The sequence below is a fragment of the Lissotriton helveticus genome, chromosome 6 (assembly GCF_964261635.1).
Source record: "Lissotriton helveticus chromosome 6, aLisHel1.1, whole genome shotgun sequence".
Lineage (NCBI taxonomy): Eukaryota > Metazoa > Chordata > Amphibia > Caudata > Salamandridae > Lissotriton > Lissotriton helveticus.
In genome coordinates, this window is record NC_136067.1 from 1,872,978,667 (window position 1) to 1,873,050,755 (window position 72,089).

The following is a 72,089-nucleotide window of genomic DNA, read 5'->3' on the forward strand; positions in this document are numbered from 1 at the left end:
TGTGGACTTTGTGCCACCTTGTGTGTTCCAAAGCCTGTGTCACAGAAAACAGAGAATATAAAAATGATGTTGCAGCAACAGCTTAGTGACCTCATGACCATTGACATCGACTCAGATTAACATGAGTCCTTTGTGCTTTGCCTGAGTAATGGCAAAAGGAGGGTCTGAGGTTCTGTGGTTTTCGACTCCGCTTCGTATCTAGCCGCCATTTTGTGTCCAGCCGCCATTTTGTGCTGCCTCACTCAGGCAGCACGGCGAACACAGTGTTTTTGCTTTTTCAGCTGCTACATGTCTTTTCTGTTAAAGAGTAACCCCTTGTCCTTGTTTACGAAACCGATGTCAGGGTTTGGCCGAGTTTGTTAAACCATGTCTAGACTGATTAATCCTTGTCTTATTCCACTGTTTGGGTCCCACCATTTTTTCTTACTTTATCCTATTTGACTGGCCTTCGCTATTCTCTTCGTGTATTCTCTTATTACACAAACTATCCTTTGAAGCACACGAACATGTTCTACCACCTGCAAATTGAATTACGGGCACTAGTGTTGATTAACTTGAGGGGAGGAAAGCACACGGGGTCTGAAAGGAGGGTGTGTTTTAGATACTTGATAGCTTGTTTTCGAACTTTTCCTATTCGTCAGTTTTGTATGTGTTGGGAGTAGGCATTGTAAATATGTGTACTGTAAGAGACTATGAGCCACGGAGTTAAGTGGCAGTCTCCTGAGAATATACCATTAGGGTACTTCTTGGACAACTGTGATTAGCTGCAGCTAATAAACTCGATTTTCTACGCCTAACAGAGTGTCTCGTGTCTCTGTCTGACAAGGCAGGTGAAGCCGGAGATTATACGCGTGCCCTGCGCCGCTCTGCCCATAAGGCCCGGTTCTCCAAGAGAACAGAGCAGGTACATCTGAGGCAGCACATGAGAGGGGCTAAGTGCATCAACAGTTCATGGCAGAGAACAGAGCAGGTACATCAGAGGCAGTACATGAGAGGGGCTAAGTGCATCAACAGTCCATGGCAGAGAACAGAGCAGGTACATCAGAGGCAGCACATGAGAGGGGCTAAGTGCATCAACAGTCCATGGCAGAGAACAGAGCAGGTACATCAGAGGCAGCACATGAGAGGGCACAATGCAGTATCAGAACAGCAACAGGGCAGTGTCCATAACAGAGCAGGTACATCAGAGGCAGCACATGAGAGGGCACAATGCAGTATCAGAACAGCAACAGGGCAGTGTCCATAACAGAGCAGGTACATCAGAGGGAGCACATGAAAGGGCACAATGCAGTATCAGAACAGCAACAGGGCAGTGTCCATAACAGAGCAGGTACATCAGAGGCAGCACATGAGAGGGCACAATGCAGTATCAGAACAGCAACAGGGCAGTGTCCATAACAGAGCAGGTACATCAGAGGCAGCACATGAGAGGGCACAATGCAGTATCAGAACAGCAACAGGGCAGTGTCCATAACAGAGCAGGTACATCTGAGGCAACACAAGTACGTGGGTCAAGCGCCCCGTCCCAAGGACATTAATAATGCAAGGGTGGTAACAATGGACAATCTAGACACCAAGTCAAATGACATGTGACTGATGGGAGCTACACCTCACAGCACAGAATCTGGTGGACTGCTTGACCTAGACACCTCGGACACACTGCCAGCACCAGAAACAGGAGTGTGAGACACAGCCACAGATCTAGTGACTGACACATGAGCCATAGACCCAGACACACTGCCAGCACCAGAAACAGGAGTGTGAGACACAGCCACAGCTCCAGTGACTGACACATGAGCCATAGACCCAGGTACACTGCCAGCACCAGAAACAGGAGTGTGAGACACAGCCACAGCTCTAGTGACTGAGACATGAGCCATAGACCCAGACACACTGCCAGTACCAGAAACAGGAGTGTGAGACACAGCCACAGCTCTAGTGACTGACACATGAACCATAGACCCAGACATACTGCCAGCACCAGAAACAAACAGGAGTGAGAGACACTGCCACAGCTCTAGTGACTGACACATGAGCCATAGACCCAGACACACTGCCAGCATCAGAAACAGGAGTGTGAGACACAGCCACAGATGTAGTGACTGACACATGAGTCATAGACCCAGACACACTGCCAGGACATGTCCCTGTACAGTGACCAACAAATACCATGCCAGCATCTGAGACATGAGAGTGGCGGACACACACAGTGCCAGTACCTGAAACAGGAGAGGGCGCAACTGACACTGTGCTACTACATGATGCGTGACAGCGAACAACAGACACAGTGGCACTATCTGACACATGAGAGTGAACTGCAGCTGACCCACTAGGACCAGTGAAATGATGAGCCACAGGGCTGTATGGGCCAGGAGGCAGGGTGGCTCTGGGAGCTGGGGACAGCTCTACTGGAGTGACATTGGGGTGGTCAGGTGTCACTGGTGTGTGTCTCCCTTTCTTTTGGATATGTAGGGGCACCCTGGACATGACTGGACTGGTAAGTGGTGTGGCCTCATCAGACATCAAAGGTGGATCATGTGCTGGTGGTGGTCTGCTCTCTGGGGATGTGCTGAACCCTGCTTGACGTTTGCTGTGGGCCTGCCTTTTGCCCTCTGCATCATGTGTAATGGGGGATGCAACAACAGTGTGCTCCTTCCTCTGCTTCTGCGGGGTGTGGATGGGAGTAGAGGTATGTGGGGACTCCACCACTGACACATGTGTTTTACGTTCCTTCAACAACATCAGCCTCAGGGCAGCCAGGGGTGATGTATGCCTGTCCTTGATGGAGCTCGTGTCCATGGGAGAACCCTTGGCCCTGGGATGTGCCTTGGCCGTAGGAGGTGTCCTGTCTCTGGAATGTCCCTGATCCCTGGGCAGTGCCCTGTCCCTGGGAGCAGACTTGTCCATTGTAGTGTACCTGTCCTTTGAAGTGTCCTTGTCCTTGGGAGTGTCCCTGGCCTTGGGAGTTGCCCTTTCCTTTGTAGTGTCCTTGTCCTTGGGAGTGTCCCTGCCCTTGGAGAGGTGCCCTTTCCTTTGTAGTGTCCTTGTCCTTGGGAGTGTCCCTGCCCTCAGGAGGTGCCCTTTCCTTTGTAGTGTCCTTGTCCTTGGGAGTGTCCCTGCCCTTGGGAGGTGCCCTTTCCTTTGTAGTGTCCTTGTCCTTGGGAGTGTCCCTGGACTTGGTAGGTGCCCTTTCCTTTGTAGTGGCCTTGTCCTTGGGAGTGTCCCTGGACTTGGGAGGTGCCCTTTCCTTTGTAGTGTCCTTGTCCTTGGGAGTGTCTCTGGACTTGGGAGGTGCCCTTTCCTTTGTAGTGTCCTTGTCCTTGGGAGTGTCCCTGGACTTGGGAGGTGCCCTTTCCTTTGTAGTGTCCTTGTCCTTGGGAGTGTCCCTGGACTTGGGAGGTGCCCTTTCCTTTGTAGTGTCCTTGTCCTTGGGAGTGTCCCTGGACTTGGGAGGTGCCCTTTCCTTTGTAGTGTCCTTGTCCTTGGGAGTGTCTCTGGACTTGGGAGGTGCCCTTTCCTTTGTAGTGTCCTTGTCCTTGGGAGTGTCCCTGGACTTGGGAGGTGCCCTTTCCTTCGTAGTGTCCTTGTCCTTGGGAGTGTCCCTGCCCTTGGGAGGTGCCCTTTCCTTTGTAGTGTCCTTGTCCTTGGGAGTGTCCCTGGCCTTGGGAGTACCTTTTGTGGGGGATGCCTGTGTTACATGTGAATCCCTTTCCCCCAACACCCCTTGAGGATCCTGTGTGTCAACTCCAGGGTAGCTCATGTCGTGTTCGGTGAAAGATTTCCTTGTTCTAGGGGATGGTGTCTGTGTCCTCCGTACCATGCCTTGCTGCCTGTGGCTGCTTCTAGTGCAATACCCCGAAAATGAGGCCTGGTCTGACATTTCACTCTCCCCTGAGACATCAAGTGGTGTGGATGGGAGAACTGAAGTAGCACCCTGTCCATGCAACTGTAGAATGGCTGAAGACACAGTGTTTGCTAATGACTGAACGGTTCTGTGGAGACCAGCAACATCGCCATGCATCTCCTCCATGAATGCTACCACCTGCCCCAACTTCCTATCGTGGTCTTGGAATGCATTGATCATGTTGGTCTGCCCTACACACATCTGTGGCAGCAGATCAACAGCCTCAGCACAAAGTGCACTTTGTGTCACAGGGGCAGGGGCAGCGGTGCCTGCACCAAAGGCAACTCTGCTCCCCTTACTCTGGCGAGCACGAGCAGTACTTGTTGCAGTTGGTGGCAGTGTGGGCCCTGTGTGCTGTGTACCGACTGAAGGTGTTGATTGCCCACTCCCTGTGTGTGACAACAGTGCTGACTCACCAACACTGTCTGAAGATGAGGACAATGGTGTCTCCACATGTGAGTCCTCAGGGACGGTTCTGTCCCCATCTCCGGGGCTGCCCTCTTCAGTGTCAGTCTGCGTGTGTGTGATCTCTAAGCATGGGCGGATCTAGCGGATCTCGCGTACGCGAATTTGCGGATTTACGGATTCGCAATCCGCGAAGATACGCGAACTCTCGCGGATTTGCGGATTTTCCCGGTTTTTGTGTTGGCGCGCGTTCGCGCCAATTTTGGGACAATTTCGCAATTGCGAACTTACTTTTCGGCTCGCAACGGCCGCGACTATGTTGTTTCTACATCTGGTTTATCATCACAGGTTCACAGCACCCTCTGTTTCACCACTGCCACCCTCTGGGACACCCATGCCACCCTCTGGTACATCCTCACTGCCACCCATTAGGTTTGTTAATTTGGGGTTGATTAATGTGTAAGTTATTTAGAAAGTTCCAGTCTGGCTGGCACCTGCTTCCTTCCTTATCTGTAATTTGCTTTCTGTTGCAGTGAAATTTTTTTTCACAGGACCTTTATGGTCTACTTGTAGCTATTCTATGAGCCTGCTGTTTGGGTCATAGCAGGGTCATAGAATAGTTGCAAACTCTGGAGGGGCCCCTCAGGAAGCACTACAGTGAATGTTACAAATGTTAAGTTTGAACTTTTGCACCTGCTCATTGCTTTCAGTTTAGCAAAAATCGTTTTTTCTGCAATTTCGCGCATTTTTTGGGGCGCGAATCCGTGCGAGATCGATTTCGGAAGCCGCGAATGCTTGCGAATACACTAATTTTTTTTTTGCGACGTGTATGTTCGCGTGATTTTGTGCGTGTTCGCGAGGCGCTTGTAGCTATACGTTTGCCAAGTTACCCTAGCGGTCGTACACGGGCGCGGCCATCTTGTTTGCGTGACGTAATTCCGTTTCCGGCCACTATGTGTAATCTCGCAAAGTGTGCTGCTCGGTAGTACAATTTCGCGCGTGCTCGCGAGGAAAATCTCGCGCGAACTTACCCACGCGGTCGGGAACGGGCGCGGCCATCTTGTTTCTCATTCATTGCTATGGTTCTGGGCATGCTTTCTGTATCCTCTCTGAATCTCTGCCATCCTTTGCTTGTTTGAAGTTTATTTGATCTATTTTACTTATTAATCTATCCCTCTATTTTTCTAGCTCTATATTTTTGTGTTTTCTGCTGCTTTTAGTTACTTTTAAACTACTTTTTTAAACTCTTTTCTTTTCTTCTTCACTATTCTATTTCTTCTTTATCATTTAACTTTATTTCTGCCCAGGCCATGGTAAAGGGAGCCGGGAAGCACCCTGAGAAGGGGAAGGGTCCCGCACCCCGTGACCGGCTCCCGTGCGGGCGTTTAAGGGGGGAGCAAGTGGTGCCACGGGAGATCTTTAGCGCGGAGGAGGTGGCCGCACTCATCTTCCACGTCCAGCACCGCCTCCCCAAGACGATCCTGGGAGGCGGCAAGATTGCAACCGGCTATGGCATCCGGGAGCGCCGGAAGCGGTGGGAGAAGGTGTGCCGGGCCATGTTTAAGCTCTCTGGGGTCCGGCGCACATATAACCAGGCCACCCACCGCTGGACAGATGTCATGGACCGGGAGCGGGACTTGCTGGACGCGCTCGGCATAGAGGTCCCCGGGCTTGGTGAGTAGTAGTAGCTATTCATCACTACTCTGTTTTATCCGGCTCTGTCATTTGCAAATCTTTGTTCTTTACCAAGAGCAATAATGCTGCCGATTACATTGTAGGTAAATTATATTTCAAAATCTTCTATGCATTTCAGGTGCACTGCTCTCCTTCTCAGTAGCCTTGCTTGCTACTATGCTTATTTGTTTTGTATTTTGTGTTCATTTCATTGGCCTGAGAAATTATGTATGAGTGTAGTGTAAAGATAAGAACTGCGTAATGCTAGACACTAAGGGTCATATTTTCAATTACCGGCGCATCCCTGCAAAGTAGCAGGGGTGCGGCAGTAATTGTGTGCCATGCCACCACCACCCATTGGCCCAAAATGTCACAGAAGCCTTACGCATCTGTGCCGTAAAGGCGGCGCATTGCTGGAGTTGCGTGCCAACGATGGCGCAGCTCCAGCAATGCTCTGGGGTACCCTATCTCCCCAATGCTGCATCAAGCCGTACGTCGGCTTCAAGCGCGCAGGGTTTGAGTCATGCATCATTGTCCAAAAAGTGACTGATTGACATCTTGTAGATTTCCCTCAGCCACTTTTAGGATTCGTTCCTGCGCAGGTACGCCCTCCCTTGCGCCGGAACGCCCCCTGATGGCGCAGGGCTTTACAACGTGATGCATATATACGCCGCACCAACACCATGGCGAGTCTTTTGTTCTGCCGCTGCGTCACAAAAGTCATGCAACAATGGAGGAAAATGAGCCGCAAGGGACTTCTAAATCAGCCCCAACAGACTGAAGTCCAGTCCTTCCTTTAGACACATGGCTATAAGAAGAAATAGTGGCGGTGGTCGGTGGATTGATAGTTTGAGTATTCACTGATCTGCAAGCAGGATGGACTTTGTCTGTCACTTCGCGTGCTGCGGACTGCTGCCTGCCAGGCCTAGGCAAACCTCTTTAGTAGTCTGTTTATTGAGTTACACAGGAACTTTCTAAGTCAACGTTCCGCAAATCAGGCAATACGAATAACGTAGTATACCACATGAGATAGATCCCGTGGAATAGTTGTCTATCTATTTGCTATTTCTCCAAAATATTTTGTTATTGTTCTTTTGAAATGTTTGATTTGGTTGACAAATCTCATCCATGTTTTCTGGTCTTTCTTTCTTTCATGTTGTACATCAGCTCCCCCCAAGGGCAAGAGGACACAGGAGGAGGGTGCTGTTCAGGAGGATGCAGGCCAGGAACGGGCAGGCGAGGGCTCCTTTGCTGGCCCCAGTAAGTTTAAATTTTAATAAAGAGTACCTATTTTTTCCTAGCGTTCCTCATTCGATTTTTTCTAAATCGTCTTTCATCTTCTTGTAGACTGGATATAAATTCTTATCCTGCCTCGAATATGACTCCATGTGGTATTACTAGATTATTCTTATTAGTCTGTCTGTGTAGCTAACTAAGATTGGACATTTGGCAATTCCATTGTACTCCCATTCTATTCAGCAATAGCTCTATGCACTGTCGCCTTACTGACTAGATAGTGTGGCAGAGTCATTTAGCTCCCGAAGTCACCGATGATTGATCCCCAATGATCTCTAGATTATCGTACGCAGGACAAGAGTACGGAGTCACAGTCAAGAAGTGTCAGAGGCACTCATGCTTGCAAAAATTCCAAAACCTTTAGCTCATCCACTCTAGTCTGGAGGACCAAAAACCACAGAGTCTATTTAAGTTTAAAAGCTTTATTAAAAGTAAACACATTTATTAAAATCTACTTTGTCATAAAACTATTTAACTGAAAACGGAAAAGTGCTTAGTGCTGACGATTAATTGGACACATTTCTTGTGGTCGAGCCGAGCTCTCACCTGGTTTGAACTTGATCCTGGTCGTGTTCTTAGGAGTCAAGCTTCTGTCTGTTAGGAGAAAAAGTGGTGCGTGTTAAAAATAAAAAGCAAGCATTCATCAGTTGTGCATAAAAGTGCAGCAAGACAACAGCCTTCCCTGGAAAAAGGGACATTTTTACTTTAGAGTAGACAGTCACAAATTATTACATTGTATTCTGTTTTTTTAACATTTCTTTATTACTCCTAGACCAAATATTATATAGTAGTGAGTGGTGTATTCTAACATTCTTAAATGTACTTTGTAGGTGGAACATCTGGTGACGGGGCCAGCGCGGAGGTGGCGGTGTTGGGCGAGGACTCGGAGGACTCTGGGGAGGAGGCGGTGCAAGAGCCGGCGGACGGTCCTCTGGGGGTTCGCACGGTGGTGGCGGGAACAGGTAAGCTATATATTCCTTACTTATTGAGATTGAAGACTGCATAGTGTGCTTTCTGCACGGGTGTATTACAAATCAACCAGGTAGTAGCCTCCTCGAAATGTACTTCGACTTAGCTGTGAAGTTTTTGGTGAGAAGAATCCCAATAAGTTCTTAGATGAACGTGATGGATGGGATGAACGAAAAGCGAAAGAAGGGTGTAAGTAAGTGGGACGCGAAATTGTATGATGGCTGGCAAAGAAGAACGATATGTGTTTGCTTGGCCCCCGAGGTGGCTGGGAAGGAAAGAATATGGTATGGTGCATGGCTGGGTCAATGATGAAGCAAGGATGGGTGGAAGGACAGCAGCCTGGGTGGGTGAAACAGAAACTGTATGTGTGCGTATACTTTGAATGAATGGATGCCTGGAGCATGGTATTCTCTGACTCTTAGATAGCACATGTGTATCTAGAGAGAGTAGATGGTCGCTGGATGAACTAAGTGTTACCTTGAAGAGCATGTACCACCGCACCCGCACGTCCGTTCCAGTGTAGGGAAGGCAAGGAAAAGAAATTGTAAATGTGTCCAATACTACCATGAATAGTAGCAGTACTTTGTATTGCAACTGCAAGCACAGCATATATCTGGTTATTACGGTGGACACTCCGTACCTCTCTTAATAACTTTAGTTTAGTTGTAGTACGTCATTCATGTGTGGGTGTATCACTGTTCACTCAATATTAAGCAAAGCACCTAAAGTCATCCCATATGTCATCAAATACGTCCCATGTGAAGTGATAGATAATCAAATTATTTAGCTTCTTCATTTTCCTTTTCTAGTACTCATTTGCACTGTAGGGTGAAAGGTAAATGAATGAAGCAGTAGCCCTTGTAACAGAGTATTCTCAGTGCCACCCGTAATAGAAAAGTAATAGCTTCACCACCTGCATGTACTGGACCGGTACAGTAACGCAAGTCTGTCTCACTCATCATGGTGTGCAACTGTTTTTCTCGGGTGCAAGTTCACTGTGCTGCCATTCTGCCGGCTTGCATAAGATAACGTACCAATTTTCCTAAACAAGAGAGAAGAAGAAGAATAAGACTGGTGTACTGTCATAGTCGACTGTAATGGAAGTCCATAGTGGTCGTAGAATTTGTTCATTAAACTACCACTAATGTTAGAGCAAGGATGCAGAAGTGGGAGGTTACATAGATACTGTCCTCAATAGTTATGTACTGTGCTTTCAATTCGCTACTTGTACTGTGACCCAACTTTTGGCTCAATCACTTTGTGTTATTAATGCTAAGGAGCATTGGTTACAGACTATGTCTTTCTTTCTTCATATAGTTGCTCCTTCCAAATCGACATCACGGAGGGAGCAGGCTCGAATGGCCCGGCAACGGAGGCTGGATGCCACTGTCGCCGAATATCGGCGGCTGGTGGCCCTGGAGGAGGAGGAGGACACGCAGTCGACCGGTGCAACAACAACATCCTCGACTGGGACAGCTGCATCCTCCTCCGTGACCCCACGGGACGCCAGCATGCGCAGTGCTCCAGCGGGACCGAGCCGGGCTAACAAAGCCAACCGCCACCGCCAAGCAACAGAAAGACCAGCTGCCCCCCACAGGAGCTGCAAGGCACGCCAACGCCGCCTAGGAGTCCGAATGTCCTACCTGGAGCAGGAGGTCCAGAATTATAAGAACTTGGTGGAGGGCCTCCGCTTCGAGCTTGCCACCCTCCGCAAGGAGTATGATGCCCATGCCGCAAAATGCACCAGCCCCCTCCAGTAGTGGAGTGTCCCTTGCCCTTTTTTTAGAGACTTTTGGGGGGTGGGATTTGGGAGTTGGGTTCTTTTTGGGACTTTTCAAAGACAATCGTTGGGGTTAGGGTGGGTCTTGAGGGAGATTATTTTGTTAGGGCTACATAAATATACATTTTTAAACTTTATCTGACCATACCTGTTTTTTACTGCTTTTCAGTCTGGTGGGTGGGGGACGGGGGTGTAACAGTAAGTTTGTTTTCCTGAACAGTCGTAGGACTTTAGTAGTACTACCGTCAATCTCTCGTCTAGTCCTAAATAATACTCCATTATACTACCTCCCACCAAACGCTTATCTTACCTGTAATTTGTGTTAGAAATTAGGGCTAGGCCCAGGGCTGGCTCCACGTGAAATGGGGATTAACGTTGGCAATCCTGGGCGGGTGAAATTTCCTCATTGCGGTGGTACTAGTGGTGTGACACAGTGGCAGTTGCATGCCTATGGAAAAAAAGAAAACGAAACCTGGTTTGTCCTTACTGTAGCATTACAACGGTTACGGTACGATCGAGAATATAGCAGGTGACAGTACACTAGAACAGTGCCATAATGTAGCCTAACAAATGGTAAAGTATTTGCTTGCAAGTATAACTAGTACTTGCGTTGAATTTATTTGACATTGGCTCCTACTACTAGAAGATATAGTACTGAAGCTGAGTAAGTCTAGAAGATATCCTCGTATTCCTTCACCAGCCTGTTGCTATGACCTTATCCTCCCCAGCAAGTGTGTGGAATTATTGATGTCATTTTAGTCAGACATCAAGCAAAACAACACAGCCCGGGGGAAGAGGGTTAGGGTTTGGAAAATGGATGGGAATGGGGGTTTCTTTTTGGGTAGGTTTTGTTGAGAGAAGAAAAAAAAAGCACAGCCTGGACAAACAATAATTGAAGATAAAGAAATCTTTGGGTACAAACTAAAGCTAAGCACATGCAGTCACACTCATAGAAGAAAACAATGGATACTGTATCTGTATTCTGTATGTTGTTGGAGTTGTCCTGTTGAATTTGGTAAGTAAGTTGCATGCAGCAAACAATTCCTCTTATTAGCGGCACTCCTCCATTCCAGCTGACGCTTCGTCCATCAATGTTGGTGACCACTGACAGAAGACACCCTGTCCACTGCCTGCCTGGCGGATGTTGACTGAAACCCGGCCTGTAATTATTGAACGGAAAACAGGAATTGCTATTACAATACCACTGATAAATAAATAAAAGGTATGCACGCTGTGTGGTGCAAAAAGTCACACTTTGATTTCCCTAATAGACAGTAGAATATTTTTGAAATTGCGTGCTCTGTCTGAGTCACCTTTTTAAGGATAAATAAGTATGGCCAAAATATTATAGCGGATCTTTCCCCTCAAGGTAGGTGTACTGTAAACTGTGTTTTAGAACAAAATTTGACCTTCCCAGCAATGCTCCCACCAAGACCCTTACTAAAGCCAGTCGCAAAAATGTAGAAGACCCCCAATCAGATCTCCAAAAACGATGCCTAGCAGAAAAATGGAGACAAAACGTACTTTGAAAGTAACAGTAGGCCCAAATACAGACCGTGGATTGTATTCAAACCACTTGCAAGCAAGCAAAAGTATCCATAGCCAGCATCGCTCCAACAGTGCTCTAAAACCCCAGAACTGCGTTGCAATAGAACACCCCGAAACACATGCAATCCTGCTGCTAGGGCTAACCCTAACGAACCCTAACTTACAAAAAGTGCCAAAACTGGTGCTTCCTTATGGATTTTGTCCAAAACACTTCTATCCGGTATTAGACCTTCCCAGGAATGCCCCAGGCAAGACCCGCCAACCCACCCGCAAAAAACCACGCGACAACACCCCCAAACAGCGAAAAAGCTAAATCTCATACTTACAATATCTCTCGGCCTTCGGTCCAAACGCGCTGTGCAGCTACTACCAGCTAGGTCATCATCAATCATCATAACTCCTGTTTTCCACCACGGATTTCCTGAAAAGCAAATGCAATCAAGATTAGACTGTCGCAGCAGTGCTTCGACAGAGACCCCGGCCGCAACCCACCCACGAACAGCAGGAAGCCCCCCAAAACGCTACATTGAGCAAGATGTCAGAAGAAATAGCAAAAAAAAGGCTTTTCCTTAAGGATTTTGTCCAAAACACTTCTATCCGGCATTAGACCTTCCCAGGAATGCCCCAGGAATGCCCCAGCCAAGACCCGCCAACCCACCCGCAAAAAACCACGCGACAACACCCCCAAACAGCGAAAAAGCGAAATCTCATACTTACAATATCTCTCGGCCTTCGGTCCAAACGCGCTGTGCAGCTAGGTCATCATCAATCATCATAACTCCTGTTTTCCACCACGGATTTCCTGAAAAGCAAATGCAATCAAGATTAGACTGTCGCAGCAGTGCTCCCAGACCCCAAAACTCACCCACAAACACCCGGAACCCCGCCAAAGAGCACCTCAAAGGCAAGTAAGGCAGCAAAAACTGCAAGAAATTTCCACCTCATATTTGGTCCAAAACACTTTTATCCATTATTAGAGCTTCACAGCAATGGGCCCAAATCCGTCAACTCACCCGCAAAGAAGTAGAACACCCCCACAAGTGCTGAGTCTTTCTTCATTGGGCGTAATCCAGCACTCTGCATTGAGGGAAATCGCAGTCTGGAGGAGGAGGATAGAGGAGCATGTTCTTCAGAACTTGTGAACCTGAGGAATGTAGACTGCGGCACCTTCAAATCAATAAGCAAACAAGTGAAGACAGTTCTGCTGATGGTCTTGTTTTTGGGATTAGGTGATTAAAGTTTGAATTAAATTAACTGTGCAAAACAAAGAAAGAGAGACACACAGGAATAAAAGTGAATAAGAACGAAAAAGAAAGTTATTGATTCATTGTCTCATTTTCAGGGCTCGGTGTCAGGGAATAAGAAGAAGATTTCGTCATCATACTCTGCGAATTCAGGCAGGATGAGGTCAGTGCCACCGAACAGAGAACAAATCCCCTCATCTACGTTGCCGTCCTCCTCGTCTTCATGCGGCGTGCTTTCTCGTACTTTGTAATCTGGTGGTATGAGGTGCTGATTCATCTTGATCATTGTCAGCCGCTCCACATTTTGGGGCGAGAGGCGGCTCCGTTTGGGAGTTACAATGCCACCAGCAGCACTGAAAACACGTTCAGAAGACACACTTGCGAGTGGGCAAGACAAATAGTTTATAGCCAGGTTGGAGAGCTCTGGCCACAATTGTTTTTTCCCATGCCAATACTGCAATGGCTCATCATTAAGAAAGACCTCTGTTGAGTCATTCAGATAGTCCTGCACCATCGACTCAAGGTCATCAACGGTTCCTCCACTTTGCTTACTTTTTGCTGTGCCTGTGAAATTTTTTCGAGAACCATACCCCATCAAACTTAGCCAATCCTCCTCCGCAGCCACTGTTAGTGTTGTCATTGTGTGTGGTGCAGATGATCCACTTGCCGGTGTCTTTAACGGCTGAGAGGTCACTTGTGCCCCAGCCACAGGTGCAGAAGTGGATTCTTGTGACTGGGGATGGCCTGCTGATGCTGATGCTGATGTACTGTCTTCTCCTTCAATAACCTGCCGTTCTTTTTCAAACCTCTTGGCTGACCAGGCTAACCAATGTTTGTACTTTTGAACATCTGCATCAGCAAAAGGAAAGAATGCTTCGCCTGCCAGCGCCTTTTTGTAGCGTGGATCCAGAATAGTAGCACAAATGTAATGCTGTTCTGACTTGATCTTTTGAAGACGTTCATCACCACGTAGGCGCTCTAATAATTTCTCAGACAAAATAAAATGGTCTTTTTTTTTTCATCTTTTTCAAACTCAGAAGACACCGCCATCAGTTGGTGCTCCAGCATGCACAACAATGGGATAGCTTTTCCCAAATTACAGTCCTCCTGGCTGACTGCACGCGTGAAGAACTCAAAAGGACGAAGCATGTCTGTCAGGCTTTTAACTATGTCCCATTGCGCCGCACCCATCCGCATGTCCTCCTTCTGAGATGTACCCTCTGTGAAGAAATAGTGATCGAGTACCGTATACTGCTCATACAGACACTCAAGCATGTAGAAGGTTGAGTTCCAACGTGTTGCCACCTCCTGGATGAGTGCTTTCACTGGTATTCGACTTTGAAGTAGCAGCCTCCTCAGATGCTTCCGGGCCTTAAAAGAATGGCTGAAATGGTTGCACATTTTGCGGCAGGTGGCCATTACCGCGAACGCTGCACTGTCTCTATCACTCAAGAATTTTTGAACTACCAGGTTGATACAGTGCGCCAAACACGGCACTCTAAAATAGCGACCCAGCGCCATGGTCTTAACTACATTGGCGCCATTATCCGTGGAAACATAACCAATCTGGCGTTTTTTGGGGATAGCATTTTCAAGACCTTTTTGTCAAACTCGTCCAAAATGTTTTGGGATGTGTGACTTTTCTCCAAGCCAAACATGGCTAGTGTTGCATGTTTCCGAGCAGCTTTGAAAACTTTGTCCGGGTCAACACCTGCGTTTAGCTTTGCTTTAACACCTGAAAAAGAGACCCAGTGTGCAGTGATGCACATGTAATCAGCGCCTGCGCCACTGGTCCACATGTCTGTTGTCAGATGTATTGTGTGAACAGCACTCTTCTGCAAAGCTGCCCCAATCGCCTCCAGCACATCTTCATGTAGTGCTGGAACCGCAACTCTGGCAAAATAGAACCGGCTAGGAACCTTCCATTTAGGGCAGAGCGTTGCCACTAATTCTAGAAAACCTACCGCTTCTACAAAAGAAAAAGGGAGAAGGTCCACAGCTAGCATTTTAGCCAGCTTAGTGTTATACAGACGCGTCAGTGGGTGGTTGCGTTCATATGGCACGTCTGAAGTAAGCATTGTTCTAATGTTGCCCTGGACCAAGCATTTACGGGCTGATAATGACTTCGTTGACCCAATTTTGCTCGCTGGTGAACTTTTGTGCGTTGGTGTCTCACTCGCTCCAACACTCTTAGTGTGCCTCACATTGGGTGTGCTGCTGACAGGGGTACTGGGTGTAAGGGAAGTGTTTGACACGTCTTCTTCCTCCTCGTCATCATCAGATGCAACATCAACGTTTCCTTGAATTCGGCCTTTCTTGATCGCATCTAGGTGCGCAAACCATTGGACAGTGTGCTGTCTCCTAAGATGACCTCTCTGGCCTCCGGTACCATAGTTGGTACCTGGCTTACCACGACTAACTGCAAGCTTACACAGGGTACAAATGGCAAACTTTGGATTTTTTTGACAAACAGTAAAGAAGTCCCAAACTGGGGACTTGAAGTGTCTGTGGGACCTGGAGGAGGCGGCGATACTGGTGGTGGTGGTCATGAAGCTAATGCCAGATGAAGTGGAGGATCTGGATTGCCCAACTTTTGTACGTTGTGCACTTTCACCGCCACTAATTAAGGTCGAGGTGGATGGAGGTCTCTTCTTGCCAGAAAGAAATATGGAAGCGGGACGAGTTGGTGTACTACTTAACTCCAATGATTGTGGTGTTTCCACTGCCTCCTCATCGACAACATCATCATCATCACGCTCAGCAGCTCTTCGGGCTAGGGTCAATATGTCTGTTTGCTGCATGCAGGCTGGGGCTGCAGTGACCTTTATGATGACTGGGTCGTCGTTGGCAGAGTCTTCATCAGCAGCAGTATCCGCCACTTCTTGTTGAGCCTCATCACACTCCATAACTCTGAGACTTTGGACGAGCTTCCTTTTACGCTTAACTACCTTTGTCGGATCATGGTGTGCCTCACTCTCAGACGGCAGTGGTGCTGGTTCCCAAGTTTGATCCGTATCATCAGAAGGAGGTGTGCTTGAAGAAGATGTAGACACCACCCTTGATCTCTTCCTTGCTAGGGGTGTGGAAGACAATGAAGGATCATCAGGAGGAGTGGCTTCCTCAAATGATACCTCGCCTTGATTGTCGATTTCCTGATGTGCCCCTACTTCGGGAGGAACAACTATTGTGGGCACTTGTGACCCTCCATGCACCTCTGCTTGCGCATCTCCTTGCGCTGCCTCTCCTTCCACATGTACTTGGGCTTGTACTTGCACATGTGATTGTTGTTGCGGCTGTGGTTGTTCAACACTCGTCAGATGAGCTACAACAACCTGTGTTGATTGAGGGACATTGCTGCTGCTTTCTTGCGATGAGCCAACATCACTGGTCGATGGTGATTGAAGAACTATACTGGCTGCCTCTGCAGCACTCAAGGGCTCGGACTTAAGTTGGTGTGGTGGTGGTGGCACTGAGCCCAATGGAGCGGGGGTGCTGCTGCCAGCTTGGTCCCCAGCAGATCCCGCTGCTGCTGCAGGCATACTTTATTTTTTACTCCCAAAAAAAGGGGCGGGTGGCACACCAGTCTCCTTGGTAACTTGCTTCTTCTGCTCCTTACTGGCACCTTTCTTGCTAGAGGAGCTACGGGTTACTTTTTTTGGGGCCATCTTCTTCAGAGCAGGTCAGAACAGCAGGCAGCAGTTGCACGAGTTGCAGACCTGTCTGTGTCCAGACGTGACGTCGCGTGACTTTATGCTGCACACACACACCGCTGCAGGACTTCTTCCTGGCACTGGTGGTTCTCTTGAGTCTTGTGCACCTAAAAGCAATGGAAGACAGAGGAACATCAGTTCAGTTATACACCCCAAAAAATCGACAAAACACAGAAAAATGAGCACAATCCCATGCCATCCATGATGTTTATATTGAAGACACCCCACAGAAAGACTAGGGCCATGCAAGTATGCAACACTCACTACCGCTGGGCATAATGGATGAAAAGTAGGCAAAATAAGTGCAGGCCTCAGACACTGCCTCTCTTCAAAATGGCCCCTTACACCCCAAGCACATGTTGCCTGTACCAGCCAGGACTCAAGATGGCCACCACCACCACCCACATGGCCACAGTCCACATCAACAGTACACCCCCAAAAAACAGAAAACCAGCCAGAAATCACCACAATCCAATGCCATCCATGATGTTTACATTAAAGAGAGTGAGACCACACTACAGGCACACTCAGTCCATGCACCACTACCCCTTGGCAAAAGGCCCCACCAGCAGCCCCAAAAAAACCGACAAAAAACAATAAAATCAGCACAATCCCAGCCCATCCATGGCCTCAATGGTGTTTAAATTCAAGAAGACACCCTTCAGAAACACTAGGCCCATGCAACACTCACTACCCCTGGGCATAATGGATGAAAAGTAGGCAAAATAAGTGCAGGCCTCAGACACTGCCTCTCTTCAAAATGGCCCCTTACACCCCAAGCACATGTTGCCTGTACCAGCCAGGACTCAAGATGGCCACCACCACCACCCACATGGCCACAGTCCACATCAACAGTACACCCCCAAAAAACAGAAAACCAGCCAGAAATCACCACAATCCAATGCCATCCATGATGTTTACATTAAAGAGAGTGAGACCACACTACAGGCACACTCAGTCCATGCACCACTACCCCTTGGCAAAAGGCCCCACCAGCAGCCCCAAAAAAACGACAAAAAACAATAAAATCAGCACAATCCCAGCCCATCCATGGCCTCAATGGTGTTTAAATTCAAGAAGACACCCCTCAGAAACACTAGGCCCATGCAACACTCACTACCCCTGGGCATAATGGATGAAAAGTAGGCAAAATAAGTGCAGGCCTCAGACACTGCCTCTCTTCAAAATGGCCCCTTACACCCCAAGCACATGTTGCCTGTACCAGCCAGGACTCAAGATGGCCACCACCACCACCCACATGGCCACAGTCCACATCAACTGTACACCCCCAAAAAACAGAAAACCAGCCAGAAATCACCACAATCCAATGCCATCCATGATGTTTACATTAAAGAGAGTGAGACCACACTACAGGCACACTCAGTCCATGCACCACTACCCCTTGGCAAAAGGCCCCACCAGCAGCCCCAAAAAAACGACAAAAAACAATAAAATCAGCACAATCCCAGCCCATCCATGGCCTCAATGGTGTTTAAATTCAAGAAGACACCCCTCAGAAACACCAGGCCCATGCAACACTCACTACCCCTGGGCATAATGGATGAAAAGTAGGCAAAATAAGTGCAGGCCTCAGACACTGCCTCTCTTCAAAATGGCCCCTTACACCCCAAGCACATGTTGCCTGTACCAGCCAGGACTCAAGATGGCCACCACCACCACCCACATGGCCACAGTCCACATCAACAGTACACCCCCAAAAAACAGAAAAACAGCCAGAAATCACCACAATCCAATGCCATCCATGATGTTTACATTAAAGAGAGTGAGACCACACTACAGGCACACTCAGTCCATGCACCACTACCCCTTGGCAAAAGGCCCCACCAGCAGCCCCAAAAAAAACGACAAAAAACAATAAAATCAGCACAATCCCAGCCCATCCATGGCCTCAATGGTGTTTAAATTCAAGAAGACACCCCTCAGAAACACTAGGCCCATGCAACACTCACTACCCCTGGGCATAATGGATGAAAAGTAGGCAAAATAAGTGCAGGCCTCAGACACTGCCTCTCTTCAAAATGGCCCCTTACACCCCAAGCACATGTTGCCTGTACCAGCCAGGACTCAAGATGGCCACCACCACCACCCACATGGCCACAGTCCACATCAACAGTACACCCCCAAAAAACAGAAAACCAGCCAGAAATCACCACAATCCAATGCCATCCATGATGTTTACATTAAAGAGAGTGAGACCACACTACAGGCACACTCAGTCCATGCACCACTACCCCTTGGCAAAAGGCCCCACCAGCAGCCCCAAAAAAACGACAAAGAACAATAAAATCAGCACAATCCCAGCCCATCCATGGCCTCAATGGTGTTTAAATTCAAGAAGACACCCCTCAGAAACACTAGGCCCATGCAACACTCACTACCCCCGGGCATAATGGATGAAAAGTAGGCAAAATAAGTGCAGGCCTCAGACACTGCCTCTCTTCAAAATGGCCCCTTACACCCCAAGCACATGTTGCCTGTACCAGCCAGGACTCAAGATGGCCACCACCACCACCCACATGGCCACAGTCCACATCAACAGTACACCCCCAAAAAACAGAAAACAAGCCAGAAATCACCACAATCCAATGCCATCCATGATGTTTACATTAAAGAGAGTGAGACCACACTACAGGCACACTCAGTCCATGCACCACTACCCCTTGGCAAAAGGCCCCACCAGCAGCCCCAAAAAAACGACAAAAAACAATAAAATCAGCACAATCCCAGCCCATCCATGTCCTCAATGGTGTTTAAATTCAACAAAACAGTTGTATCATGCACCCCTAACCAACCCTGGTCCTACTGGATACTGTGGCTACCAACAATATAATTTATTTAATGTTCTGAAAAAGTTCCAAAATTGTACTTGCAGCAACTGTAATGCCCAAAACAAACTTACTTGTGAAAGTTGATTTCTAATCCAAAAGTGATCCAAAGACAGTCAAAAAGGCCTCAAATCCAAATATCCAGCAGCACCCACAAAAAGTAATCCTTCCAGCTCCAGATCCAAATGAAAGTGACCAGGAGATGGACAAAGCACTGGGAGGAGCCTGCTGGACAGGAACAGGAAGTTGGAGACTGTGGGGCACTTCCTTCCTCCCCCCCCCAAAAATGGACTCCTTGCAAAAAAAAAGGCCATGCAAATGTCAACCTGAGGAGTGATTCTGATAAAAATCATAATTTTCTGAAGGTTTATCCTGTTTGCTGGTGATTTTCTTGTGCAGAATTGCAAAATCTCTATTTCGCGAGTGCGAGATTGTTCCTTTCCGCCGCAACTACGTGTTCGCAATTGTGAACTCTCGCGAGGTATGCTGTGCAAGGTGGCAAGCCGCGATTACGTATTCGCGGGCGCCAAACTCCCGCTGGATCACGCAGCAAGATCCAAAATGGCGCGGCACTCGCTAAATATGATCGAGAAAAACAACTCGGCAAACGCTTAATGACGGAAAGTGAACGCCGTGCACCACGCCGCGCGCCGCAACCAAGCAAAAAATCCGCCGCGAGCGGATTCACGGATTTTCGACAAATTCGCGAGAGTTCGCGGATTGCGAATTTGCCGAAAATCCGAAAAATCCGCGATCGGAGCGGATTTTACGCCCATGCTTAGTGATCTCGGATCCGGATGCATTGCCACCACTCATCTCTGTCGTCTGTGGGTCAGTGCCCTCGGCCAAAGCTGAAAGAGAGAGAGAAAAGATGTTAACTCAAGTGCCACACTCACGTACTGAAGGTTACAAAATCTCAACTTTCCTTACAGTCGACTAACATGTGTCACCCATCCTGTGCACGAACCACCCCTACCAGACATCCTCATGTCAAAGAACCGGGGGTGCCTGTGAAACATGTACATCAAACAAACAGGGCAAGTGCATGCAGACCACCACACATGTCATGCCATCGGACCACAGAGCTCAACGGCATGTCCTGGAACCCTTAACTACAAAGCAACTGGTATGTCCACCTGGCGGACATGGATGCTAACGCTCACTCCGCTAATGGCACCAACATGCAATTGCAGCAAAACATACGCACCACGGATGTCACTACTGTGTCTGAGCACCAATACATGCATGCACTCACAAGTCACAGACACATACAGTCTGCTTACCGCTACTTTGCTGTTGATCCCCTCTCAGCCGGGCGGACAGGTCAGGATGCGTCACAGCTATAGTACGGTGCATTAGAGGGGTCATGGTGCGTCGTGCAAGCCGGGTTGATCTTGGAATCATCCCCAGTGTCATCTCCGCAACATTCTTGCTGAGCCTGGATATGTCGTCCCAGCCCTTGTGACAGTGTGTGTGTCATCTATTGCACACCCCCACTGCCCGTACATCACATGCTATGTTCCTCCACACGGCCTTGCGTAGGTGCAGCTTGACCTACCATGATGGGAGACAAGAGGGGAACGTCAGTGGACAGTTGGACCTTCACAAACATCGTAGAAGCACGTAACTTTCAGCAGGCATGCTCAGTACAACACATGTGAAGGTCCCACAGCACACCGCCAAGCTTGCAGGAGCCAGGAGTCAGTGACCACATCATGCCCACCAACATGTTCCCCACTGCACTTACCACCTGTCCGGGGACACCGTAGAGCCGTTCATAGTGGCTGAGCACACCGTCCACAAGGACATCCAGCTCCGCAGCGGTGAAGGGACGAGACCGGATCTCTCGCACTCTCTGCATGGCAAGGTCCAGGACTGTGGCACCACAGCAGCAGTTGTTGGATAGCTCAGCAGCAGCAGGTCGAGGTGATGGTCGCAGGCAACTGTTGTTGGATAGCTCAGCAGCAGCAGGTCAAGGTGATGATCGCAAGCAGCAGTGGCTGGAAGCAGTGAATGTGTGCTGCAAAAATTCACACATATATAGGGCCCGGAGCTCATATCACTGGCACACGTCTGCAGCAATTGGTTTTCCCTGGATGCCTCATTCAAAATGAGCCAATGACTGGCCCTGGTGTGGCGGTGCACGGCTTCCGCTATTTTTGAAAGCGCTTACGCGCCCCGCGTTACCTGTTTCCATTGGCTGGCCGGTCACCCACTGCTGGGCCTGGCCGGTCACCCACCGCCGGGCCTGGTGCCAGACCCGGCGGTGGGTGACCGGCCAGGGCCATCCATGCCATGGTGACCTCAATGCACAGGCCGCTCACCCACCGCCAGCACCCGGCGGTTGGTGACTGGCCAGGACCGGCGGGGGGTGACCGGCCAGGCCCGGCGGTGGGTGACTGGCCAGGCCCGGTGGTGGGTGACCGGCCAGGGCCATCCATGCCATGGTGACCTCAATGCACAGGCCGCTCACCCACCGCCAGCACCCGGCGGTTGGTGACCGGCCAGGACCGGCGGAGGGTGACCGGCCATGCCCGGCGGTCTGCGGTGGGTGCTGCAATGTGACTGTAAGGGGGGGTATCAACTGCCATTTCGAATTGCATATTCAAATCTATGTGTTAGCCTGCACCGCCCCCGCAGAATGCGTGCCCCGCCATAGCAACGCCAGTGAGTGATTATTTTCAAATGATGCACCGTCGCGGTAGTGCGCACATGCGTATTGCGGGGTGCGACCGTGATGGTCCTTGACCATACAGCATATGTCTTGCACAATTGCAGTATCAACGATCATCTTCTGTGTTGGGGGAAGGCGTACCCGGATGGTGTATGTACACACACTGCATGTCTCCGCACAAATGTAATGTTCATAGTTGTACATGTGTGTTAGGACATGTCCGGAATGCTGCAAGAATCATTATGTCAAGTCAATGGCCCGTGTCCACGTGTGTCGTTCATGTCCATTTGTTGCATGTGTGGTCATACTATTGACCTTGCCAGTGGTGAACAAAGGCTAGTGATGTGCACCCAAGTTGCGTCAGATGTGCATGGCGACGTGTTAACGTCTTGGTTCGGCGGACACATGTTTCCATTTGTACACATCTACACAGTACATCAAGGGTGTGTATCCACATTCAGAAGCTGTTGTGAGTGTGTGGTTTGTGTGTGCAAGTAACAATGATGGGGGTATACATGCATTCTGTGTATGCGTATGTGTGTCGCCTGTTGTGTGCCCATGCCTGTCATGTGAGGATGCCTAGCATTGTAGGTGGGGTCATGGGTGCATGAAGACAAGGAGGGTGTGTTCCATGTTCGTGTTGTGTGTGCACATCCATGTGTGTCTGTGGGGACGCTTGTCCACATTTGGGCCCTCAGTCATGTGTTGTTGGCAGTTCTTTCAACATGTGTGCACGTTAGATTGGACATGTTTGCACACAGGATGTTGTTTGTGGGTGAACATTGTGTGTTTAGTTAGCTGTAGTGCCTTATATATCGGTCACGTCACACATATAATCAGTGTCTGCAACATGTATTATTTGTATTGTGTTGGACAAGATGTGATAGTGTGGACACAGCTATGCGTTGTTGTCAATTGACATCTGCTCCCATCTACTCCCACACAGGAGGGCTCCAAATGTGCATCGACCATACACTGTGCTGGAGGACATGGTTAACGAGGAGGTGATCCGCAAATTCCGGCTTGACCGAGGTAGATTGCAGGAGTTAGTAGCACAATTGGCACCTCATCTGCAGCCACACAGGACATATCCAGGAGCTATTACACCCACAGCAAAGGTGATGGCGGCACTTCACTTCTTCGCAACAGGCACTTTCCAGTACACAGTTGGTCATGCCGGGGGGATGTCACAATCCATGTTCAGCATGGTACTGCAGAATGTTCTGAATGCCATGATGCATTACAAGAATGATTACATCCATTTCCCACGTGCGGCAGAGCTGGCTGCAGTGAAAGGTGACTTCTATGCCCTGGCCCAGATACCACACGTAGTGGGTTCCATTGATGGCACACATATTGGTCTCATTCCACCCCAGGCATGTGAACCTGTATATCGCAATCGGAAGCACTACCATTCGATTAACGTGCAAGTGGTGTGCCTGGCTGACAACATCATCTCCCATGTGTGTGCCAGATTTCCCAGGTCCACACATGACTCACACATCCTGCGGAGCAGCATTGTCCCCCAACTGATGGCTAATCTGCGTCCAGAACGTGCGTGGCTTGTAGGTGAGTGTGCTGTGAGGACAATTGTGTTGTATGTGTGGCATGGTGTTCCCACCAATCCTGGTAATGATATATGTGTCTGTCATCCCCCCACCTAGGCGACTCTGCATACCCAAACCGGCAGTGGCTGATGAGCCCAATACGGAATCCTACTACCCCTGGTGAAATGCGTTATAATGATGCCCATGGGAGGACACGTCGAGTGGTGGAACATACTCTTGACTGCTGAAGTCTAGGTTTCGCTGCCTGGATAAAACCGGAGGGGCCCTGCCATACTCACCAGGCAAAGTATGCCAAATCGTGATTGCCTGCTGCATGCTCCACAACCTGGCCTTGCGCAATAACATTGAACTGATCATGGACCCTGAAGACCAACAGGTTACTCCGCCTCCCATCCCACCCATGTCCACTGATGAGGATAGTGGGGAGGATGAATGTGTGGACCAGAGGCGTCAGCTCATTGATCGCTACTTTCCTTGAATGTGAGTAACTACCTCTTGTGCAGCTGGACAATGCGTGATGTATGTTTGCTGGTGATGTGTGGATGTGGTGTGTCAATGCTGCCTGTTCTGCTATGTTCTGTTCGCAAATGGGTGTGGGAGATCGTGTACATGCAAAGCTCCCTGATGTGTGTCCTGTGATCCACTTAATTGATGATGAGTGTGGTTTGTGGGATGTTGCAGTACAGTGTGTTGTGATGTGTGTGAATCACTTTCCTGACCTGTGCTTGTTGTTCTGTCATTATCCCTAGGTCACTCCCACAGAGGCATGATTCTCAAGAACATTGATTCCTGCACCTGGTAATGACAACTTATAAGACAAACATGTGATTAAAACATGGAGGTCACACAGCATTGAGTGTTTACGTGGTTTTTATTAACAGGTTGTGGATTGATGTTAGTGCATATTTACAAGTAGGTGTTGGGGGAAGTGAGAGTTGAAGGTCATGGCAGATGAAAACACCGTGGGGACACCACATTGTGTGATGTCCACCTAGTCCAACAGACGTGTGACAATGCTTGCCCTCCCACACTTACCCTCCCACACATACACCCACACAACTACTGACACAGTAAGTGAGTTAACTGTACACCTGCTCACACACATACTCACTCACCCATAGTCACTCACACAGCCACTGTCACCCAGACACTTACTCACACAACCACTCAGTTACAAATACATATACTAATACATATATTTACTCACCTATACAGTGACTGAGAGAACCACATACTCTCCCATACAACCTCTCTTACACTTACTTGCTCCCCCATACAACCACTCAAACACAGCCCCTTATGCACTAACTCAGTCACCCATGCACCCACCTACAGACCCATTGATGCACTGACAGCCACTCATGAACCCTGTCACTTGCCCGTACAGACACTTATGTATCTGCTCAAACACCCATTCTGCCACTCATGCACCCTCTCATTCACCACTTACTACCACTGATGTAACAACTTAGTCAACTATACAGATACTCACACAGCCACTCACTTACTCATGCATGCACAGACACACCCACTCGCTCACCTATACAAAAATGCACACACACACTCTCATAAATATAGTCTCTTATACAACCAGTCACTCTTCTATTACAACTTACATACCCGCTCATTTACCCATACAGGCACTTCCACAGCAAGTTACCTTAGTATATATGTTTAACACTCTGAAACTTGTAGAAAACACTCACAACCACTGGATGATGTCATTAGTGATGTCATTTGAGATGTCATCAGTGGTGTCTTCAATGATGTCATTTGAGATGTCATCGGTGATGTCACTGAACATGCCATGAGTGATGTAATATGTGAGTTCATAGGCAGTGCATTGCAGGGGCATGAGTTTTTGTTACCTCAGGTAATACATATTACAGGTATATATATATATATATATAGCTCAGGTAATACATATTACAGGTATATATATATATTACCTACTGGCGGTCGCCAGTAGGTATATATAGTTAGGATTTTTTCTCTATGGGATTTTTGAAAATTCTATGTCTAATAACTTTGGCGTTTGTGGACGGAATTGGCTGAAATTTTCTGGAAAATGGAACATTTTGTTTCTGAGCAGCCCCTGGAAATTTGGGGGGGGTTCGTCCAGGGGGGGTTGAGAAAAAAGGGGGGTCCCAAAACGTGTTTTTAACATTGAGTTTTCCATAGGGCGGTTGGCCTCACTTTTAGCCCGAACGGCTGAATGGATTTGCATGAAACTTGGCAAAATTGTAGGGACTGGTAGCCCGATGTGCCTTTTGTAGGTCTCAATATATGTGCTCCAGTGGATTTTGAGAAATTAACGTTTAAAAAAAGATATATATCTGTAAGCGCGCTCTGGGCAGCGCTCCGGTCCGCGGACCTTAAGCGTACCGGAACTTCGCGTAGCGAAGCTGATTGGCTCTCCGGTGTCTGTCAACATTCTAAACAGTCCGGAGCGGCCGCCATCTTGTCTCTCGGTAGGATTGAGAGACAAGAGGAGGCCAAAACAAAGGGGGAAATAACCATAAGGGGGCATACTAGATCCTCCCTGACCCCCTAGGTTTAATGTGGAGGTTTTAAAAGGGCCCCGCGGGGCAAAAAAACCAAAAAAATGTTTTTGGTTTTTTTGCGTGGGTAGCGCCCGGTCCGCGAACCGGGAAGCGTTCTGGGCAGCGTACTGTAATGAAAAATGAATGATAGACTTTTCAAATACTGTATGTTAATTGATTGTTGGTTTTGTTGATTATTTTTTATTTTTTTTTATTTTTTAAGCAATTATTTATTATTGTGATTGTGTTTCAAAATTTAATAACATTTCTAACATTTCACTGTCTGAAATGTCGTCATTTTCATTGAACATAGCTTGTAATCTATGAGGGTGTAAAATGTCCTCATTTTGAAGGAGGTCATCCACTGCTTGCACACATTGCAGTAGTTCTTGGTCCCAAGTTTCATCCATAAATTCTATATAATTTGGATCAATTAATTCTTGGCTGCTCTCTTGCAGGACAATTTGAAATGAAACTTTCTGTTCGCCTTCCATGTTGCCTGAAATTTGGATAAAAAAAATATATATTAGTAGAGATAGGGCACTGTTGGGATTAATTTTAGATAGGCATTTTTTAACAGAGAATTTATCTTTGGGCAGTGTATAGTATCAGAGTGGAAGTAGGAATATAAAAAAGTGTATGTGATTTAACGTAAGTAAATTCATAATTATAAAAGAGAAGCCTAACTCCATCCATAACTATAACAGAGAAGTCTATCTAAATCTATAACTACTACAGAGGGATAGTATATAACTATCAGAAAAAGTTTACCATATTAACTTATAGTGCACAATATAGTTCAGTTTTTAAAATAACAACTTACCTTTAGAAAGAAGTTGAAGTGATTAGTGAAAATCCAATTGAAATGTACACCAGGAAGTAGTAGTCAAAATGGCTGTGTTTCATTCTCTTCTTTTATATATATTCAGGTACATAACCAATCAAATGTCAGGTAAAAAAAGTAGAAAATGAAAGTAACATTTTAATTGGTTGTCAATTCCAACACTTCAGATGTGTTTTGAGAAGTAATTTACCTCAGGGTATTTAGAGAGGTCTACAGGCTAAATGGCTAAATGGAATTCCAATCAAATTTGTGAAAATGGTAGGGATTGGTATGTAGTATGAGCTAATCTATATTTGGTGAAATTGTCTCCAGTGGCTTTTCTGTAAACTACTTTCCCACCTTTTTTGATGGTGCGCTTCCCAGGGAGCGACCCGGTACGCGAACCGTTGAGCGCCCCGGTTCGCGTACCTTAAGCGTTACGGGAGTCCACCATTTTGTGTTTCGGTCGAATTAAGATATAAAATGGAGGGCAAATAATGTTCAGAATGGGTAGAAGGGGGCACGGTAGACTTATCTTGACCCCCTAGGTTTTGTGAGGGTGGCTGAGGAGGCTTATATGTGCGAAAAAAAACCATTTTTTTAAAAAATTTCGCGAGGTTAGCTCCCGGTTCGCGTACCGGGTAGCGCCCCAGGGAGCGTACTTTGTTGAAAATTAGTGAAAAATGTTACAGTAAAATAATAATTGTGAGTGATCAGATGTAGGGTAGCTCTGAGAAGAGCTTTTGGGTTTATGGTACATTTAGGTACTTATAAGTAGGTACCAATGCACAGTCTTAAATTCAGAGTGAAAATTCTGTTGCCCTCATCTGAGAAGTGAACTCCATCTCCTCTGTAGATATCTTGCATGTAGTAACGCAAGTTATTGTTGTACAGGGAGCCCATTCCATGGTCTCTCATGTAAGCTGAAACAGATTTGTTTACATGCTTCCTCGACTTCTCAATTTGTGGACAAAATTGGTTTGACCACCTCCATTTCTGTCTTTGGCATATATTTGAATATACCAAGGCAGTCTGAGGAAAAAGTGCCATTAATTGCTCAAAGGTGTCCTTTAAAAGCATTTCCAGACCTACCCCAGTCAAAGTGCCCAAATCATTACCTCCACAGTGCATAATTAACAGGTCAGGTTTGGGCAAATGCATAAAGGTTTTCACCAATGGTATCAATTGGTGACATTTTAATCCTCTGTGGCCAAACCACTTAATTTCCACATCTTGTAAATTGAGGTTAGGTAATTTTCTGTTCTCAGCATACCTGTGAGCCCAGTGGATATAACTATGTCCAACAATCCAGACAGAAAACATGGTGAGAGAAGGTTCTCCTGCAGTCAGATGAAGTGTGGCAATGAAATGGCAGTTGAAAAAATGAGAGTTTAAAATGAAAAAAACTGTGGAGTTTCTGTGTTCATGAAGCAGTAACAGTGATTGGTGGATTTTGATTGCTGAAAACAGAAAGTTAGGGTGCATGGATGAGTTATTTGAAAGATGTATTTTGAATGGTCAATAAAAAATCATTAAATGAAAGAATGCACTGGATATGCAGGTGCACTGAGAGTTCAGAGTTCAATTGCAACATTGTTGTGTGAACTTGCAAACACCAGAAGTCTTCCACGAGGTGGTTGCCATGCAGAAAAGGCATGAAATGGCAGAGGGGGGAAGGGTTTTCATTTGAAAAAAAGTGAGGGAAGAGTTTTGATTGGGTGACATGAGAGATATGTGTGAAGAATTACAGCATTTCTGTGCTTTTGATAGCTGCAGACTCTGGAGTGCATACCTTTTGCTCTGCTGAAGACAAATTGGTGTGTTTCTGAGACTGTTTTCAAACTCAAAGTATTTGCTAAGGTGAGAAAATATTTCTTTAATTTAGATAGAGAATAGTGTGCTTTAAGGAGAAAATTATGAATTATGTGGCGCAAATTGCTTGTAAATATGCTCCCACCTGTGCATGGAAAATTTAGATTTTGAATGTTTGTGTTACATAGCCATGTTAAAAGTGATACAAACATGCTGCAAAGGCAATCAAAAAACGCTTTTATGTGTCTTAAGGACATTTTAAGTAATTTTCCCATGTGCAGTGTTTTGAAATTATGATTTGAAAATCGTTTTTGGGGAAAAGGAATTGTTTTTACATTTATGACAAGGACATAATGGTGTATGCTTCTTTATAAGGCAATTGACTGTCCCTGATGTTATTTTTCCCATTTTAATGTAAGACCTTTCTCTGTGGCGCAAATTGCTTGTAAATATGCTCCCACCTGTGCATGGCTAATTTAGATTTTAAATGTTTGTGTTACATAGCCATGTTAAAAGTGACCCAACCATGCTGGAAAGGCAATCAAAAAACACTTTCATGTGTCTTAAGGACATTTTAAGTAATTTCCCTGTGGGCAGTGTTTTCAAATTATGAATTGAAAATCGTTTTTGAGGTAAAGGAATGTTGTTAAAATTTATGTGCGCCATATGCCCCCAAATTTCTTTTTCAGGGGTGCAGCAGGGTGTTCTTGAGATACCCCTGCACCCTTGAAAAAATTCCTAATTTGCGATGAGCTAATTGCTAATCGCAAATTGCACCTTCATTCCTATGAGCCTCCTAGCCCATGGAAATGAATGGGTAATTTGCAAATAGCAATTTGCTCATTGCAAATTAGGAATGGTAAAGAATTGCTATTTATTCCTTAAAATTCGCTATTTAGGAAATGTAAAATAGTTTGATGGTACATATGGTGGTTCATCTGTAACAAGATAAGAAGCTTAGGGATACATTTATGATGACTGGCGCAATAAAGTGCACATCACTTACTTCATTGGTAGGCCTTTACATGTATTATCTCCTCTGTATTCTTCATCAAGCGTAACTTTAATCTGCAATCCTGAGTAGGCCTCACCTTAAACAAACCTCTGGATAGGCCACACCTTATCGTCATCATGAATTAATCATTTAAAATGCTAGGGACAGATTTATGATAGGTGTATGCCTCTTTTGTGCCACTTACAAAACACTGTCCACGGGGAAATGACTTAAAATGTCCTTAAGACACATGAATGTGTTTTTTTAAAGCGTTTGCAATTTTTTTGGGTCACTTTTAACATGGCTATGTGACTCAAACAGTCAAAATCTAAATTCACCATGCACAGGTGGGAGCATATTTACAAGGAATGTGCTCCATGGGGAAAGGTCTTATAATGTAATATGGGAAAAATGACATCAGAGACAGTGAAATGCCTTATAGAGAAACATACACCATTATGTCCTTGTCATAAATTTGCAAACCATTCCTTTTCCCCAAAAACGATTTTCAAATCATAATTTGAAAATACTGCACATGTGGAAATGACTTAAAATGTCCTTAATTCAAAATTTGCTATTCTTTATTTTGCGATTGCACTGAAGGATTTGCAAATTTTGCGATTCCTTAAATGCAATGTATCAAACAAAAAATATGTAAAAAATAACATTAAGGATTTGGAAACTACCACCAACTTCTAGTTTGTGGTAATTTGCGAATTCTTTTCAAAAAGCATTTTTTTCCAAAAAACAAAAGGTGCCATATGACGCCAATACATGTCCTTAGGGCATGTATGTGCGCCATATGCCCCCAAATTTCTTTTTCAGGGGTGCAGCAGGGTGTTCTTGAGATACCCCTGCACCCTTGAAAAAATTCCTAATTTGCGATGAGCTAATTGCTAATCGCAAATTGCACCTTCATTCCTATGAGCCTCCTAGCCCATGGAAATGAATGGGTAATTTGCAATTAGCAATTTGCTCATTGCAAATTAGGAATGGTAAAGAATTGCTATTTATTCCTTAAAATTCGCTATTTAGGAAATGCAAAATAGTTTGATGGTACATATGGTGGTTCATCTGTAACAAGATAAGAAGCTTAGGGATACATTTATGATGACTGGCGCAATAAAGTGGACATTACTTACTTCATTGGTAGGCCTTTACATGTATTATCTCCTCTGTATTCTTCATCAAGCGTAACTTTAATCTGCAATCCTGAGTAGGCCTCACCTTAAACAAACCTCTGGATAGGCCACACCTTATCGTCATCCTGGATTAATCATTTAAAATGCTAGGGACAGATTTATGATAGGTGTATGCCTCTTTTGCGCCACTGTGCGTCACTTTTATGATGCAGCGGCGGTGCAAAAGATTTGCTATGACGCGACAAAATTACAAATTGATGCATTTAGGCAGATGTGTCATGGTGTAAAAAAAACGTGCCACATGAAACCGATGCAGCAGTGATGCAAAAGATGCACCATGTTGCAAGACAGGCCTCACTTGGGGCCATATGTATCAAGCTAATTAGCATTCGCAAAGATCAAAATTCTGCGAATTTCGGCCTTTGCGAATGCTAATTAGACAAATGGTATGTATCAAACAAGTTTGATGCAAAATAAGGAATAGCAAAATTTGCTATTCCTTATTTTGCGATTGCACTGAAGGATTTGCAAATTTTGCGATTACTTAAATGCAATGTATCAAACAAAAAATATGTAAAAAATGACATTAAGGATTTGGAAACTACCACCAACTTCTAGTTGGTGGTAATTTGTGAATTCTTTTCAAAAAGCTTTTTTTCCAAAAAACAAAAGGTGCCATATGACGCCAATACATGCCCTTAGGGCATGTATGTGTGCCATATGCCCCCAAATTTCTTTTTCAGGGGTGCAGCAGGGTGTTCTTGAGACACCCCTGCACCCTTGGAAAAATTCCTAATTTGTGATGAGCTAATTGCTAATCGCAAATTAAACCTTCATTCCTATGAGCCTCCTAGCCCATGGAAATGAATGGGTAATTTGCAATTAGCAATTTGCTCATTGCAAATTAGGAATGGTAAAGAATTGCTATTTATTCCTTAAAATTCGCTATTTAGGAAATGTAAAATAGTTTGATGGTACATATGGCGGTTCATCTGTAACAAGATAAGAAGCTTAGGGATACATTTATGATGACTGGCGCAATAAAGTGGACATTACTTACTTCATTGGTAGGCCTTTACATGTATTATCTCCTCTGTATTCTTTATCAAGCGTAACTTTAATCTGCAATTGTGAGTAGGCCTCACCATAAACAAACCTCTGGATAGGCCACACCTTATCGTCATCCTGGATTAATCATTTAAAATGCTAGGGACAGATTTATGATAGGTGTATGCCTCTTTTGCGCCACTGTGCGTCACTTTTATGATGCAGCGGCGGTGCAAAAGATTTGCTATGAGGCGACAAAATTACAAATTGATGCATTTAGGCAGATGTGTCATGGTGTAAAAAAAACGTGCCACATGAAACCGATGCAGCAGTGATGCAAAAGATGCACCATGTTGCAAGACAGGCCTCACTTGGGGCCATATGTATCAAGCTAATTAGCATTCGCAAAGATCAAAATTCTGCGAATTTCGGCCTTTGCGAATGCTAATTAGACAAATGGTATGTATCAAACAAGTTTGATGCAAAATAAGGAATAGCAAAATTTGCTATTCCTTATTTTGCGATTGCACTGAAGGATTTGCAAATTTTGCGATTACTTAAATGCAATGTATCAAACAAAAAATATGTAAAAAATGACATTAAGGATTTGGAAACTACCACCAACTTCTAGTTTGTGGTAATTTGCGAATTCTTTTCAAAAAGCTTTTTTTCCAAAAAACAAAAGGTGCCATATGACGCCAATACATGCCCTTAGGGCATGTATGTGCGCCATATGCCCCCAAATTTCTTTTTCAGGGGTGCAGCAGGGTGTTCTTGAGACACCCCTGCACCCTTGGAAAAATTCCTAATTTGCGATGAGCTAATTGCTAATCGCAAATTGTACCTTCATTCCTATGAGCCTCCTAGCCCATGGAAATGAATGGGTAATTTGCAATTAGCAATTTGCTCATTGCAAATTAGGAATGGTAAAGAATTGCTATTTATTCCTTAAAATTCGCTATTTAGGAAATGCAAAATAGTTTGATGGTACATATGGCGGTTCATCTGTAACAAGATAAGAAGCTTAGGGATAGATTTATGATGACTGGCGCATCACCAGGGATGTGCCAGTCATCCTGCGCCGCTGTTCCGCCACCCATGGTGTGCTGCATTTACAATGCGGGGCATCATGGGGCAAAAATGGCACAGATGCGTGACGTATCTGTGCTGTAAAGGTAGTGATTGCTGGAGTTGTATCGCAAGTGCGATGCAGCTCAAGCAAGGCTCAGGGGTGCCCCATCTCCACAATGTTGCGTCAAGACCTATGCCTGCTTAAAGCAGGCGCAGGGTTTTGACGCAGCTTTCTCCTATCTGATTGTAAATACGGCACACCATGGGTGGCAGAGCAGCGGTGCACGTTAACTGGTGCATGCCTGGGGATGTGCCATTTAACATAAATCTGCCCCTTTACATTTAAGTATGTGCAGGGGACACAGAGTTGGTGAGGCTTATCCAAGGTTAAGAAGAGATGAGTCATGTTCACTGAAAAATTAGACATAGGCTTCACCTGCTCAGCATCGCTGGACATGGCTAAATAATAGCTGCAAAATGTTACTCTTGTTAAACAATTTTACTATTATAATCTCTGAGATTTGTCTCTTACTCTGCAACATCTCATTGTTGTTATCTTTCTTTAAAGATAAAGACAACATCAACATGAGCGACAATCTGCAATCAGTTGATTTTGACCTCGTCATTGAACTTGTAATTGAAACATCAGTGGATGTTGATCCCTTGGATGATTTAAATCCTGAGGATGAAGAAGAGCGTGATGAGGATGCAGATTTGTCCGAATTATATGACATAGGGTGGGAAGCTGACCTGATTGAGCCTATGGAACTATAAACATTTATTTTTAAAATTTATAATAACTAAAAAGTAAAAGTGTAAACCGTTTAATTTAAAAATAAAGACACCTTCAAAAACAGGTTATGTGTAGTGTCTTCAATAAAATATTAAAATATGCTCATAAAATTAGATCAGATTCACATATAAAATAGCACAGGTAACATGAACATAAATTCCATTTCCTTTCTGCTATTTCTGTATTGTAAATTTGCCAAGGACTAAAAAATCTTCTATTTAAAATGTCAAGTAGTGTGTTAAGTTTTTGATCACTGTTATTGATTTACTGTTTGGTAATAGTGGTTAATAACATTTTTTAATATATTTTACCACAGATTCAACTGCAGATCATTTCAACATTTCACCATGCCAACGAAAGAAAGAGAGAGAAAGGCTGCAAAACGTCAAAGACAGCAGGTGAATCAAAAGAAGCAGCAGTCCTCTAACAAAAAGATTTGTCAAGTCACGAAGAAAGCACCGGGTAAGAGTACAAAAACATTCATAAGAAATATGTGTAGTAAAAAAAATATTACTACAGAAAATGTTTCAGTCCATAAAAAGAGAACCAATTCAAATGGAAAGGAAAGGCCAATCAAAAATGTTACTGCTAGAGCAAGAGATAACTCTGTGCATGATAGTAGAAGGAAACAACAGTTTAGGGACATTCGTAAACGAATGTTCCGCAACAGGATAATTGGCAATTTGTTAAAAAATATTAAGAAAGGTCAACAGAAAGTGGTTTTTTATAAGAGAAAAAAAAAAGTTGAGAAAGTTATTGATCAGGCATTTGAAATTAAACGTAAGTTATTTATTTTGATAATCAATAGAATTAGGAAGCTAAACAAGGCAATTTATGATTTCAAAAGAAATAGTAGATGGAAGAGAATAGTTAATCGTAGTAATTTTTGTGAAGTTTTTTCTGGAGAATGGATTCATAGTTCAAGCTGTGAGGCATTTTTTAATGAGGAGAGTTATTTCCAGGATAATGATTTGGTGCATGCAGTTGACACCAGTGGTCGTGCTTATGAAGTGAAAGATGGTTGTCCAGTTGAAAAAGAAAAACTTGTGACAACAGAGGCAGAAGAGGTGTTAGGTAATGAGGTTTTAGGAAGACGTGCTAAGGGTCCTGTGTACACCTGGAAGTGTAGTAGTATTTGTAGTGTGCGACAGGATTCCATCAATTTGCTTTGTGATTTTGTACGGTCATTTAATAAGAAAAGTTTGAAGCAGAAAATAAGGTTGTTGCAAGAATTAGATCCTTGCAGAGTGAGAGAAGTGACAGGTTTGCATGGTCATTCACTGGCTTGTCTTTCCAGGAGAGTATGCCAGAGTGTTTTTCATCATTTCAGAATGCTAGCAGTGCATCATAATAAAGTGAGGAAATTAGTTAGAATGTTGTATTATGCTAAGAGTCCAGCAATTATGCTTAAACAATTATGCGCTGCTCTTTTGCATGGTTCTGAAATAGATGTGAAGAATATATGTGAAGAAATTGAGTTTTGTTACTTTGGAAGTAAAGAGGAGAATGTTGAAATTGACCAAGAAGAAGCGGGTAATGTGGAAGATAGTGTACAGTTTTCCAGTACAGATAATTTCCAGAGGGAAATTGTCACATTTCAGGTCAAATCAAGTGAGAGGCCAAATTTCACTTGTGTGTGTTGTCGACGCACTTATTATAAGAATCAGACTAAGTTAGTGGATTTATATGCAAAAAGTGAAAGGGAAAATAATAGTGAATGGAAGGATTTTGCAACATACTTGATGGTAGAAAATTGTTTTGATTTGGGATTGGATCAACGTGTGTGTACTTATTGTTGTTGCAAATTAAATCAAAACCAGATGCCTGCTATAGCAGTTCATAATAATCTGGAATTGGTTGAGATTCCTTCTGAATTGAAGGATTTAAATACTTATGAATCTATTTTGATTCAAAGTATCCATCCCTTTCAGGCTATTGTAAGAATGGAGCCAAAGACAGGGAAATTGCCTCCATCAGATTTACAGAGAGGATTAAAGGGAAGAGTTGTTTATTTGCCTCTAGATTTGAAGAAAAACATTAACACAATTGGAGTAGAAAAAGTGGAAGAGGAACCTCTGGTTATCTTAGTTAATGGGGTTCCGACAAAGAATAAGAAAATATGGCAAGATTTAGTAGATGTTAGGAAAGTTAAAAAGGCAACATTGTATTTGAAAAAAAATTATAAATACTATAAGAATGTATATGTTGCAGAAGAGGAAGTAAGTGAGGAAGAGGATAGCGATTTGTGTGCTGGTCAAATTGAGAAAGTAGAACCCTCTACTAGTGAAGAAATATATGAACATTATAGTGTTCATCCTTTGCATTCCAAGGAAGTCATGGGGAATGCTATTGAGTTGTTTCAAATGAAACAAGCCAAAGGGAGTCCCATTAGTGTTTGGGAGGAAAGTTTGGAAGCTCGGTGTTTCCCACAGCTTTTTCCAACAGGTCAGGGAGGAAGATATGATGAGCGACCTCATCAAATTCCTGCTTCTGAATACCGGACTTTGCGATTGTATGCAGGAGATGCTAGGTTTCGACAATGCATTCCTTATTTGTTTCATCTCCTGTTTGAAAGCGATCTGTCTGGACTGTCATATGCAGTGAACCACATCTTGAAAAGTGGTATACACATGCAAAACATCTCGGCAAGTGACTTTATGGATAAAGTCAATGTCCAAGACAGTATTTTGGATTCTCACCTGATTAATCTCATGGCGTGTCAGCGTGGTACTAATGAGTACTGGTACCGTCGTCATGGTGATTTAAAATGTATGCTGAGGAACTTAGGTACTCCCACATGGTTCCTCACTCTGAGCTGTGCCGAGTATGGCTGGGAAGACTTACTTGAATTTCTACGAGAGGCAAATGCTAACGTAGATAACATCGAATTCAAGACACCCGGAGAACTGTGCTCTTTGGATCCAGTCAATGTATGTAGGTACTTCAATCATAGATTTGAAGCTATGATGTCTTTCATCATGAATAAGAAGAATCCACCTCTTGGAGAGGTGTTGGATTTCTTCTGGAGAAAGGAGTACCAAGCAAGAGGTGCTCCTCATATACATATGTTGCTGTGGATCAAGGATGCACCTAAATTTGGAACGGATCCAGAAGACTCAGTGATGAGTTTCATCCAACAGTATTCTACGTGTGCTGTTCCAAACGCAAAGGAGAAGAAAAGCCTAAGAGAAAAAGTTCTGCGTTTCCAAAGCCATCGATGTGGAAAGTACTGCCGTCGTAAATTCCGAAACAAGGACAAGTTCTACACCAAATGTCGTTTCGGCTTTCCACGACCGGTGATTTCTAAAGGAAGAGTAAACAGTTTGATGTCTTCGCTGCGACATAATGTCATGAAGAAATCACCTAAAAGCACATACAATTTGAAGAGGAACGAAGAGTCCAAGTACATCAACGACTACAACCCGGTGATTTTGTCCATGTGGAATGCTAACATGGATATACAGTTTGTGGCTGATAACTGTATGGCTGTGGCTCGGTATGTGACGTCTTACATCACCAAAAAAGAGAAGACAGAATTGAAGGATATGTGGGAGGACATTTCCCATGAAAAGAGCCTCAGCAAGAAGTTGTACAGTTTCAGTCTGAAGATGTTGTCGCATCGAGAAATTGGAGCTTACGAATGCTCTGACCGGTTGTCTTCAGCAAGTCTCTATGCCAAGTCCAGGAGTATCATTTGGGCGAGTCTTGGTCTTGCTGCAACGCGTAATCGAGTTCTGAAACCTGTGCGGGAAATTGAGTATTTGGCGGAAAAGGAGCCAAACAGTACCGACATTTTGAAGACCAACATGTTGGATACATATTATCCAAATAGAAGCAGTCACCTCGACAATGTTTGTCTGTATGAGGTTCTTCAAAATTACATATTCAAGAGGAACATCAAAGAAGATACTGAGAAAGGAGTGTATGCTGTAATAGGAAGTGAGGGATGTCTGGTCAAGCAAAGAAAATGCCACTTGGTAAACCATCGAAAATTGAGTGGCGAATCTCCTGAAAAAAAAGGAGTTTTTCTATTTAGCACTTTTGCAACTTTTCAAGCCTTGGCGTGCAGAAGAGGAACTGCTTGGAGATTTCCTCTGTTACGAAGACTCTTTCAATGCCGCCAAGGAGACCATAGAATGTCCTGCTTTTCCCAAATATGTAGAAATGTTGAATGCGGAAATTGAGCAGGAAGCAACGATTGCAGCCGAGATTGCCAGAGACAGTTCTCAGGACAGTCAGAGTTCTGCTTCATTGAGTCAGGATCCACTAGGAGGACCTGTTATCGAAAATGAAGCTGCCACTGCCATGAATGAAGTGGAAAGAGCCATGGCACATGCTCAGGAGGATGCGGTTAACTTAGAAGAGTTGGAAAGACAACTCAACGTTGAGCAGAGGAAAATATATGACGAAGTTACCATGCAAATTGATCATGGATTAAGTCATGACAAGAAAGAGTGCTCATGTACGTCGTTGAAGCCTATCCGACTGTACGTGAGTGGAGAAGCGGGAACTGGAAAAAGTTTCCTCATTAAAGCAATTTCATGCTATTTACAGGAAAGGACAGAGTCATCGCTGTCTTGTGTTGTCACCGCTCCAACTGGACTGGCAGCACATAACATTAAAGGGATTACTTTACATCGTTTACTGATGCTGCCAGTGGAGCATGACAACAAATTACAATATCACAAGCTATCTGGAGATGCTTGTTTTGAAGTTTCAAGAATCTTGAGGAAAATGAAACTTCTTATCATTGACGAAGTAAGCATGGTTTCCAATGTCATGCTTGCCTTTGTGCATTTGAGAATGCAAGAAGTTCTCAAAACAGAGTATGATGTGTTATTTGGTGGCAAACACATCATTGTTTTCGGAGATCTTTTGCAGCTGACACCAGTGAAAGGGCAACCTGTGTTCAAAATGCTCACGCATGAAGATACCAGGAAGTGCCTAGGCAGCATTGGCAACGTCAATATATGGTTAAACTTCAATTATGCTGAACTGCATGAAAATATGCGTCAGGCGAAGGATGAAAATAACAAGACTATTCTACAAGATGTTAGAATTGGAAAAGTGACCGAGCATGGGAAAGAAGCTTTACATGCATGATTACTGTCAAATTTATATCCAGAACAAGATGTTGTGCCTGAGAATATTTTTCAGAAAATTACTGATAAGAAATCTGGAATATGTTTGATGCCAACTCTTGCAGAATGTGCCAAATTCAACAACAAAATGTTGCATTTAGAAAAGCAAGAGATTGTGAAACTGGAAGCTATTGACAGAGTAGAGCATATGGGATCAACAATTATTTTGTCTGAGAATCTGAAAACAAAATTGGATTCATTAGAGAAGAGTATATCTAAAACTGCAGGTTTTGAAAAGACTCTGAATGTGTGCTTGAACTGCCATATAATTTTAAGAAGGAATTTACATGTTGAAAGAGGTCTGGTAAATGGATCAATGGGTAATGTTGTTGATTTTGTAAAATACAGAAATAGAGATGGAATTGAATTTTTAAAAATTAAATTTGATGGCATTGAGGAAGTACAGCTAATTGGTCGTTGCTCTGCTAGATTTTTGCTTGTAAAAGACTTATATGTTCGCCGTAAGCAGTTTCCTGTTTGCTTGGCATATGCGGTGACAATCCATAAATCGCAAGGTTTAAGTGTAGACTGTGCATTGGTGAATATTGGCAGTTCTGTGTTCAAGGAGGGTATGGCATATGTGGCATTGTCACGAGTTAGAACTTTATCGGGATTGTACTTGATTGAGTGTGATGTCACAAACATTTGTGCGGATCTAGATTGTGTTAAGGAATACAATAGGTTAAGAAGAGAGTATGCGCCACATTTGCCTCAGTATCCTTTGTTTGAGAAACGTGTGGTAGGCCGGAAACGAAGAAATGTGACCAATACTGGGGAGGTTGTAGCAAAAAGACGAAAAGTCGATGAACCTAAAATTACAAGCAGAAACAAAAAGGATTCTGTTGAAGATGTTGTTGGTTTTCAATTTGAAAACAGTTCTGGTGTCAACTGCTATGCTAATGTAGTGGTTAATGTTTTGTTTTCTCTAGAAAATGTAAAAGAAGAGATTGTGGTCAATTCTGATCAAAGATTTTGCAGTTTGTTAAATTCTGTGTTAGAGAAATGTAGCACTGATAGAACAAACATAGAAAGTGTGTCTGAAATTCGAAATCTGTTAGACAGATGTTCAGGCCAAACACAATTCTCTCAAAATATTCAGCAAGATTGTCAGGAGTTTTTAATGTATATGCTTGATGTATTGCATGCTGAAGGTGTAGATGTAGATCAGCTGTTTGGGCTTTCTTATCAATGGCAGCATGACTGCGAGAACTGTATGGTATCAAGTACTACTAGTGTAGACTCAGAAAGATTTATATATTTAACTTTGCCAGACAGTAAATCAGTCTCCTTTAATAAGCTAGTAAAAGCAGCTGATCACAACATGGAGTGTAGCCAATGTAAATCTGAAATGATGTCTACATTATTTATACGAACATATGGCCAGTATGTCATTTTAATGTTCCAACGATGTAGGCCTGATGGAACAAAATTGACAACTTTAATTAAAAATTTTGTAGCTTCGCAGTTGTCAATATCAGGAAGGACTTTTGTAACTGCAGCAATTATATATCATGACGGCCCTTCAATAACATCAGGACATTACACAGCTTATTTAAAGTCTAGAAATGGCTGGTCATTCTGCAACGATTCTGTTTTAATTTTCAAAAAAAAATTGCCGTATGACCTTAAAAACTCTTACCTGGTGTTTTTAAAACCAAAATTTTAGGGAAATAATCTCGGGATGTGCTCTGTGGAATTTCAAGAAGTTCTAATGGCTCCTACACAATTTGGCCTTGAGGATAAGTGTAGTTCAGAGACATAACTTCTAACCATAAGACTGGACGTCATGGAGAAATAAGTGCACTTTGAATGAGTTCAGAAAAACTATTTCTTTTTATAAGCTAATTGAAGCAGCCAATCAAAACATAGAGTAGAGGGAATGTAAGTCTGCAATGCTGTCTACTGTTTTACATTGCTTTGTGATTGAAAGTGATGTAGAGAATTAAATAATTGTACTAGTCATAGAGTTAGTGTAAGTCTGCTTCATAGTAAGCAGTATCAGTGTCATAGGAAATGTAGAACATGACTGAGCAAGAAGAGGAAGATATTACTATTCCTGGATTGTGAAAATGATCTTCAACATTTTAATTCTGAAAGTTGCAGAAATGCCAAATGACGGGATTGGCTTACAAGAAATCCAAGAGTTATAAATGGCTCTGACAAGATTTGGCCTTGTGGAAACTTGTGGTAGAGAGCAAGAAGTCATTTATTGCATGTAACATGTTTTTAAAAACGATGGAGATTTTCTTTCAGAAAGTGGCGGGCTGAAAGTAATAACAGCACAACAGAGTGTAAGCTGTTCATAGGACATCCTTTGACGTCATGGAAAGTAAGTTAACTTTAAGGAGTTCTGAATTCTGATTTGTTATGTTGTATGGGTTTTTTAAACACAATCATTTTGATTGTGTTTTTTTTTCCCCGTCGTTATATGATGAATACCTTCAAGTCACTGTTTTTAGTGAATTTTGATACATTCTGAGAACAGCAAAAATAAACCATTTAACATGTATAATTAATTCTGTACTGTTTGCATTTATGATGTATATGTAGAACTGTGTAGGAGGCATGGAGAAGGTGAGGCTTCTGTAAGTGTCAAAGTTGTTGCATGCAGTGCTGCGCTTCTGCATATTCTTTCATATGCTAGACTACATCTGCACAATGAGATACCTAAGCAAAGGAAACACAAGTGATGTGATTGTGAAATGAGCAAAATAAATTGCACGTATTTCATTTACATCACCTGTGTTTCCTATCATTACGAAGCACATTGTGTAGATCAAGTTTAGGTCTGTCCAGGGAAACATAGGAGGTTTGGACTTTGTTCAAGAGTGCAGTGGACATGACTCACTTCATTGGTAGACCTTCACATATATTATGTCCTCTATTCTCTTCAACAACTCGAAATTTCATCTGCAACCCTGAGTAGGCCTCACCTCAAACAAACCTCTGGATAGGAGACATCTTATTGGCATCCTGAAGCAATTATTTAAAATTTTAGTGTCTTGCGACACTTTTCTGAGACAACAGCAATGCAAAAGATGCACCATATTTTAAGATAGGCCTCACTTCATCTGCATCAAGATACTGTTAGTTTAAAATGTATATCTTTAGGACTGTGTAGGGGGCCTGGAGAAGCAGAAGCTTCTGTAAGTGTCAAAGTTGTTGAAAAACTGTTTGTCCTTCAATCTTTTCCCTTGTCTTTTGTAATTTTTAAATACATGTTTTAATATTTTTCAAATGTTTGTTCTCTCTTTCACAGATTGAAAGTATAAAAACAAAAAGTGAGTAATTTAACGACAATTATAAGGTAAATGTTTTGTACTCTTTTCGTTACATTTCTATCACATTTAACTTCTATTAGTTCCACTGCTTCATTTCTTTAACCCTCAGTTTCCTGCCTTTGCTACTTCCCTCATTCCTTTCTCTATTACCTACTTACTCAACTCCTTCCACTCTTTTTCTCAGTCCCTCTCTTCTCATAGTTCCTCACTCTTGTTCACTCACTCCGTCTCTATTACTCTTAGTGTCTTTGACTGATCACTCTATCACTATTTGTTCATAATGCTTTCTCTGTGTAGTTGAAGCACACTAAGGGGCATATTATGAACACAGCCAATAAAATTATTGCTCTTTTTATTGGCAGAAAACTGGTGCAAAAGTGGTTTTAGCGGCAGTTTTCTGCCGCAAAAGCAGCTTTAGCGACACATTTCTGCCAATAAAAGCTGCAAAACTTTTATTGCCTATGTTGATGATATGGCTCTATGTTACTTACATTTCTTTGCTATTTCAATTAATCTTTTTCTGTTATTTTTTGTTTTCTGTTTTCTATTTTTTCTCTCTGTTATTCCTCATGTTTTAATCTTATTTTGAACATTCACTCACATTCTCCAAGAAACTCTTCTTTGTTAATGTTATACTCTCTTTTTTTTTCTTTCACTTCGTTATCTATTTTGTTTTTCACAATTATACCCTCTTCCGTCTTTTCTTTGGTAAATAGATCTATTAAACAGTATCTATTCTTTACTCCCTATAGCTGTCTTTCTTTTAACATCACTCTCTGTTTACTTTCCTTATACTTACTCTTTTTTAAAAAAAAAAAAATTTTGGTTAGCTCCCGGTCCGCGTACCGGGAAGCTAAACGGGAAGCGAACCAAAAGAAATAGAGCTTGCCAGAGTGCTAAACATTCTAGCAATTTTTTTTGAAAGGGAAGGTAGTTCTGAAAAGAACTTTTTTTTTATATTTTTGTTGTTTTATATATATATTTTTTTTATTGAACATTTTTAGTTTTTTTTGTATTTTTTGAACGATTTTATATTTTTTTTGGTTTTTTTTGGGGGGGGGAAACAACAAAAAACAGGCATTGAAAAGGGCTCAACAGGAGCAAAAAAAAAATTACTGGGGGCGGTTAGGGCAATTATGGTGTTCATACGCCAGGTTGATAGCATTTATGCTCATATTGCCACATGCTAACAACGCACGACAGTGCATACAAGTGTGGATCATGTGGCCAAAATTTTCTTGTATGTTTGGCACAGTTTCCCGTGCCTCTGCTGGTGTCAATGAAATGGATATTCTTGATCTGGCCACAGGAGTTGATCTTGGATTTTCCTGCAAATCCCGTATTTCCGCCCGGCTATAATTCAGTGGATGCTTCCTTGTCATGTGCCTGTGCATAGTATGGTTGCCATAACTATATTTCTTATCCGTCCCTCTGGATAATTTTTCTTTACAGATGAGGCAGGTGACATACCTCGCATTCACTTTTTTTTGGCCACGAGGGATCGAATAAAACTGCCAGATGAAACTGGCTTTCTTATGGGAAACCCGGGGCACTTCTTCTAAGAACTGTGGTTCTTCTCCCTCCTCTTCATCCATTTCTTCCTCTTCCTCCTCAGTGTTGGTCATCACCTGGGGAGGTGGTCCTCTCTTCCCATGAGGAGGTGGAGGTGGTGGTGGGGGTCCACCAGCTGAAGCAACTACTGAAGCCATTTCTGATATAGTAATAAAGGTCTTCCTCTCACAATGATGAAAGTCAGAGTGAGGAAAGAAGGAGGGGTTTTCATCATTTGGGAAAAACAATACTTCTCAACCAATGAAAAGTGTTATTTTTAGGTCACCTGACCTAGCCTTACATCATTATGAAACCAAAAGTGAAATGAACCAATGAAAAGTTTTATTAACAAGTCACATGACCTCTCACGCTCATGTTACGTGCTGCGGAACGCGCCCCGGTTAGCTTCCGGGTCGCTGAGCTTCGCGCCTCGGTCCGCGCCCCGGGACACTTCCGGGTGCGCTAACGCGGTACGTCACAAGACGCATTACGCGGCAACGCGATACATCGCGCTTTCGCGACGCGCCGCGGATCGCTTCCGGAGAGCTGCGTTTCGCGCCTCGGTCCGCGCCCCGGGGCACTTCCGGGTGCGCTAACGCAGTACGTCATAAGACGCATTACGCGGCAACGCGATACCGTCACTATGTTGATTTCTTACCGGTTCGCGGACCGGGTCGCGGCATCAATTTGAGCTAACGGAAAGCTTCCCGGTTCGCGGACCGGGAGCGAAACAAAAAAAATATTTAAATAAAATTATTAATAAACATATAAAATATATTTTTGGATTTAAAGAAGAATACATTTTACAGCTATAGATATTAGCTTTTAAAAAACCAATGAAATTCACTGAAAAAACCATAGGTTATAGACCATATATAGTTAGGAATTAGCATTTACAAAACCTTGAAAATTCACTGAAAAAACCATAGGTTATACACCTTATTTTACTCACACAAAACCAATGAAATTCCATATATAGTTAGTTGTACTAACTATATATCGCGCACCCGCAATCCACTGCTGATCATGTCACATATTACATCATTCATGACATGGTCAGTGACATCACTGATGACATCACTGATGACATCTCAAATGACATCACTGATGACATCACTGATGACATCTCAAATGACATCACTGATGACATCACTGATGACAACATCCAGTGACTGTATTTTTCTGTAAAGTTAAAATATGTCTTACATATTTAAGAATGAGTGGATGTATAAGTGTCTGGATGAAGGATTTAGTAGGTGCATGACTGACTGTATGAGTGAGTGGTTAAATGTGTCTCACTGAGTGCATGGGTTAGTGACTAAACTGTCTTAATTTGTGCATCATTATGTCTGTTGTTCTGTAAACTGCTGCATGTGTTGATCAGTAGCTATGTGAGTAACTATATGGGTTATAGATTGGTTGCCCAAGCATTTGTATGGGAGACTGAGTGTGTATGTGGGTGGCTGGGAGGTGTGAGACTCTGTGCATAGATGTATGGGTTCAAAAGTGCATGTGGAAACAGCTGTATGGGCGGTTGACTGTGTGCATGACTGTATTGGTGAGTGAATAGATATCTCAGTGCTACATGTCAAAGTAAGTACATATGTAAAATACAGTACATGTGAGAGTTGACATATATAAATAACTGTGCATAAGAGCCAGTGAATGTGTGAGTGGCTGTATGGATCATTGTGAACTTGTATCCAGGATTGTATAAGTGAGTAAATATGTTTTAGTATATGTTTGAATAAGTAAGGTGTGTATAACTGTATAGTTGTGAAAATGGAGGTGTGATTGATTCTTTGCATGACTGACTAGGTGTGTAAGTAACTCCATGGATGAGTGACAGTCTGTGAGTGTCTGTTTACACTGAGTGTATCTAAGGTTATATTAGAGTCTGAAGAGGTTCATCGTATTATCACATGAATGATGTCATCAGTGATGTGATCAGTAATGTCAAATGAGATGTCATCAGTGATGTCATCAGTGATGTCATTTGAGATGTCATCAGTGATGTCATCAGTGATGTCATTTGAGATGTCATCAGTGATGTCATCAGTGATGTCACTGACCATGTCATGAATGATGTAATATGTGACATGATCAGCAGTGGATTGCGGGTGCGCGATATATAGTTAGTACAACTAACTATATATGGAATTTCATTGGTTTTGTGTGAGTAAAATAAGGTTTTTTAAATGCTAATTCCTAACTATATATGGTGTATAACCTATGGTTTTTTCAGTGAATATATATATATATATATATATATATATATATATATAGATATATATATATATATATATATATATATATATATATATAGATATATATATAGATAGATATATAGATATATAGATAGATAGATATATATAACGCTCAAAATTCCTCTCACATAAGGAAAGGAAACAGCACTCCGGCAGGTACAGTATCACAGCAATTTATTGTGACAGCAAAACAAACGTTTCGGCGATTGCCTTCGTCAGTGTTGTTACCAAAACCTAGAAGTTCCGATTTAAATAGACGTCAGGTAGACAAAGGTTGACATCAACAAGGGACTAGCCCCACAGACGCCAACATGGGCGCCATCTTTGAACATAATTTCCATAAAGGAAAATGGTACAAAGTATCAACGTAAATCCAGATATTTACAAGACAAAAAGGGTGGGGCTTTAAACACAATAGCGCCGTGGATCGGCTTGTGTCCCTATACAGATGTATGCAATATAATCAATATCTACAAGTAGCATATTATTCGGAACCACAAAAAAGAGATGTTCAAATTATTATATATCAAACAGGTTATTGTAAATAACAGTACAGCCATTAAGTAGCAGAAACTACCAGGTCTCTCGCAGTGGGAGGTAAGGGTCAACCCACCTGAAGGGCAATTCATGATTACATACATATTATAATCACATTTTGAAATTTCATTAAGATGTCATCATACTTATTAGCAAACAAATCCTGAGAAGCAATAATATATGATCAATGCTCAATCTCTTGGAACACCAGATTATCACAGATCTCATATACACATCATAGTCATCGGAAAAAGCATACATTCAAATTCATTACAGTAGTCAAATGGTTACACATGACAAATAATGTTAGGGAGGGAAAATCTCCTGTTGCTCAATTCAATTATACAAGTTTTGAACTCATCCCTGATTTTATCCCTTTATTTCCCAAGGTGTACTGCCATTTCCTCCCCACCATTCATGCCTTTGGGGTACTTGGTGGACAGATCAATGATGTATCTTGTTTCGAGGCGTCGTAGCCTCCTAAGTCTGTCTCCTCCTCGTGGATTTTGCAGAACATGGTCTAATCCAAAGAATCTCAGTTTGTTTCTATCTTTGTTGTGGTGTTCCGCAAAGTGCTGGGCTACTTGGTAAGAGGGATCTACTCTATCAATTGCCCTTAGATGCTCCAGCACTCTTAGCTTTAACTGGTTGATAGTGCTGCCGATGTAACGTAAGCCGCACGGGCATATTAGACAGTACACTGCATAGACAGTACTACACGTGATGAACTTATGAATTTTGTTGGTTCTGCCAGCATCCGGGATGTCATAATGGAGCACCCTTCGGCTGTTGGCACATGCCTTGCATTTTCCGCAAGGAAAAAAACCAACTCATTTCCCTAAGGGTGTTAGGTTGCATAATAGGAGCTTCCAAATGACTGTGCTCCAGCATATCTCCTAGGGACCTAGCCTTTCTAAAGGTCACCAATGGGTATGGTGGTAGATCTTCTTTTAACACCTCATCCATGAGCAAAATATGCCAGTACTTGCGCATTATTGATTTAAATTTATTAGCGCCTGAGGAGTATGAAGTTATCATCCTAAATGTGTCCTTTATGGTGGTATTTAACCCTTTCTGTTTCTTTTTGAGCAGATCCTCCCTTGGGATCTTTTTGACTTTGTTCAGTGCACTTTCTAGGAGTGATTCTTCATACCCTCTCATTCGAAAGCGGTCTAGGCAATCCGAGGCAGCCGCCTCGAATTCCCGATCTTGGGTGCTATTTCTCTTTATTCTCAAGAGTTCCCCGTAGGGTATACTCTTGATAAGTTTAGGTGGATGTTCACTATTAGCAAAGAGGATAGAATTACCCGCTGTTTCCTTATGATACAGCGCGGAATGGACATGGACATTTTCAACGTACACCCGGAGGTCCAAATAGTTGGCTGCCACCCCGCTAATTGTCCCCGATAGGTGCACGTTGTAGATGTTGTCATTAAGAGAGTCGATGTATTTCTCTGCCATGTCCCTGGTACCCTGCCACACGATGAACAGGTCATCAATGTAGCGGTACCAGTATACCATTCTACCGCTCTCCTGGCCTTCCTTCCAGCTTCTGGGCACCTGCTCCTCCCACCAGCCAACGAATAGATTCGCATAGCTGGGGGCGAAGCAGGTGCCCATCGCCGTACCAGAGATTTGCCTGTAGAATCTATCCTCGAACAAAAAGATATTGTGAGTTAGGTAAAAATGCACAAATTCAATCAGCATAAGGTTGTGTTGTGCAAAGCGAATTTGGCGTTTGCCCAGGTAGTATTCATTAGCAGCCAGTCCATGGGTGTGATCAATGATGGTGTAGAGGCTTGTGATATCCCTCACCAGAAATAGATAGTCTGGTTTCCACTCCATCGTGGACACTTTACTCAAGAAGTCTTTGGTGTCTTGAATGTAAGATCTCAGGTCTAAGATGAGAGGAAAGATGTAGTTGTCCACAAATTTGGACATATTTTCTGTCAGCGCATCAATGGAAGCCTTGATGGGACGGCCTGGTGGAGAGACATTATTTTTATGCAGCTTGGGCAGGTGGTAAAAAGTCGGTATTATGGGGTTATTGCTGCGCAGAAAAATATGTTCATCTTTTCCCAACATTGAACGATTATACCACTTCAGAACCAAATCATCATACTCCCTGGTGCTAGAATCATAGACACTCCTGGTGGTAGTAGTGTAGTAATTTGCATCAGAGAGTTGCCTCATTGCTTCTTCATGATAGTAGTCTCTTGTCATTAGAACGATATTCCCCCCCTTATCCGAGGGTTTTATAATGATTTTCTTGTCGTTCATAAGCTCTTGTAAGGCTTTTTTCTGAGGTTCCGTGATGTTACATGGATTCGTGTTGGTACTTTTCCTCTGCTTCACTAGTTCCATAGTTATAGCCTCCGAGAAGGCATCAATGGCATCCCAAGGTGACTGGGGAATGAAGGTAGACAGGGGTTTAAAATGACTCTCATCCCTTTCTTGTTCAATCCCTGTAATATGTATTACCTGAGCTAACAAAAACTCATGCCCCTGCAATGCACTGCAGTAACTTTTAACCCTACCCCCAAACGGCTTTCTGACTGTTACTATAGTAACAGTTCATGGAACACTTACGTGAGCACAGAGGTTAGAAGTTCACTACACTATGTTGCTAATAGTGTTGTACTTTTTATTCTTTTGAATTGGAACCGTAAGTTGTAGCTATACACTCTGGTAAAGATTTGATGAAGAACTAGCCTCAGTATTATACTTCATAGTATAAATATCATTTCTATTGTGGACTGCTACCCCCGCAAAAAAAAAGACGTATGTACTTTTTAAATTAACTTTTATTAAAACAACAAATAACTGGAAGTATAACTAAATGATAACAATACAATAAATAACTAGAACCATAACTTTAACAAAACAATATAACAAACAACATATAATATGGACTCCAATAGAAGTAGTGTAGTTAATCTGCAAAACAAAAAAGAAAATTAGTGTTTAAAATTAGATCGATGTGACTAAATGAGGTCACACATCGATACAAAAGGGGATGATGGACGGAGCATTTGAGCAAATCAAACACTCACCCCCAGTCATCTGATCTGGGTTTAATCCATCACCATTCTTTAGCTCACTCAGCCACCCCAGCTCAGACATGGCCATATGCAAATCAGTCTGACCCTGTGCCTCATGGGAACAGTCCAGCTCGAACAGCCAAGCCATGTCTTCCCTGGACCGGAAAAAAGCATCCTGGGACCGGTTTCGGATTCATAATCCTCATCAGCCAGGCTATCTTGAATCCAGTGGCCAAGTGAGCAAGGGATTCACGTCTGAGCATACCCTGCCACACTTAGGGCGAACGAAGCCCTTGTGTTTATTGAGAGATTTTAGTAATTACAAGTAAGTACCGATGCAGAGTCTAAAGTTCATGAGAAAGACTCCCTTCATTTGTAAAATGTACATCATTTCTCCTATAGATGCCATGCATATTGGAACGCAGATTTTTGTGGTATATGGACACCATTGTATAGTCTCGGAGAAAAGTAGAAACAGATTTATTCACATTTTTTCCTAGCTTTCTCAATCTGTGGACAGAATAGATAGGGGTAGTTCCATTTCTGCCTTTGGCATACGTTAGAATAGACAAAGGGAGTTTGGGGGGAAAGTGAAATTAAAACATAAAAGAAATGTTTGGTTGTTTGACAACATTCTACACAGAAAACTAGGGTGCATGTTTTTGATTTTTAAAAGCATGATTCTTTTTGGTTATCAGAACGTGATTGAAAATAACATTACGTAGAATAAGGTAGTATATTGAGAAGTCGAGCACACTTGCTGTTTTTTTTAGCAGCATTGTGTGATGAACTTTTGAGGTCTTCGGGAGCCAGCATTGCTTTTTTGCATGGGTAGATGCTAATTTGTATATGGAAATGCAATCTGCTTTGGATTTTGAAAGTGAGAATAGATTTCACTGCTCAGTCTTTCAAAATGCAAACTATGTTTGCTATGGGAGGGCGGGTGTTGTGAGAGTCCCCCTCTGTCAAAGCGAACAGCAGTATAGCGGGAGTAGGCACCCCGGGACACTGCAGGAGCCGGTCATAGTAGTTTCCAGGGCCCTCGAGGGCACCAGGCGGAGGGCACGCAGTCTGCCTTCTGCCTCCTGTAATACACAAATTCCCGGGGGTGGTGATTCCCGGAGCTTGAGGGGGGTTGTTGAGGTTCACAGACTTGTCATTTTGTAGGGGGGTGTTGGATGCGAAAGTGGTGCAAGGGGGTTGTAAATCTGGTACACAGTGTTTTGTTTTTCTTTGCTTTGTCATGTAGAGGATCCAGGATTAATATAACGGTTTCTGTACAGCCAGTAACTTTCAACCCTACCCCCAAACGGCTGTCTGACTGTTACTATAGTAACAGTTCATGGAACACTTACATGAGCTCAGAGGTTAGAAGTTCACTACACTATGTTGCTAATGGTGTTGTACTTTTTATTCTTTTGAATTGGAACCGTAAGTTGTAGCTATACACTCTGGTAAAGATTTGGTGAAGAACTAGCCTCAGTATTATACTTCAAAGTATAAATATCATTTCTATTGTGGACTGCTACCCCTGCAAAAAAAAAAGACGTATGTACTTTTTTTATTAACTTTTATTAAAACTACAAATAACTAGAAGTATAACTAAATTATAACAATACAATAAATAACTAGAACCATAACTTTAACAAAACAATATAACAAACAACATATAATATGGACTCCAATAGAAGTAGTGTAGTTAATCTGCAGAACAAAAAAGAAAATTAGTGTTTAAAATTAGATCGATGTGACTAAATGAGGTCACACATTACAAGTCAAGGTAACACTTGACGATATTTTCTATTTTTTTAATGTATGCAGTGTACCGGATAGATTTCACTTATGTTATAGGTTTGCATTCAAACAGTGTTTGTATAAAAGTGCCTAGTGCGTCATATTTATATTACAGATGAACAGGTCTTTAAAATGATTCACAGATGAGACAGAATTAGGTGAGAGATGAAGTCATTATGCAGGACAATATTTTTTAGGGCTTATTTACAAAACCCTTGTGCCACTTTTGTGTTACTTTTCTCATGTTGAAAGTGACGCAAAAGTGGCGCAAGGAGTTTGTGAATAAGCTCTTTTATTTCTATTGCATTTAATTGGAAGTAATGAATATCTAGGCCGCTCTGCTTACCTTGTGTATACACTGTGGCCAACAGAGTTCACAACTTAGAACTCCGCTTTGGTTTGTTACTTGTCGGATATGCAAGACTGCTTTCAAGAGGAGACCCCAATAAAGAGTACTGCTGAGGAACTGCAAGTATGCGGAAGGACTTGCAGACTAAGAATCCGGTCAAGTTTGGAAAGGAAGAGTTAAGGATATTGAGAGAGGCTCCTTCTGCTTCATGAGAAGGCCCAAGTACCAGTGGAGCAACACCGTCAACCTCTACTGCACAGCCTAATATTCGTCCCCAATTTGGAACCCTTTAAGTGAGAAAGTAAGAAGGTTGGGAGCTTTGTATGCCATCCTAATACCTAATCATCCATTAGTTATACAGAGATCCACCCTGTATCAGACTCATCAATATAAGTATGAATTGGAGATTATCTGATACCAAGTACTTATATCTGTTACTTTTTAACTTCGTCGACTACTCATATTGAGAGTATTTACCTTAAAGTCATTCGTTAACAATTTGTGAATCTCCATGGTTCAGACAACTAGTAAATGCCATATTTGAGACATCAGTGTAATCAGCTGGAAGAGGAGGATATACTTTTTTTCAACCTCGGCCATTTGCTGCTGATTTATGTAACATTCTGCAAACCCAAAAAAGAGTTAAAAATGTATGTTGTACATATGTCCAAGATTAATTTTAATGTACATAAAAACATTTGTTCTCAATAGGATTGGGGTTGAAAAACAATCATCAGAGGTTATATTTGGCAAGCAAAATAGGAAATTGCATTATACAAATGTTAGGCTGAGATTGGTCAATCACTTCATTTACAAACTCCTGGCCTTGATCTGATAGCATATGGAGAGCAGTCAGTGGATCTGGTATGTTGAGTGGTTGAACACCATCTGGTATAGTGCATGGGCAGGAATAAACAGCTTGTGGTGACCAGTACGTCTCATGGTTGAGATATCTGTATAATAAGATAGAACAGGGGACAAATCAAGTTTATGGTTATTAAAAAACTTGGAGAGCGTTGTAAAATACAACATTGGTCAATTGATTACATGTGAACTGCATGAGGAGGGAGCAGCACGTGGCGCACTACTTACAAAATTAAAGGCAGAAGGATTAAGTAATTTGCCTAGAAACATCGCCTACCAAGGTAAGATACTGGAGGTATAAGAGCTAGAAATCGTGCTAAAATACACTATTGCCGAAAACATTACTTTTGCAATGCATTGGGCACCTAACGCACTACTTACACGAGAAAAACTATATCGCATTAACTTGAACAGTACGTAGCACACTGATGCGGGAAGGGCCACGTGGCGCTTGGAAAATTAAAGAAACGTGTCAGGATTAACTGATTTGCTCAGAACAAAGGATAAGAAATCAAGTTTAACGTTATTAAAAAACATGGAGAGCGTGCTAAAATACATAAGTGACCAATCGATTACATATGCACTGCATGGGGAGGAAGCAGCACGTGGTGCACTACTTACAAAATTGAAGGGGGCAGGATTAAGTGATTTGCTCAGAAACAAAAGTTACGAAGTCAACTTTAACGATATAAAAAAGTAGGAAAGCATGCTTAAAAACAACATTGTCAAATCGAACAAAAATTTGCATTTACGTGGTATTTAAAGATCATTCAGATTAATTAATTTAATTATTCTTTACAAAAAGTGCTCACCTACGAAGAAGTGGATACGAACACTTTCAATGGCTGCGACTGTGGAATAGGAAAAGTTCGAGAAGGTTAGTAGGTTATAAATGCTTTGCAGAAGGATGATTGGTTCAGCATGATGTCACTGGGTGTGGGAGCTGTGTTTGGACATGCTGTAATTGAGCATGCGCACATAAAATGAAATACGATAGGGGTACATAGCCAGACGGTGGGACGTATTGTGCGCATGCGTAACATTAGCACACATGCGCTACCACAAACATGATGTAGGAATCACTAAGTGGGTTTTTAGAAACTGTATTGGTGTGTCACTGGTTTCAAACATGATACTCCATATTTTATAATGTGTGTTAATAGGTTATGCTACTGTATGATCAGGTGTATCAGCTTGTCACATGGATGATGTCATCAGTGATGTCATTTGATATGTCATCAGTGATGTCCCTGACCATGTCATGAATGATGTAATATGTGACATCATCAGCAGTGGATTGCGGGTGCGCGAACTATAGTTGGTACAACTAACTATAACGGGGAATTTCAATGGTTTTATACGAGTGAAATGTGAAATGTCCAGCTAACTATAACACCCCTGAAACCTATGGTTTTTTTCAGTGAATATATATATATATATATATACCGCTTTGTTCGCCATAAGTTGGCAGAGTATGCTCAGACGTGAGTTCCTTGCTCACTTTGCCACTGGATTCAAGCAAGCCTGGCTGAAGACGGCTGTAATGCCAGAAACTGGTCATAGGAAGCTTGTTTCTGGTCCAGGGAAGGCATGGCTTGGCAGTTCTGGCTGGACTGTTCCCACGAGGCACAAGGTCAGACTGATTTGCATATGGCCATGTCTGAAATGGGGTGGCAGAGTGGGCTAAAGAACGGTGATGGATTAAACCCAGATCTGTTGACTGGGTGTGAGTGTTTGATTGGTTCAGATGCTCCGTCCATCACCACCCCCTTTTGTACCGCGTAGTAACAACGCATAGCGCAATGGCGATAAATATTCCACCGATAGCAGGGGGAATGGGCCAACATCGCTGAAAAAACAGCGATGTTGCATGAAAAACGGCGCTACCTTGCTGATACGACCCTGTGGTCGTATCACCATAATCCACCCCCCATGTAATGTATACATAAGTCATGATTTTTGCAGACGTTAGAAAGCAGCGTTAATGCCGAGCTAGTGCGAATATGATTATCGCTTCGCCGGACGGGGCCTAGTTGTAAATATCGCGATGCCCCATTTGCGATATTATTCCATGATGTTTTGTGAGGCACGCCTCCTTTGCATCTCATTAATGAGGCAATGCGAGGCATGCCGTAAACGGGCGCTAAGTCATTGAAACACGAGCTAGCGTGTCCTTGTAAATAATGCGATAAAATTATCGCTGCTTTTCGCCCAAAAACAGAAGCTAAAGCGTTGAAAATTGTATCGCCAGCCCATGATAATATGCCCCCTAATGTGCGATGTGAAACTCTGATGTCGACCCGTGAGCAGCATGTCAAAGCAAGCGGTAATGCAAAAAGTTTAAACCGGCACCAAAACAGCAACTGTAATACAGGCACGGCCCATGACGGGCGTGCCACCGGGCGGTGATGTGGGGCGGGGAAGGGACAGAGTGAGGGATTGTAAAATGCGGGAAACGGACGATTTCAGGTAAGTACTGGGGGAAAAAAAGACATTTTGTTGCACGTGCTGCATCGCCAAATGTGATGCAGCGCGCGCAACAAAATTATTTTCTTTTTTTTCGGTACTTACCTGAAATCGGCCGTTTTCCGCATTTTACAACCCCCCACCCTGCCCTTCCCCGCCCCACGTCACCGCCTGGTGGCACGCAGTCACCGGCCGTGCCTGCTGTAATATCATTGTGTCCGGACTCACAATAAAAACTTAGCCAACAGAGTCCTCTTGATACTCAGGCAAGTCCAATGCCATGCAAACTGCTTTTATGGATGCGCAAATTCACCCCTGAACTCCGGACACCAGCTCAGAGTGTATTTCATTGGGGAAAGAATATAAGTTGGAAAAAACACCTTGATGGTGTAAAAAACAGATAGTTACCACTGTAAACGCAGCACACAGTCCATGCTAATTAGTCCATATGCAGGGTCAGGGAGATCATAATGTCAACAAAATTTAAAAGCCAAGCGAATTTCACCATTGCAGCATCGGTTTACATGGTGCCCAGTCACCAGATGTCCGTCGGTGTGTAAAATGAGGCATTTCGAGTAAGGGGAAAGCAAAGACTCCGCGCTGAAAGTCAACAGACCGCCCTGCACCGAGATCACCGCCTCCAAGGCTGCTGTCATCCTCTCTTCCTCTTTCCGGCAGATTTGTTGAAAATGGCAATGTATATGTACATAAGCGGCGTTCATTTGTGTTCACTGTACCCCCTTGTTGTAAGCAGAATGGATATCACTAAACACTGACTATGTTATCCCGCCAGCATAGACCCATGCACACACGTACACGACAGCCATTTTAGACACCATGGCCTCTCTGCCCATCTGTTCCCGGCACCCCTCCGCGCGCGCACTGCTCATGCATCGGCCACAAGACCCTCTCCCTCTGCGTGACCCTACTCTAGAAGTAGCACTCCTGCTTGACCCATACCCCCCATTTCCTCCCAAGAACACCCTTCCCCTCAGCTGACAACCCCCCCGGCTGCACTTGGCCTCTCGACCCGGTCCCAAGTCCTAAGACCAAGCCTCGTGGATGTACATCCCCCTTTTCCCTGCCCAGCATAACAAAACCGTGATACACCAACCGAAGTGCCCGATCTTATCGCCTGCCCAACCTTTGACCTGATCATCCCCTCCTGCCCTCGTGTCCGGTAGGAATGTCCGGCTGAGAGATCACAATCTCTTGTTACATTCAGGAGGGGAGGATGACATCTGACCGACTGGTATGGGAATAGGCCTGAAGCTAGGATTCCAAGCATGTCTTTTTTCCTACTTCAAAGTGTCTTTATTGTAATAAGGAATGTTTGTGCATCATGGACATGTGTATAAAAGACGAAGCCTGAGAGAAAAGAAGGTGTGTGTGTGTGTGTGTGTTGGGTAGGAAGGAGAGAGCACACCCTGTAGACACCATGCGGGTACCCGAAATGACAGGCTCTCCTCATGAGAAATAAAACTCTATTCTTGTTTTCCTGCTTCCAGCGCCCGTCTCTTTATTTGGTAATTGTTCAAGATGGGAACTAAGAGGCGTCCTGCGCCAGCAGCCTGGGCATCAGGTGCGTTATGGGCTGACTTTTCCACAATTGGCGTCCCAACGCGGGGTCCATCAGCGACATAAGGTCCGGTAAGAGAGGTCCAGACGATGGGGTGAACATCTACACGATTGGAGTATACCTGCCTTGAGAGGGCCCTCGTCCGGCTGCCGATTGAATGAACTTCACCGATTCCGAACGGACCTCTCTCAAGTGACCTACTGTCCTGACTGGAATCCCACAGGAATGCTGTGGTAAAAACATGGAGAAAGAGAACGATTGGGCGCTGGAAAAGGGAAGGCGAAGAATTGCCCACACGGTCCGGTCCGGGTAAGGTTAAGTAGGACGTCTTTACGTCCGATTGGTAGGATGGCTTTATCCATCTGATTGATTGATTGATTGTACTTGAAGTATTGGTTCTCTTTGAGACATTTTCTATTTGCAAACAGCGATGAATAGGAACGTTCCCCTCTCTTTGCAAATAGTTAAGGATAGGTAATGCAGACGTTTGTCCCCCATTGTAATCCGTCATGCCTATTTTTCTCCCCACTGATAGTTTGTTATCGATTTTTATCGATTATTGCTCTTTGAGATATTCTTTGTCTACAAACAGGGAAGAATAGAAATATTCTGCCCCCCTTTGCAGATAGTGAAGGATAGGTAATGCAGATTTTTGTCCCCGTTGTAATCCGTCATGCCTGTTTTTCTCCCCATTGATTGATTGATTGTCTGGACATTTATTGTTCAAGGAATAGTTTTTTAAGGTATCCTCTGTTTGCAAATAACGTAGAAAATAAATATTCTGTCTAAATCTTTACAAGTAGTGAAGGGTAGGTAATGCGGACCTTTGTCCCCCGTTGTAATCTCCCGGGCCTATCTACTCCCCGCTGATTGGTAAACTAGTTCCACCCGGACCATTTATTAGAGGTAGGTCGTCTGGCTCGACCAGAGGGCACCCCTAATAAAAAGGACATATGCAACAATAACGAAGTAATAACCGTATCCTGTTAACAGAAGCTTTAGCATGAAACACGCTAGGAAAAAAAAAAGGGAAGAAAGAAATAAGAAAGCAAAATCAGCAGGCCACTGATGAGTTTTTCTAATTTCGCTACAAATAAGAAAACGTTAGAAATAGCTCACGACGAAACACATGATTTCGCTAGAAATAAGAAACGTTAAGAAATAAGTCCGTAATAAGAAACGTGAAAATGGTGAGAGAAGCCAAGCTTGACATCACGGCAGCCACAAGGCAACTAGGCTTCGCCACCCCTCACTGCTCCAAACATGTCTGTCCCACCACCTGCCACGCCCCAATAACGGTAACATGAGACAGATACAAGTCAACAGATACCTACCCCCATTCTGGAAACTCCCGAAGTGCAACAGGTTCGCGGCTACGTCCATCCGGAAGACGAGATCTTCGGCACGTGTAGGGCGGGTCCTGCTGCCAGCCGTCGGCCGGAGGTCATCGAGTAAGGTGGGCCAAAAGAGGAGCCGAGGCCGACGGGATCCAGGCGTCCCCTCTTCTTTCTTCAATAATGGCTGCGACAACACGGGGGGATGTCTTGCTCATGCCACCGACCCCCCCCTCGCATCTCCAGGTCCAGCCACGGCTTGGTATGAGCTCCCCGTTCAGCCCTGAAGCGGCGCCTTGCAGGCCACCGGGGGGGGATGTCTTGCCTATGCCTCTGACCCCCCCCCCTCTCATCGCCTGGTCCGGCCATCATGAATATTAGCGCCGAGAAAAACGGCGTGGGGTGCGCTGGGAGGGAGAGGCGGCACGAACGAGCCTCTCCCACCTCCCCAGGTGGAGGCCCCCTGTGGCACCCCCAACGCTCCACTCACCCGACAAGGGTTCGCCCACACGTAAAATGGCGGTCGATCCTGCTGGAGCGGGCCCGGCGTGAAGAGATGGCCCGGTTGCTTGTTGATTAAGAAATGAGTCCCACCATCATAAGTGTTCTCCTCAACTTTGAAGATTCTATAAGAGCCACGGGGGCCCCCGACCCCCGCGGACTCCCCCGATGGGGAATGACTGCCATGATTTTCCGTGGAACGATGAAGATGTGGCCGCGAGACGTCAGCGCTCCCATGCTGGCGCCAGCCTCAGTTTGAATGACTAAAATCCTGCAGACTACAGTTCGGATCAGTTCCGGTGAAAACCCAGTATGACCCGGTAGGAAACAATTGTTGCCTCCCTCCCCCTTTGACTGATGGTTCATACGGCCGATCCTTTTTGTTGCCCTTTAACGGAACTTTTTGGACTGCCGAAAGAGGCTCTGGGCCAACCACGAGTAGGTGGAGATTTTGACTATGCCTGGATCTGCCTGGCTGCTCCCAAAATGGCGCTGGTACAAATGAAACTTTCAACTCCTTGTTGTATCCCGATTGCTCAGCCTTGGTGTCGTGAAATATGTATGCAGTTTTTAAACACAATGAATTGATATGGGATGGGTACTGATTATGTGTTCGGACAATGAATTGAAGTGAGATGGGTACTGATTGAACATTCGGACAATGAATTGTTGTTGAGTTGTGGCGCACCATGATTATTGAAAGTTCGAATTTCAACACTTATGATACTCGCTCACACTGAAATTCCGATATGATTTTATTGCACTTGTCGCACTTTTTATTATGAAATCGATGACCACCGACTCCATTAGGTTTTCCACTAATAAGTATCCCCACATGTACAGTTCTGGCCGGCCCACAGGGTTGTAGGCCCGTATTTATGCACTGACATTTTTATTAAAGATTTTTGGAAAAAGCAAACGTAGTTGTCACGCGTAAATTGGTAAGTTTCGAATAAATGACCACTGTTTCCGATATAACTAGATTACAGGTGAAATGGCTCAGCTCGACTAGTTAAGGGTTAAAAAGTATAGTACGCAGAAATATTGCAAATATGAATGATCCAGGTTTTTGTTGTATGTGTTCCCTCATTTTTGTACAAGCCTAAAGCAACTGCTAAAGATCCTGGTATTTAACCTATACTTTATATGCTACCTGTGTCAGGGAAGTTGTTTTAAAAAATGCCCCTAAGTCACCCCGAAGGAGTGCCACCTGAACCCCCCCCCTGGTACGAACGACAAACGACCCCGTACCACTGTAGGTTATCACTTTTCCTCAAAGGAGAGCACGAGCTCGCCCCCCCCCCACGTTGCACCGACTGCCCTTTGTTCTGACCCCCCCCTGCGCACGATCCGTAATACCACGCTTGGGCGACCTATGCTATCCACAGGCTTCCGATAATCATCTCTCCCACACTAAACAGTCCACCTGGGCTCAAACGCCAAGTTGGCAGGGACCGCGTCCAGTGGAGATAGCCCGAGTATGTAGTAAGTAAAAGCCTTTTCGAGTTTATGCGCGCTGATGTGTTCTTCAAATGCTGCCCCCGCCCCCCTTCTTTTTCCCTCTTTCTGCAGGTCACATCGGAACGTCGACTAAAGTACGAAAAGGAAAATGGTGATCTAGCGGACAAAGATGGGAAAAAGGGGTTCGATTATGGTGCCTACACACAACGAGCAAACGATACTATTTCTCCCCCTGAACTTAGCGCTTGGGAGGACAGCCTGAAGCGGAAACTATAAAATATGACTTCGCTTGGCAGCCCGAATAATACAACCAGGAATGACGTGCACTAATGAATAAATCCCTACGTTTAACTAAATAGGGAAAGTTTAAGGAATATTCTGAGATGAGGTTTACCCAAGTACCCTCCGCTTGGAGGACTAGGAGTATTGCCAGTGTTTAAAATCTACTACCTCCTTTTCGCACCCTCATAGACATGAAACTCAAAGGTACCCTATTGTCCTCCCAACTGACACCTACTGTTGCCTTAGCCCACCGTGAGCATTAGCCCGACCAGGTTAGTTCTTGACCAATTGCCAAAGGCATATAAGTGTATATAACTAAAGCCACCGGTGAAGGCAGCCGACGATAAACGAGAAGAAAAAGGTAAAAAGGGCTTAGGATGCTAAGGATGCGCAGCATACAGGCAGAGATCATTTTGGCCAATAACTGTTCTATGTTTTGTCTTGAATTTTTGTATATAATACCAGTCACTGTTCTATGTTTTGTCTTGGATTTTTGTACGTAATACATGTGCTGTCTCCCCCGCCTGAGTTTGTGTGCACGTACTGTATGGGTCTACGTCGTCCCTCTACCTGTGTTTTCCGTATTACTTGACCCCTGCTGTTCTGTGTTGTGTGCGCACTGAATGGTCCGTTATTGTACACGTTTCTCTCTCTCTCTCTCTCTCTCTCTCTCTCTCCATGTCATACGTGTACCGAATGGTTCGTTTAGAGTGCGGACTCTCTCTCTCTCTCTCTCTCTCTCTCTCTCTCTCTCTCTCTCTCTCTCTTTCTCTCTCTCTCTCTCTTTCTCTCTCTCTCTCTCTCTCTCTCTCTCTCTCTCTCTCTCTCTCTCTCTCTGAGGATCCCCCTGTTCCCTCCTCCCTTGTATGATAACGTTGTGCCCCACCGGCACAAACCTAATTGGGTCTCTTCGAACACAAAGGTGTTCAGCAAAATTGACAGGAACTAAAACGATTGTAACTTGCCATATTACTACCTCTCCTTTCTGCGAAACGATGGAACCCGAGTTGGTAATGAAAGAAAGGACAGGTAAGACGACTGATGTCCCCTAATCTGGCCTTTTTATAGGAGGACTATAACGTCAATGGTCTTCTGTTTTTCAGTTCGTTAGAAATGCAATCCCCAATGCCCAAATTGCCGCACCCCTCTGCACTTAAGTGCGGATGTCCAAAGCATCCTCGCTTCCCTCGATTGACCCCAGCTCCCTGTCCAAAGCGTCCAAAGCGTCCTCGCTTCTCCCGATTGACCCCAGCCCCATATCAGCTATCCCCGAAGCGTAATTGATGACCTTGATTAACCGTCGCTCCCCAAGAAAAGAATGTTTAACTTCTGCCCCCCTCTCATGATGATAACGCGCCCTGTTTGCAAGAGTTAGCCGACCTCGAAGGGAAATGTAAGATTGTCAGTACTTGGGTTAAAAAGAAAAAGGGCGAGTCTCTACCTAAGGACTCGATTTCGAGTTTGATAGAATACACTGTCAATAGGAGTCCGATTTCTCTCCACGTACGCCACGAATGAACGCCAAATAGGCTTATGAATACAGTGAAAATGCCCTCCTACATACTCCATAAGTGATGACTTCTGACTGTGACCGATGAACCTATCCCCCACCTACTTAGGATTGGGGACGGAATTGAGATGTATAAATGTCTTCTCCTGCCAGTTTTTCTAAAAACTTGTTTTGTACCCATTCAAAGATACAATCACCGGAGGAGAGGAGCTGGATGTGACGCACAGCCTGGCCACAGATCATGAAGCAGGTGTGACCGCAACCAAAGGTGGAGTCGCAGAGCAACGAGACGCAGGACGAGGCACCACTCTCAAACTCGGCAGATGAAGGAATAAAGGGCTGCCTTGAAGCCCTTGATTTGCTGACCCACTCGTGCCTGAAGTCCCCGTCCCTTTTGAGCCCGACTGATGGGCCTGCCTGCTCGTCATCCTTTGCTCCTTTGGTCCCTTGGTGTGTTCAAAGATCTGATCCCACTCCGCCCTCTCTTCCCTCGATTATTCAACAACATCACCCTTTTCGCATAACTTTTGACTCAGAAAAGAAGAGCAACATTTAGATAGAATAAGGTTTTGCCACGAAAAAAGAAAGACACGCAGGTGCCCAGCATGAGGCACCCCTAAGAAGATCAGTTAGGAAACAGGACTGTGATCTAACAGCAGAGGACTGATCGCACCCTGCAACGCGTAAGGATGAATACGAGCTGGACCTATAGCTCCACCGCCGGTGCTCAACAGCGCCAACAAAGGAAGACGGACTCTGTTAAAAAGACATTGTGACGAAGACCCCCCCTTTCCTGAACTTTCTACTCACCCCCTTGACTAATTGCTTGTATCGAACTGAATTCCTCCCTCAACCATTTTGTATTGTTTTCTAAAATGTTTCATCGGTCACTCATGTATTTAGTTGTCCAAAAGTTTCTTATAGCACTGACAAGACCCAAAGGTATCAGAGCACTTTTTACTGTATGTTGATGTCACCGGAGAGAAAGTCTGAACTTGATTCTATAATGTTTCGGAACATTTTTCTTGATTGACCCCGACTAAGTATTATGCCGATCTCTAGACTTGTATGAATAACCCTACAAAATGTAAAATCATATGTACCGCATTCCGCCTATCGTATCGACTGTTTAGAACTGAACTAGCTTATGTAAAAAAGCGGCGACTGTTGAAAATGGCAATGTATATGTACATAAGCGGCGTTCATTTGTGTTCACTGTACCCCCTTGTTGTAAGCAGAATGGATATCACTAAACACTGACTATGTTATCCCGCCAGCATAGACCCATGCACACACGTACACAACAGCCATTTTAGACACCATGGCCTCTCTGCCCATCTGTTCCCGGCACCCCTCCCCGCGCGCACTGCTCATGCATCGGCCACAAGACCCTCTCCCTCTGCGTGACCCTACTCTAGAAGTAGCACTCCTGCTTGACCCACACCCCCCATTTCCTCCCAAGAACACCCTTCCCCTCAGCTGACAACCCCCCCGGCTGCACTTGGCCTCTCGACCCGGTCCCAAGTCCTAAGACCAAGCCTCGTGGATGTACATCCCCCTTTTCCCTGCCCAGCATAACAAAACCGTGATACACCAACCGAAGTGCCCGATCTTATCGCCTGCCCAACCTTTGACCTGATCATCCCCTCCTGCCCTCGTGTCCGGTAGGAATGTCCGGCTGAGAGATCACAATCTCTTGTTACATTCAGGAGGGGAGGATGACATCTGACCGACTGGTATGGGAATAGGCCTGAAGCTAGGATTCCAAGCATGTCTTTTTTCCTACTTCAAAGTGTCTTTATTGTAATAAGGAATGTTTGTGCATCATGGACATGTGTATAAAAGACGAAGCCTGAGAGAAAAGAAGGTGTGTGTGTGTGTGTGTGTGTGTTGGGTAGGAAGGAGAGAGCACACCCTGTAGACACCATGCGGGTACCCGAAATGACAGGCTCTCCTCATGGGAAATAAAACTCTATTCTTGTTTTCCTGCTTCCAGCGCCCGTCTCTTTATTTGGTAATTGTTCAAGATGGGAACTAAGAGGCGTCCTGCGCCAGCAGCCTGGGCATCAGGTGCGTTATGGGCTGACTTTTCCACAGATTCCCTGTGGGCTAGCCATGCTATCCATATATATACAAAGTAAATTCCCCCTTTTCCAATGGAAGAAATCCAGCCACACCAGTAAGGCAATTTCATCAGTTGTTTATTGCTGCATAGTAAAGATAACGTGTTTCAATCTTAACAGGTCTTGGTCATATATACATGTATGTATGTATCTATCCATCTATATATATATATAACTATATCTATATAGATATAGATAGATGCACACACATAAATATATATGTATGTGCTTGTATATATGTATGTGCGCGAATATGTATATATATATATATATATATATATATATATATATATTACCTACTGGCGGTCGCCAGTAGGTATATATAGTTAGGATTTTTTCTCTATGGGTTTTTTGAAAATTCTATGTCTAATAACTTTGGCGTTTGTGGACGGAATTGGCTGAAATTTTCAGGAAAATGGCACATTTTGTTTCTGAGCAGCTCCTGAAAATTTTGGGGGGGTTCGTCAAGGGGGGGCCGAGAAAAAAGGGGGGTCCCAAAACGCGTTTTTCCCATGTTAATTTCCATAGGGCGGTTGGCCTCACTTTTAGCCCGAACGGCTGAATGGATTTGCACGAAACTTGGCAAAATTGTAGGGACTGGTAGCCCGATGTGCCTTTTGTAGGTCTCAATATATGTGCTGCAGTGGATTTTGAGAAATTAACGTTTAAAAAAAGATATATATCTGTAACAGCGGACTGGGCAGCGGCCCAGGACGCGGACTTTTCGCGCAACGGAGCTTTGTGAAGCGAAGCTGATTGGTTCTCCGGCGTCTGTCAACATTCCAAACAGTCCGTAGCGGCCGCCATCTTGTCTCTCGGTAGGATCGAGAGACAAGAGGAGGTCAAAACAAAGGGGGAAATAACTATAAGGGGGCATAGTAGATCCTCGCTGACCCCCTAGGTTTGATGTGGAGGTTTTAAAAGGGCCCCGCGGGGCAAAAAATAATAATAATAATAATAATCGAACGGCTGAATGGATTTGCACGAAACTTGGCAAAATATTAGGGACTGGTAGCCCGATGTGCCTTTGCTAGGTCTCAATATATGTGCTCCAGTGGATTTTGAGAAATTAACGTTCAAAAAAAGATATATATCTGTAACAGCGCTCCGCTTCGCGTAACGGAGGTTTGCGAAGCTGATTGGTCATTCTGTCACTGGGCTATAGTTGGGCTACATCTGGCTGATATTTGGGCTACATTTGTTTTTTTGTGTGTCTGGCGGCCATCTTTGGGCTACATTGGGCTACATTGGGCTTCATTGGGCTACATTCGGCTAATTAGCAAATAGCTCATCGCAAACTAGGAATGGTAAAGAATCGCTATTTATTCCTTAAAGTTCGCTATTTAGGAAATGCAAAAAACTTTGATGATACATATGGCGGTTCATCTCTAACAAGATAAGAAGCATAGGGATACATTTATGATGACTGGCGCATCACCAGGGATGTGTTAGTCATTCTGTGCCGCTGTTCCGTCACCTATGGTGTGCTGCATTTACAATGCGGTGCATCATGGGGCAAAAACAGCACAGATGCGTGACGTATCTGTGCCGTAAAGGTGGCGCATTGCTGGAGTTGTATCGCAAGTGTGATGAAGCTCCAGCAAGGGTCGGGGGTGCCCCTGTCGCAGGGTTTCTGTTCTCACACAGAACTGTGGGCAGAGGATTGGAACCTCGGCGAATGCATTGCTGGAGTTGTATCGCAAGTGTGATGAAGCTCCAGCAAGGGTCGGGGGTGCCCCTGTCGCAGGGTTTCTGTTCTCACACAGAACTGTGGACAGAGGATTGGAACCTCGGCGAATTAGGGTGTCCCAAAACTCACGTTAGTAATCAAAAACTCCTTAGCAAGCTAGGTACAGTGTCACATTGGATATAACAAACTCTCAATGTTTAGACAATCCAGAATATGAACTTATAGTACCTCAGGATACGTGGAACTCATGAACAGTCGGTCGTTATAGATTTCTTAGAAACCAGAACATGGAGTTAAGAAGAACAGATGTGTATTTGAAATGTTTATTTACTAATGCCGTCTTCTCAGGCGTAGTACCTTAGATAATAAAAGTACACATATTATCAGTAGCAAAATTACCAGCATAGTTACTAGTACATAAAAAGCGAATGGTGACAGTATGTTAACATGCTGTAAATGAATAAGAGTTAGCAACACTTATAAGCAGCCGCGGGCCGTGGAGGGAGTTACGGTGGGGCAGGGAGGCGGGGAGGGGGAGGGGCAAGGTAGAGAGGGCTCCACCCTGCTTCTCCCCCTCCCCGCCTCCCTGCCCCATCGTAACTCCCTCCACGGCTCGCGGCTGCTTATATCTCACCCTCCCTAATACACATATTATATTATTTGCTAAGAAGGTCTCTTTGTGTTGGTTTAGGGCGTGCCCATACTTTAGTGTCTTAGATTTGAAGGAATCACATCAGCATACACCAGCTCTCTCTTCATGTGAACCGCATCAACTGTTGTGTATGTGTGTTCGGCAAAGCAATATAAAACCCGCCTCATGCCCAGAATTGGCAGAAGTTGCACTTATGTTATGAGTATGAAGTCGTGGAGATCAGACCTCATAACAATTCTGTATCGTGTTGTTCTTGAAACTTTAGCACTCGCTGTACAGATATAGTTTAACAAGTAAAGCAGATAGTAGACCAATAACATATTATTCTCATGTAAACCACGATGAACTACTAGGTGGAAAGCTAAAGCAACAACTAAGTGTCTTGTGCAGAAGTTGCAAAAAAGGAAAAATGGTGTTTAAACCGGTAATGAGCCCATGCTAACTTAACACGGTGTAAAGATATCCAGGACCTAGATGACACCTCCCCATGATCCGGAAACGAACTGAATAAGATAATAGAAGTGCCATCTCATGAGAGCAGATTGCAAGTTTATATGTGGACGGTCCGCAAGGTAAAGCATTAAAAACTAGGAAAATTTAATGCTAAAGAAAAATAAAACAGCCAAGTACTTTATCGAGTCTTAAGCCAATAGGCAAGGTAAATAATAAAAACTTGACAAATAAGTCAATGAATTGTCAATGAAATGCTAGTACTCAGCATATCAAACATGAAAAAGGTCTATGACATAACTGTGTATGCAAAATAAGCTGCAACAGCCTCCAATAGGAAGTCACCGTCTTCATCCGAAAACAGTTCAGCCATCCAATTTAAAAGCGGAAAAGAACATACGTGCTCTCCCAGCACCGGATCCTCTATCACCATCAGAGGACAGCTCGGTGGGTTTTCAAGAAAGCTCTGTTCCAAGAAAGACTGTGCTGCCGCCAGTAAATTCCAGGGACCAAGTAGTCCATGCATCAATGCCACAGCCATAATCCTTTCGCCAGGACAAACCAACTCGTGAGTAATGATAGGAGTCATCAGCTGATTAAAGTCGACGTCAGGAGAAACCGGTCCGCAGAGACACAAATCAATGGCCCAATCGAAATCACAGGTCAGGCAGTGAAATACAGGCTGGACACAGGTGAAGTAGGAGAATCGAAAAGATAATCCATATGCCGTGCTTAATATCGCCAACGGCATTGTGCCATAATATTCTAGCATGCGATTGCGGAACAGTGTCAGCAGCTGCAGGGTGTGAGGTTGCATAGGAGGGACATCCATATTTAAAAATGTAAAAAAGCACAAGAGCGTCCGCTGGTAATGCAAGTAAAAATGCCAATCCACGAACCAGAGTGGAGAAAATGGAATGAAAGGAAGCAGGGATGACTCCAAAGATTTTCTCAAATGAAGTCACGAGACCACTGGTAACAACTTTAAAAAAGTGCGCCAGGGACTTTGTGGAGGATGCGTTAAAGATAGTCGGAAACATGTTGCTGAAATTGAAAGGCAAATCTTAATTGAAAAGGGTGTGCACCTCTGTACGGGTGTTCGCTATGTGAAGTACGAAAGTTTCACGGGCCGAACTCAAGGCCACCTCTCTCTGAGACAAAAGAGCTCTTATTCTTGCCATGCCGTTGAAACGTGTCCCAAGGTTGGTATTTGTTTCTATTTTAGCGAGGTCAAAAAGAGATCCCATTAGTGGCCTACTGATTTTACTCGATTCCTTTTCTTTTTTTTTACACGATTTTTCGTTATCTGCAAAGACTAAACAGAGTATTGCGACTCTGTGTTTGTTTGTAAATAGAGAATGAACCAAAGAGAACTAATTCTAAAACAGTAAATACTTGGATAACAATCAATCAAATGGAGAGAGAAGCAGGCACGACGGATTACAACGGGGGCAAAGGCCTGCGTTAACTACCTTTCACTATCTGCAAAGAGAGAGTACTCGTAATAGAAATGAGGGGGGGGGCACCATTCAAAGCAGATCAGTGTGCATAAACACGAAAAAGTTTTCACTTACCACGTACTTGACATTCGACAGCTTATGATATTTGCTATTAAAAAACCATTGAAATTCACTGAAAAAACCATAGGTTATAGACCATATATAGTTAGGAATTAGCATTTACAAAACCTTGAAAATTCACTGAAAAAACCATAGGTTATAGACCATATATAGTTAGGAATTAGCATTTAAAAAACCTTATTTTACTCACACAAAACCATTGAAATTCCATATATAGTTAGTTGCACTAACTATATATTGCGCACCCGCAATCCACTGCTGATGATGTCACATATTACATCATTCATGACATGGTCAGTGACATCACTGATGACATCACTGATGACATCTCAAATGACATCACTGATGACATCACTGATGACATCTCATTTGACATCAATGACCACATCACTGATGATATCATTCATGTGACAATACAATGCATCTCCTCACATTTTAATATAACCTCTGTTTCACCCAGTGTTAAAAACAGAGTATAATTTTTGAAACCATTGACACACCAATACTAGTTACTACATACGTACTCACTGATTCCTACGTCTACACACACATTCACTCATTCACCCATACAATCATTCATACATAGAATCACTCATGTTTAGAACACTATCATATGCACTCATACACCTATACAGACACTCACACTCTGCCACTCATCCATGGAGTTACTCACACACCTAGTCAGTCCTGTAAAGAATCAATCACACTTCCATTTTCTACTCTATACAGTTAAACATAGAGCACCTTACGTTTTCAACCATATACTAACACATACTTACTCTCTTATACAATCATTGATACAAGTACACATTGATCTGTACAGAGTCACACACCTCCCAGCCAGCCACACACACACTCAGTCTCCCATGCAAATACTTGGGCAATCAATCAATAACCCATATAGTTACTCATATAGCTACTGATCAACACATGCAGCAGTTTACAGAACAACAGACATAATGATGCACAAATTAAGACAGTTTAGTCACTAACCCATGCACTCAGTGAGACACATTTAATCACTCACTCATACATTCAGTCATGCACCTACTAAATCCTTCGTCCAGACACTTATACATCCACTCATTCTTCAATATGTAAGACATATTTTAACTTTACAGAAACATAGTCACTGGATGTTGTCATCAGTGATGTCATCAGTGATGTCATTTGAGATGTCATCAGTGATGTCATCAGTGATGTCACTGACCATGTCATGAATGATGTAATATGTGACATCATCAGCAGTGGATTGCGGGTGCGCAATATATAGTTAGTGCAACTAACTATATATGGAATTTCAATGGTTTTGTGTGAGTAAAATAAGGTTTTTTAAATGCTAATTCCTAACTATATATGGTCTATAACCTATGGTTTTTTCAGTGAATATATATATATATATATATATATATATTCACTGAAAAAACCATGGGTTTCAGGCCTTATATAGTTAGGAATTAGCATTTAAAAAAACAATGAAATTGCTCCTATATAGTTAGTTGTACTAACTATATTTCGCGCACCCGCAATCCACTGCTGATGATGTCCCATATTAGATCATTCATGACATGGTCAGTGACATCACTGATGACATCTCAAATGACATCACTGATGACATCACTGATGACATCATCCAGTGAATGTGGTTTGCTTCGTTATTTAAATATGCATTATATATATAGCAATTTGCATTGAAGAATGAGTGGATATATATAAATAAATATTTGGATGGAGGATTTAGTAGCAGTGTAATTGACTGTTTACTTGACCAATTTATAGTGTCTCACTAAATATAGTGGATAGTGACTAAACTGTGTGAATATCTGTATCACTTTGTCAGTTGTTGTGTACACTGATTCTACAGTTGGTTACTAGCTATGTGAGAGTCTATATTAGTTATTGATTAGTTAACTGAGTATTTGTATGGGAGTGTGAAAGTGTGTGTGTGACTGTCCAAAGATGTGTGAATAGTTGATTCAGTAGATATATGAAGTTAAAACTACATGTTCTAACAGTTTGGGTGAGTGAATCTCTTTTTGGGTGTGGTGATGAGCACATATATTTCTCAATGGTACATGTCCAACAAACTAGAAAAATATAAGGCAGTGTATGTGTCAGTTGTTGTATATAAATAAGTATACATAAGACTCAATGATTGTGTGAGTGACTGTATGGATAACTGTATACTTGTAATAATGATTTTATAATTCACTAAGTATGACTTACTGTCTAAATGAATAGATGAAGTGGTGTTTGTATAAGTGGTTTGCTAAGTAAATATGTAAGTATGGTCCATTGTTTGCATAAGTGAGTAGGATGACTTCATATGTGAATAGGATGTGTGCTGTTGTTTAATGTCGATATAGGTGTATAAGTATTTTTGATAGTGTTCTATTGTTCATTGACAGCATGTATGAGTGAATCTACAGTTAAGTGATTAGATGTGTGAATACATATATGAATCACTGAGTGGATTTTTAGATACTTGTATTGCTGTGACAATGGATTCAAATATGATACTCTGTAGTTTACAAAGAGTGATGAAAGTTTTTAATAGTGTATGAAAAGGTGTATGTGATTGTCACGTGGATGATGTCATCAGTGATGTCATTTGAGATGTCATCAGTGATGTCACTGACCATGTCATGAATGATCTAATATGTGACATCATCAGCAGTGGATTGCGGGTGCGCGAAATATAGTTAGTACAACTAACTATATAGGAGCAATTTCATTGGTTTTTTAAATGCTAATTCCTAACTATATAAGGCCTGAAACCTATGGTTTTTTCAGTGAATTTCAAAGGTTTTTTATATGCTAATTCCTAACTATATAAGGCCTGAAACCTATGGGTTTTTCAGTGAATTTGCAAGGTTTTTTTAATGCTAATTCCTAACTATATAAGGCCTGAAACCTATGTTTTTTTCAGTGAATTCGCAAGGTTTTTTAAATGCTAATTCTATTAGCGGATAACGTTTAAATATGTTAATATCCTTGTGGGACCACCTGAGCAGCCCTAGGGGGTCAGGTTGTTTCTACCCTGCCCCCTTTTTGCATTCTACACGTTTGTTTTTCTGCTTCTTTTGTGCCTCGGTCTACCTAGCACAAGATGAATGCCAACACTTCCTGGTTAGAAGTGTTGACAGCCAATGAGCATGCTGCTTTCCTGTGAAAGGCATGCTGATTGGCTGCCACTGTCTGTCAACACTCCAAACCAGGAAGTGTTGGCAGCCATCTTGTGCCTCGGTAGAACCAAGGCACAAGAAAGCAGTGAAACAAAGGTGCAAAACACGCAAAGGGGGCAGGGTAGAAGCACCCTGACCCCCTAGGCCTGCTCAGGGGATCCCACAAGGACCCCCAGGCCCAAAAAAATATATTTTTTTGCTTTTCCCCGTGGTACGCTCAGGGTACGCGTACCTGTAAGCGTACATGGCATCGCACCCAGCGCGTACTTCGCAAAATTTAAAAAAAAATATTCGTTTTTTTGCCCTTTGGGGTCCTCCTAGGACCCACTGAGAAAACCTAGGGGGTCAGGGGGTCTCTACCCTGGCCCCTTTTATAGTTTTCCCCTTTTGTTTTTTACCTCTTGTGTCTCGGTCCGAGACACAAGATGGCGGACTCTCCGGACCATTTGGAATGTTCACAGTCACCCGAGAGACAATGAGCTTTCCGCTCGCGCACTTCCGTGGCGCGCCGGGTGCGCTCCCCGGTACGCGTACAGGTAAGCGCTCGAAGCGCACATATAGATATATATGTGTTTTTGAAGTTAATTTTCATAAAAACCACTGGAGCA